This window comes from Pongo pygmaeus, chromosome 3 (genome assembly GCF_028885625.2).
Source record: "Pongo pygmaeus isolate AG05252 chromosome 3, NHGRI_mPonPyg2-v2.0_pri, whole genome shotgun sequence".
In the NCBI taxonomy this organism is placed as follows: domain Eukaryota; kingdom Metazoa; phylum Chordata; class Mammalia; order Primates; family Hominidae; genus Pongo; species Pongo pygmaeus.
Window position 1 is genome coordinate 74,914,391 of NC_072376.2, and position 72,089 is coordinate 74,986,479.

Below are 72,089 nucleotides of genomic sequence, written 5' to 3' on the forward strand. Positions count from 1 at the left end.
ATCTTCCCATTAAAACTGGACAGAAGCATTCTCACAAACTGCTTTGTGATGTGTGTGTTCAACTCACAGAGGTGAACCTTTCCTTTGCTAGAGCAGTTATGAAACACTCTTTTTGTAGAATCTACAAGTGTTCATTTGGAGCGCTTTGAGGCCTATGGTGGAAAAAGAAATATCTTCACATAAAACCTAGACAGAAGCATTCTTTGAAACTTCTTTATGATGTGTGCATTCAACTCACAGAGTTGAACCTTCTTTTTCATGGAGCAGTTTGGAAAGAGTCTTTTTGCAGCATCTGCAAGTGGATATTTGGAGCTCTTTCAGGCCTTTGTTAGAAGCGGGAATATCTTCCCATAAAAACTAAACCAAAGCATTCTCACAAACTGCTTTGTGATGTGTGTGTTCAACTCACAGAGGTGAACCTTTCCTTTGCTAGAGCAGTTATGAAACACTCTTTTTGTAGAATCTGCAAGTGTTCATTTGGAGCGCTTTGAGGCCTATGGTGGAAAAAGAAATATCTTCATATATAAACAAGGCAGAAGCATTCTCAGAAACCCCTTTATGATGTGTGCATTCAACTCAGAGAGATAAGCCTTCCTTTTGATAGAGCAGTTTTGAACCTGTGTTTTTGCAGAATCTGCAAGTGGATATTTGGAGCCCTTTCAGGCCTTCGTTGGAAACGGGAATATCTTCCCATAAAAACTAAACAGAAGAGTTCTGTGAAACTGCTTTGTGTATTATGAATCCAACTCACAGAGTTGAACACTTCCTTTGAAAGAGCAGTTTTGAAACACTCTTTTTGTAGAATCTGCAAGTGTTCGTTTGGAGCGCTTTGAGGCCTATGGTGGAAAAGGAAATATCTTCACATATAAACCAGGCAGAAGCATTCTCAGAAACCTCTTTATGATGTGTGCATTCAACTCGGAGAGATAAGCCTTCCTTTTGATAGAGCAGTTTTGAAAGTGTGTTTTGGCAGAATCTGCAAGTGGATACTTAGAGCCCTTTCAGGCCTTCGTTGCAAACGGGAATATCTTCCCATAAAAACGAAACAGAAACGTTCTGTGAAACTGCTTTGTGAAGTATGAATCCAACTCACAGAGTTGAACACTTCTTTTGAAAGAGCAGCTTTGAAACACTCTTTTTGTAGAATCTACATGTGTTCATTTGGAGCGCTTTGAGGCCTATGGTGGAAAAGGAAATATCGTCACATAATACCTAGACAGAAGCATTCTTTGAAACTTCTTTATGATGTGGGCATTCAACTCACAGAGTTGAACTTTCCTTTTCATGGAGCAGTTTGGAAAGAGTCTTTTTGCAGCATCTGCAAGTGGATATTTTGAGCTCTTTCAGGCCTTTGTTAGAAGCGGGAATATCTTCCCATAAAAACTGGACAGAAGCATTCTCACAAACTGCTTTGTGATGTGTGTGTTCAACTCACAGAGGTGAACCTTTCCTTTGCTAGAGCAGTTATGAAACACTCTTTTTGTAGAATCTGCAAGTGTTCATTTGGAGCGATTTGAGGCCTATGGTTGAAAAAGAAATATCTTCACATAAAACCTAGACAGAAGCATTCTTTGAAACTTCTTTATGATGTGTGCATTCAACTCACAGAGTTGAACCTTCTTTTTCATGGAGCAGTTTGGAAAGAGTCTTTTTGCAGCATCTGCAAGTGGATATTTGGAGCTCTTTCAGGCCTTTGCTAGAAGCGGGAATATCTTCCCATAAAAACTGGACAGAAGCATTCTCACAAACTGCTTTGAGATGTGTGTGTTCAACTCACAGAGGTGAACCTTTCCTTTGCTAGAGCAGTTATGAAACACTCTTTTTGTAGAATCTGCAAGTGTTCATTTGGAACGATTTGAGGCCTATGGTGGAAAAAGAAATATCTTCATATATAAACAAGGCAGAAGCATTCTCAGAAAGCTCTTTATGATGTGTGCATTCAACTCAGAGAAATAAGCCTTCCTTTTGATAGAGCAGTTTTGAAACTGTATTTTTGCAGAATCTGCAAGTGGATATTTGGAGCCCTTTCAGGCCTTCGTTGGAAACGGGAATATCTTCCCATAAAAACTAAACAGAAGAGTTCTGTGAAACTGCTTTGTGTAGTATGAATCCAACTCACAGAGTTGAACACTTCCTTTGAAAGAGCAGTTTTGAAACACTCTTTTTGTAGAATCTGCAAGTGTTCGTTTGGAGCGCTTTGAGGCCTATGGTGGAAAAGGAAATATCTTCACTTATAAACCAGGCAGAAGCATTCTCAGAAACCTCTTTATGATGTGTGCATTCAACTCGGAGAGATAAGACTTCCTTTTGATAGAGCAGTTTTGAAAGTGTGTTTTGGCAGAATCTGCAAGTGGTTACTTAGAGCCCTTTCAGGCCTTCGTTGCAAACGGGAATATCTTCCCATAAAAACGAAACAGAAACGTTCTGTGAAACTGCTTTGTGAAGTATGAATCCAACTCACAGAGTTGAACACTTCTTTTGAAAGAGCAGCTTTGAAACACTCTTTTTGTAGAATCCACATGTGTTCATTTGGAGCGCTTTGAGGCCTATGGTGGAAAAGGAAATATCGTCACATAATACCTAGACAGAAGCATTCTTTGAAACTTCTTTATGATGTGTGCATTCAACTCACAGAGTTGAACTTTCCTTTTCATGGAGCAGTTTGGAAAGAGTCTTTTTGCAGCATGTGCAAGTGGATATTTGGAGCTCTTTCAGGCCTTTGTTAGAAGCGGGAATATCTTCCCATAAAAACTGGACAGAAGCATTCTCACAAACTGCTTTGTGATGTGTGTGTTCAACTCACAGAGATGAACCTTTCCTTTGCTAGAGCAGTTATGAAACACTCTTTTTGTAGAATCTGCAAGTGTTCATTTGGAGAGATTTGAGGCCTATGGTGGAAAAAGAAATATCTTCATATATAAACAAGGCAGAAGCATTCTCAGAAAGCTCTTTATGATGTGTGCATTCAACTCAGAGAGATAAGCCTTCCTTTTGATAGAGCAGTTTTGCAACTGTGTTTTTGCAGAATCTGCAAGTGGATATTTGGAGCCCTTTCAGGCCTTCGTTGGAAACGGGAATATCTTCCCATAAAAACTAAACAGAAGCGTTCTGTGAAACTCCTTTTTGAAGTATGAATCCAACTCACAGAGTTGAACACTTCTTTTGAAAGAGCAGCTTTGAAACACTCTTTTTGTAGAATCTGCAAGTGTTCGTTTGGAGCGCTTTGAGGCCTATGGTGGAAAAGGAAATAACTTCACATATAAACCAGGCAGAAGCATTCTCAGAAACCTCTTTATGATGTGTGCATTCAACTCGGAGAGATAAGCCTTCCTTTTGATAGAGCAGTTTTGAAAGTGTGTTTTGGCAGAATCTGCAAGTGGATACTTAGAGCCCTTTCAGGCCTTCGTTGCAAACGGGAATATCTTCCCATAAAAACGAAACAGAAACGTTCTGTGAAACTGCTTTGTGAAGTATGAATCCAACTCACAGAGTTGAACACTTCTTTTGAAAGAGCAGCTTTGAAACACTCTTTTTGTAGAATCTACATGTGTTCATTTGGAGCGCTTTGAGGCCTATGGTGGAAAAGGAAATATCGTCACATAATACCTAGTCAGAAGCATTCTTTGAAACTTCTTTATGATGTGTGCATTCAACTCACAGAGTTGAACTTTCCTTTTCATGGAGCAGTTTGGAAAGAGTCTTTTTGCAGCATCTGCAATAGGATATTTGGAGCTCTTTCAGGCCTTTGTTAGAAGCGGGAATATCTTCCCATAAAAACTGGACAGAAGCATTCTCACAAACTGCTTTGTGATGTGTGTGTTCAACTCACAGAGGTGAACCTTTCCTTTGCTAGAGCAGTTATGAAACACTCTTTTTGTAGAATCTGCAAGTGTTCATTTGGAGCGATTTGAGGCCTATGGTGGAAAAAGAAATATCTTCATATATAAACAAGGCAGAAGCATTCTCAGAAAGCTCTTTATGATGTGTGCATTCAACTCAGAGAGATAAGCCTTCCTTTTGATAGAGCAGTTTTGCAACTGTGTTTTTGCAGAATCTGCAAGTGGATATTTGGAACCCTTTCAGGCCTTCGTTGGAAACGGGAATATCTTCCCATAAAAACTAAACAGAAGCGTTCTGTGAAACTCCTTTTTGAAGTATGAATCCAACTCACAGAGTTGAACACTTCTTTTGAAAGAGCAGCTTTGAAACACTCTTTTTGTAGAATCTGCAAGTGTTCGTTTGGAGCGCTTTGAGGCCTATGGTGGAAAAGGAAATATCTTCACATATAAACCAGGCAGAAGCATTCTCAGAAACCTCTTTATGATGTGTGCATTCAACTCGGAGAGATAAGCCTTCCTTTTGATAGAGCAGTTTTGAAAGTGTGTTTTGGCAGAATCTGCAAGTGGATACTTAGAGCCCTTTCAGGCCTTCGTTGCAAACGGGAATATCTTCCCATAAAAACGAAACAGAAACGTTCTGTGAAACTGCTTTGTGAAGTATGAATCCAACTCACAGAGTTGAACACTTCTTTTGAAAGAGCAGCTTTGAAACACTCTTTTTGTAGAATCTACATGTGTTCATTTGGAGCGCTTTGAGGCCTATGGTGGAAAAGGAAATATCGTCACATAATACCTAGACAGAAGCATTCTTTGAAACTTCTTTATGATGTGTGCATTCAACTCACGGAGTTGAACTTTCCTTTTCATGGAGCAGTTTGGAAAGAGTCTTTTTGCAGCATCTGCAATAGGATATTTGGAGCTCTTTCAGGCCTTTGTTAGAAGCGGGAATATCTTCCCATAAAAACTGGACAGAAGCATTCTCACAAACTGCTTTGTGATGTGTGTGTTCAACTCACAGAGGTGAACCTTTCCTTTGCTAGAGCAGTTATGAAACACTCTTTTTGTAGAATCTGCAAGTGTTCATTTGGAGCGATTTGAGGCCTATGGTGGAAAAAGAAATATCTTCATATATAAACAAGGCAGAAGCATTCTCAGAAAGCTCTTTATGATGTGTGCATTCAACTCAGAGAGATAAGCCTTCCTTTTGATAGAGCAGTTTTGCAACTGTGTTTTTGCAGAATCTGCAAGTGGATATTTGGAGCCCTTTCAGGCCTTCGTTGGAAACGGGAATATCTTCCCATAAAAACTAAACAGAAGCGTTCTGTGAAACTCCTTTGTGAAGTATGAATCCAACTCACAGAGTTGAACACTTCTTTTGAAAGAGCAGCTTTGAAACACTCTTTTTGTAGAATCTGCAAGTGTTCATTTGGAGCGCTTTGAGGCCTATGGTGGAAAAGGAAATATCTTCACATAGAACCTAGACAGAAGCATTCTTTGAAACTTCTTTATGATGTGTGCATTCAACTCACAGAGTTGAACATTCCTTTTCATGGAGCAGTTTGGAAAGAGTCTTTTTGCAGCATCTGCAAGTGGATATTTAGAGCTCTTTCAGGCCTTTGTTAGAAGCGGGAATATCTTCCCATTAAAACTGGACAGAAGCATTCTCACAAACTGCTTTGTGATGTGTGTGTTCAACTCACAGAGGTGAACCTTTCCTTTGCTAGAGCAGTTATGAAACACTCTTTTTGTAGAATCTGCAAGTGTTCATTTGGAGCGCTTTGAGGCCTATGGTGGAAAAAGAAATAACTTCACATAAAACCTAGACAGAAGCATTCTTTGAAACTTCTTTATGATGTGTGCATTCAACTCACAGAGTTGAACATTCCTTTTCATGGAGCAGTTTGGAAAGAGTCTTTTTGCAGCATCTGCAAGTGGATATTTGGAGCTCTTTCAGGCCTTTGTTAGAAGCGGGAATATCTTCCCATAAAAACTAAACCGAAGCATTCTCACAAACTGCTTTGTGATGTGTGTGTTCAACTCACAGAGGTGAACCTTTCCTTTGCTAGAGCAGTTATGAAACACTCTTTTTGTAGAATCTGCAAGTGTTCATTTGGAGCGCTCTGAGGCCTATGGTGGAAAAAGAAATATCTTCATATATAAACAAGGCAGAAGCATTCTCAGAAACCCCTTTATGATGTGTGCATTCAACTGAGAGAGATAAGCCTTCCTTTTGATAGAGCAGTTTCGAACCTGTGTTTTTGCAGAATCTGCAAGTGGATATTTGGAGCCCTTTCAGGCCTTCGTTGGAAACGGGAATATCTTCCCATAAAAACTAAACAGAAGAGTTCTGTGAAACTGCTTTGTGTAGTATGAATCCAACTCACAGAGTTGAACACTTCCTTTGAAAGAGCAGTTTTGAAACACTCTTTTTGTAGAATCTGCAAGTGTTCGTTTGGAGCGCTTTGAGGCCTATGGTGGAAAAGGAAATATCTTCACATATAAACCAGGCAGAAGCATTCTCAGAAACCTCTTTATGATGTGTGCATTCAACTCGGAGAGATAAGCCTTCCTTTAGATAGAGCAGTTTTGAAAGTGTGTTTTGGCAGAATCTGCAAGTGGATACTTAGAGCCCTTTCAGGCCTTCGTTGCAAACGGGAATATCTTCCCATAAAAACGAAACAGAAACGTTCTGTGAAACTGCTTTGTGAAGTATGAATCCAACTCACAGAGTTGAACACTTCTTTTGAAAGAGCAGCTTTGAAACACTCTTTTTGTAGAATCTACATGTGTTCATTTGGAGCGCTTTGAGGCCTATGGTGGAAAAGGAAATATCGTCACATAATACCTAGACAGAAGCATTCTTTGAAACTTCTTTATGATGTGTGCATTCAACTCACAGAGTTGAACTTTCCTTTTCATGGAGCAGTTTGGAAAGAGTCTTTTTGCAGCATGTGCAAGTGGATATTTGGAGCTCTTTCAGGCCTTTGTTAGAAGCGGGAATATCTTCCCATAAAAACTGGACAGAAGCATTCTCACAAACTGCTTTGTGATGTGTGTGTTCAACTCACAGAGATGAACCTTTCCTTTGCTAGAGCAGTTATGAAACACTCTTTTTGTAGAATCTGCAAGTGTTCATTTGGAGCGATTTGAGGCCTATGGTGGAAAAAGAAATATCTTCATATATAAACAAGGCAGAAGCATTCTCAGAAAGCTCTTTATGATGTGTGCATTCAACTCAGAGAGATAAGCCTTCCTTTTGATAGAGCAGTTTTGCAACTGTGTTTTTGCAGAATCTGCAAGTGGATATTTGGAGCCCTTTCAGGCCTTCGTTGGAAACGGGAATATCTTCCCATAAAAACTAAACAGAAGCGTTCTGTGAAACTCCTTTTTGAAGTATGAATCCAACTCACAGAGTTGAACACTTCTTTTGAAAGAGCAGCTTTGAAACACTCTTTTTGTAGAATCTGCAAGTGTTCGTTTGGAGCGCTTTGAGGCCTATGGTGGAAAAGGAAATATCTTCACATATAAACCAGGCAGAAGCATTCTCAGAAACCTCTTTATGATGTGTGCATTCAACTCGGAGAGATAAGCCTTCCTTTTGATAGAGCAGTTTTGAAAGTGTGTTTTGGCAGAATCTGCAAGTGGATACTTAGAGCCCTTTCAGGCCTTCGTTGCAAACGGGAATATCTTCCCATAAAAACGAAACAGAAACGTTCTGTGAAACTGCTTTGTGAAGTATGAATCCAACTCACAGAGTTGAACACTTCTTTTGAAAGAGCAGCTTTGAAACACTCTTTTTGTAGAATCTACATGTGTTCATTTGGAGCGCTTTGAGGCCTATGGTGGAAAAGGAAATATCGTCACATAATACCTAGACAGAAGCATTCTTTGAAACTTCTTTATGATGTGTGCATTCAACTCACAGAGTTGAACTTTCCTTTTCATGGAGCAGTTTGGAAAGTGTCTTTTTGCAGCATCTGCAATAGGATATTTGGAGCTCTTTCAGGGCTTTGTTAGAAGCGGGAATATCTTCCCATAAAAACTGGACAGAAGCATTCTCACAAACTGCTTTGTGATGTGTGTGTTCAACTCACAGAGGTGAACCTTTCCTTTGCTAGAGCAGTTATGAAACACTCTTTTTGTAGAATCTGCAAGTGTTCATTTGGAGCGATTTGAGGCCTATGGTGGAAAAAGAAATATCTTCATATATAAACAAGGCAGAAGCATTCTCAGAAAGCTCTTTATGATGTGTGCATTCAACTCAGAGAGATAAGCCTTCCTTTTGATAGAGCAGTTTTGCAACTGTGTTTTTGCAGAATCTGCAAGTGGATATTTGGAGCCCTTTCAGGCCTTCGTTGGAAACGGGAATATCTTCCCATAAAAACTAAACAGAAGCGTTCTGTGAAACTCCTTTTTGAAGTATGAATCCAACTCACAGAGTTGAACACTTCTTTTGAAAGAGCAGCTTTGAAACACTCTTTTTGTAGAATCTGCAAGTGTTCGTTTGGAGCGCTTTGAGGCCTATGGTGGAAAAGGAAATATCTTCACATATAAACCAGGCAGAAGCATTCTCAGAAACCTCTTTATGATGTGTGCATTCAACTCGGAGAGATAAGCCTTCCTTTTGATAGAGCAGTTTTGAAAGTGTGTTTTGGCAGAATCTGCAAGTGGATACTTAGAGCCCTTTCAGGCCTTCGTTGCAAACGGGAATATCTTCCCATAAAAACGAAACAGAAACGTTCTGTGAAACTGCTTTGTGAAGTATGAATCCAACTCACAGAGTTGAACACTTCTTTTGAAAGAGCAGCTTTGAAACACTCTTTTTGTAGAATCTACATGTGTTCATTTGGAGCGCTTTGAGGCCTATGGTGGAAAAGGAAATATCGTCACATAATACCTAGACAGAAGCATTCTTTGAAACTTCTTTATGATGTGTGCATTCAACTCACAGAGTTGAACTTTCCTTTTCATGGAGCAGTTTGGAAAGAGTCTTTTTGCAGCATCTGCAATAGGATATTTGGAGCTCTTTCAGGCCTTTGTTAGAAGCGGGAATATCTTCCCATAAAAACTGGACAGAAGCATTCTCACAAACTGCTTTGTGATGTGTGTGTTCAACTCACAGAGGTGAACCTTTCCTTTGCTAGAGCAGTTATGAAACACTCTTTTTGTAGAATCTGCAAGTGTTCATTTGGAGCGATTTGAGGCCTATGGTGGAAAAAGAAATATCTTCATATATAAACAAGGCAGAAGCATTCTCAGAAAGCTCTTTATGATGTGTGCATTCAACTCAGAGAGATAAGCCTTCCTTTTGATAGAGCAGTTTTGCAACTGTGTTTTTGCAGAATCTGCAAGTGGATATTTGGAGCCCTTTCAGGCCTTCGTTGGAAACGGGAATATCTTCCCATAAAAACTAAACAGAAGCGTTCTGTGAAACTCCTTTGTGAAGTATGAATCCAACTCACAGAGTTGAACACTTCTTTTGAAAGAGCAGCTTTGAAACACTCTTTTTGTAGAATCTGCAAGTGTTCATTTGGAGCGCTTTGAGGCCTATGGTGGAAAAGGAAATATCTTCACATAGAACCTAGACAGAAGCATTCTTTGAAACTTCTTTATGATGTGTGCATTCAACTCACAGAGTTGAACATTCCTTTTCATGGAGCAGTTTGGAAAGAGTCTTTTTGCAGCATCTGCAAGTGGATATTTGGAGCTCTTTCAGGCCTTTGTTAGAAGCGGGAATATCTTCCCATTAAAACTGGACAGAAGCATTCTCACAAACTGCTTTGTGATGTGTGTGTTCAACTCACAGAGGTGAACCTTTCCTTTGCTAGAGCAGTTATGAAACACTCTTTTTGTAGAATCTGCAAGTGTTCATTTGGAGCGCTTTGAGGCCTATGGTGGAAAAAGAAATAACTTCACATAAAACCTAGACAGAAGCATTCTTTGAAACTTCTTTATGATGTGTGCATTCAACTCACAGAGTTGAACATTCCTTTTCATGGAGCAGTTTGGAAAGAGTCTTTTTGCAGCATCTGCAAGTGGATATTTGGAGCTCTTTCAGGCCTTTGTTAGAAGCGGGAATATCTTCCCATAAAAACTAAACCTAAGCATTCTCACAAACTGCTTTGTGATGTGTGTGTTCAACTCACAGAGGTGAACCTTTCCTTTGCTAGAGCAGTTATGAAACACTCTTTTTGTAGAATCTGCAAGTGTTCATTTGGAGCGCTTTGAGGCCTATGGTGGAAAAAGAAATATCTTCATATATAAACAAGGCAGAAGCATTCTCAGAAACCCCTTTATGATGTGTGCATTCAACTGAGAGAGATAAGCCTTCCTTTTGATAGAGCAGTTTTGAACCTGTGTTTTTGCAGAATCTGCAAGTGGATATTTGGAGCCCTTTCAGGCCTTCGTTGGAAACGGGAATATCTTCCCATAAAAACTAAACAGAAGAGTTCTGTGAAACTGCTTTGTGTAGTATGAATCCAACTCACAGAGTTGAACACTTCCTTTGAAAGAGCAGTTTTGAAACACTCTTTTTGTAGAATCTGCAAGTGTTCGTTTGGAGCGCTTTGAGGCCTATGGTGGAAAAGGAAATATCTTCACATATACACCAGGCAGAAGCATTCCCAGAAACCTCTGTATGATGTGTGCATTCAACTCGGAGAGATAAGACTTCCTTTTGATAGAGCAGTTTTGAAACTGTGTTTTTGCAGAATCTACAAGTGCATATCTGGAGCCCTTTCAGGCCTTCGTTGGAAACGGGAATATCTTCCCAAAAAAACTAAACAGAAGGTTCTGTGAAACTGCTTTGTGTAGTATGAATCCAACTCACAGAGTTGAACACTTCCTTTGAAAGAGCTGTTTTGAAACACTCTTTTTGTAGAATCTGCAAGTGTTCATTTGGAGCGCTTTGAGGCCTATGGTGGAAAAGGAAATATCTTCACTTATAAACCAGGCAGAAGCATTCTCAGAAACCTCTTTATGATGTGTGCATTCAACTCGGAGAGATAAGCCTTCCTTTTGATAGAGCAGTTTTGCAACTGTGTTTTTGCAGAATCTGCAATTGTATATTTGGAGCCCTTTCAGGCCTTTGTTGGAAAAGGGAATATCTTCCCATAAAAACTAAACAGAAGCCTTCTTTGAAACTGCTTTGTGAAGTATGAATCCAACTCACAGAGTTGAACACTTCTTTTGAAAGAGCAGTTTTGAAACACTCGTTTTGTAGAATCTGCAAGTGTTCATTTGGAGCGCTTTGAGGCCTATGGTGGAAAAGGAAATATCTTCACATAAAACCTAGACAGAAGCATTCTTTGAAACTTCTTTATGATGTGTGCATTCAACTCACAGAGTTGAACCTTCCTTATCATGGAGCAGTTTGGAAAGAGTCGTTTTGCAGCATCTGAAAGTGGATATTTGGAGCTCTTTCAGGCGTTTGTTAAAAGCGGGAATATCTTCCCATAAAAACTAAACAGAAGCATTCTCACAAACTGCTTTGTGATGTGTGTGTTCAACTCACAGAGGTGAACCTTTCCTTTGCTAGAGCAGTTATGAAACACTCTTTTTGTAGAATCTGCAAGTTTGGAGCTCTTTGAGGCCTATAGTGGAAAAAGAAATATCTTTTTGAGGCCTATGGTGGAAAAAGAAACATCTTCATATATAAACAAGGCAGAAGCATTCTCAGAAAGCTCTTTATGATGTGTGCATTCAACTCAGAGAGATAAGCCTTCCTTTTGATAGAGCAGTTTTGAAACTGTGTTTTTGCAGAATCTGCAAGTGGATATTTGGAGCCCTTTCAGGCCTTCGTTGGAAACGGGAATATCTTCCATTAAAAACTAAACCGAAGAGTTCTGTGAAACTGCTTTGTGTAGTATGAATCCAACTCACAGAGTTGAACACTTCCTTTCAAAGAGCAGTTTTGAAACACTCTTTTTGTAGAATCTGCAAGTGTTCGTTTGGAGCGCTTTGAGGCCTATGGTGGAAAAGGAAATATCTTCACATATAATCCAGGCAGAAGCATTCTCAGAAACCTCTTTATGATGTGTGCATTCAACTCGGAGAGATAAGCCTTCCTTTTGATAGAGCAGTTTTGCAACTGTGTTTTTGCAGAATCTGCAAGTGGATATTTGGAGCCCTTTCAGGCCTTCGTTGCAAACGGGAATATCTTCCCATAAAAACTAAACAGAAGCGTTCTGTGAAACTCCTTTGTGAAGTATGAATCCAACTCACAGAGTTGAACACTTCTTTTGAAAGAGCAGCTTTGAAACACTCTTTTTGCAGAATCTGCAAGTGTTCATTTGGAGCGCTTTGAGGCCTATGGTGGAAAAGGAAATATCTTCACATAAAACCTAGACAGAAGCATTCTTTGAAACTTCTTTATGATGTGTGCATTCAACTCACAGAGTTGAACATTCCTTTTCATGGAGCAGTTTGGAAAGAGTCTTTTTGCAGCATCTGCAAGTGGATATTTGGAGCTCTTTCAGGCCTTTGTTAGAAGCGGGAATATCTTCCCATTAAAACTGGACAGAAGCATTCTCACAAACTGCTTTGTGATGTGTGTGTTCAACTCACAGAGGTGAACCTTTCCTTTGCTAGAGCAGTTATGAAACACTCTTTTTGTAGAATCTGCAAGTGTTCATTTGGAGCGCTTTGAGGCCTATGGTGGAAAAAGAAATATCTTCACATAAAACCTAGACAGAAGCATTCTTTGAAACTTCTTTATGATGTGTGCATTCAACTCACAGAGTTGAACCTTCTTTTTCATGGAGCAGTTTGGAAAGAGTCTTTTTGCAGCATCTGCAAGTGGATATTTGGAGCTCTTTCAGGCCTTTGTTAGAAGCGGGAATATCTTCCCATAAAAACTAAACCGAAGCATTCTCACAAACTGCTTTGTGATGTGTGTGTTCAACTCACAGAGGTGAACCTTTCCTTTGCTAGAGCAGTTATGAAACACTCTTTTTGTAGAATCTGCAAGTGTTCATTTGGAGCGCTTTGAGGCCTATGGTGGAAAAAGAAATATCTTCATATATAAACAAGGCAGAGGCATTCTCAGAAACCCCTTTATGATGTGTGCATTCAACTCAGAGTGATAAGCCTTCCTTTTGATAGAGCAGTTTTGAACCTGTGTTTTTGCAGAATCTGCAAGTGGATATTTGGAGCCCTTTCAGGCCTTCGTTGGAAACGGGATATCCTCCCATAAAAACTAAACAGAAGAGTTCTGTGAAACTGCTTTGTGTAGTATGAATCCAACTCACAGAGTTGAACACTTCCTTTGAAAGAGCAGTTTTGAAACACTCTTTTTGTAGAATCTGCAAGTGTTCGTTTGGAGCGCTTTGAGGCCTATGGTGGAAAAGGAAATATCTTCACATATAAACCAGGCAGAAGCATTCTCAGAAACCTCTTTATGATGTGTGCATTCAACTCGGAGAGATAAGCCTTCCTTTTGATAGAGCAGTTTTGAAAGTGTGTTTTGGCAGAATCTGCAAGTGGTTACTTAGAGCCCTTTCAGGCCTTCGTTGCAAACGGGAATATCTTCCCATAAAAACGAAACAGAAACGTTCTGTGAAACTGCTTTGTGAAGTATGAATCTAACTCACAGAGTTGAACACTTCTTTTGAAAGAGCAGCTTTGAAACACTCTTTTTGTAGAATCTACATGTGTTCATTTGGAGCGCTTTGAGGCCTATGGTGGAAAAGGAAATATCGTCACATAATACCTAGACAGAAGCATTCTTTGAAACTTCTTTATGATGTGTGCATTCAACTCACAGAGTTGAACTTTCCTTTTCATGGAGCAGTTTGGAAAGAGTCTTTTTGCAGCATCTGCAAGTGGATATTTGGAGCTCTTTCAGGCCTTTGTTAGAAGCGGGAATATCTTCCCATTAAAACTGGACAGAAGCATTCTCACAAACTGCTTTGTGATGTGTGTGTTCAACTCACAGAGGTGAACCTTTCCTTTGCTAGAGCAGTTATGAAACACTCTTTTTGTAGAATCTGCAAGTGTTCATTTGGAGCGATTTGAGGCCTATGGTGGAAAAAGAAGTATCTTCATATATAAACAAGGCAGAAGCATTCTCAGAAAGCTCTTTATGATGTGTGCATTCAACTCAGAGAGATAAGCCTTCCGTTTGATAGAGCAGTTTTGCAACTGTGTTTTTGCAGAATCTGCAAGTGGATATTTGGAGCCCTTTCAGGCCTTCGTTGGAAACGGGAATATCTTCCCATAAAAACTAAACAGAAGCGTTCTGTGAAACTCCTTTGTGAAGTATGAATCCAACTCACAGAGTTGAACACTTCTTTTGAAAGAGCAGCTTTGAAACACTCTTTTTGTAGAATCTGCAAGTGTTCTTTTGGAACGCTTTGAGGCCTGTGGTGGAAAAGGAAATATCTTCACATATAAACCAGGCAGAAGCATTCTCAGAAACCTCTTTATGATGTGTGCATTCAACTCGGAGAGATAAGCCTTCCTTTTGATAGAGCAGTTTTGAAACTGTGTTTTGGCAGAATCTGCAAGTGGATACTTAGAGCCCTTTCAGGCCTTCGTTGCAAACGGGAATATCTTCCGATAAAAACGAAACAGAAACGTTCTGTGAAACTGCTTTGTGAAGTATGAATCCAACTCTCAGAGTTGAACACTTCTTTTGAAAGAGCAGCTTTGAAACACTCTTTTTGTAGAATCTACATGTGTTCATTTGGAGCGCTTTGAGGCCTATGGTGGAAAAGGAAATATCGTCACATAATACCTAGACAGAAGCATTCTTTGAAACTTCTTTATGATGTGTGCATTCAACTCACAGAGTTGAACTTTCCTTTTCATGGAGCAGTTTGGAAAGAGTCTTTTTGCAGCATCTGCAATAAGATATTTGGAGCTCTTTCAGGCCTTTGTTAGAAGCGGGAATATCTTCCCATAAAAACTGGACAGAAGCATTCTCACAAACTGCTTTGTGATGTGTGTGTTCAACTCACAGAGGTGAACCTTTCCTTTGCTAGAGCAGTTATGAAACCCTCTTTTTGTAGAATCTGCAAGTGTTCATTTGGAGAGATTTGAGGCCTATGGTGGAAAAAGAAATATCTTCATATATAAACAAGGCAGAAGCATTCTCAGAAAGCTCTTTATGATGTGTGCATTCAACTCAGAGAGATAAGCCTTCCTTTTGATAGAGCAGTATTGCAACTGTGTTTTTGCAGAATCTGCAAGTGGATATTTGGAGCCCTTTCAGGCCTTCGTTGGAAACGGGAATATCTTCCCATAAAAACTAAACAGAAGCGTTCTGTGAAACTCCTTTGTGAAGTATGAATCCAACTCACAGAGTTGAACACTTCTTTTGAAAGAGCAGCTTTGAAACACTCTTTTTGTAGAATCTGCAAGTGTACATTTGGAGCGCTTTGAGGCCTATGGTGGAAAAGGAAATATCTTCACATAAAACCTAGACAGAAGCATTCTTTGAAACTTCTTTATGATGTGTGCATTCAACTCACAGAGTTGAACATTCCTTTTCATGGAGCAGTTTGGAAAGAGTCTTTTTGCAGCATCTGCAAGTGGATATTTGGAGCTCTTTCAGGCCTTTGTTAGAAGCGGGAATATCTTCCCATTAAAACTGGACAGAAGCATTCTCACAAACTGCTTTGTGATGTGTGTGTTCAACTCACAGAGGTGAACCTTTCCTTTGCTAGAGCAGTTATGAAACACTCTTTTTGTAGAATCTGCAAGTGTTCATTTGGAGCGCTTTGAGGCCTATGGTGGAAAAAGAAATATCTTCACATAAAACCTAGACAGAAGCATTCTTTGAAACTTCTTTATGATGTGTGCATTCAACTCACAGAGTTGAACATTCCTTTTCATGGAGCAGTTTGGAAAGAGTCTTTTTGCAGCATCTGCAATAGGATATTTGGAGCTCTTTCAGGCCTTTGTTAGAAGCGGGAATATCTTCCCATAAAAACTGGACAGAAGCATTCTCACAAACTGCTTTGTGATGTGTGTGTTCAACTCACAGAGGTGAACCTTTCCTTTGCTAGAGCAGTTATGAAACACTCTTTTTGTAGAATCTGCAAGTGTTCATTTGGAGCGATTTGAGGCCTATGGTGGAAAAAGAAATATCTTCATATATAAACAAGGCAGAAGCATTCTCAGAAAGCTCTTTATGATGTGTGCATTCAACTCAGAGAGATAAGCCTTCCTTTTGATAGAGCAGTTTTGCAACTGTGTTTTTGCAGAATCTGCAAGTGGATATTTGGAGCCCTTTCAGGCCTTCGTTGGAAACGGGAATAGCTTCCCATAAAAACTAAACAGAAGCGTTGTGTGAAACTCCTTTGTGAAGTATGAATCCAACTCACAGAGTTGAACACTTCTTTTGAAAGAGCAGCTTTGAAACACTCTTTTTGTAGAATCTGCAAGTGTTCATTTGGCGCGCTTTGAGGCCTATGGTGGAAAAGGAAATATCTTCACATAAAACCTAGACAGAAGCATTCTTTGAAACTTCTTTATGATGTGTGCATTCAACTCACAGAGTTGAACATTCCTTTTCATGGAGCAGTTTGGAAAGAGTCTTTTTGCAGCATCTGCAAGTGGATATTTGGAGCTATTTCAGGCCTTTGTTAGAAGCGGGAATATCTTCCCATAAAAACTAAACCGAAGCATTCTCACAAACTGCTTTGTGATGTGTGTGTTCAACTCACAGAGGTGAACCTTTCCTTTGCTAGAGCAGTTATGAAACACTCTTTTAGTAGAATCTGCAAGTGTTCATTTGGAGCGATTTGAGGCCTATGGTGGAAAAAGAAGTATCTTCATATATAAACAAGGCAGAAGCATTCTCAGAAAGCTCTTTATGATGTGTGCATTCAACTCAGAGAGATAAGCCTTCCGTTTGATAGAGCAGTTTTGCAACTGTGTTTTGCAGAATCTGCAAGTGGATATTTGGAGCCCTTTCAGGCCTTCGTTGGAAACGGGAATATCTTCCCATAAAAACTAAACAAAAGCGTTCTGTGAAACTCCTTTGTGAAGTATGAATCCAACTCACAGAGTTGAACACTTCTTTTGAAAGAGCAGCTTTGAAACACTCTTTTTGTAGAATCTGCAAGTGTTCTTTTGGAGCGCTTTGAGGCCTATGGTGGAAAAGGAAATATCTTCACATATAAACCAGGCAGAAGCATTCTCAGAAACCTCTTTATGATGTGTGCATTCAACTCGGAGAGATAAGCCTTCCTTTTGATAGAGCAGTTTTGAAACTGTGTTTTGGCAGAATCTGCAAGTGGATACTTAGAGCCCTTTCAGGCCTTCGTTGCAAACGGGAATATCTTCCGATAAAAACGAAACAGAAACGTTCTGTGAAACTGCTTTGTGAAGTATGAATCCAACTCACAGAGTTGAACACTTCTTTTGAAAGAGCAGCTTTGAAACACTCTTTTTGTAGAATCTACATGTGTTCATTTGGAGCGCTTTGAGGCCTATGGTGGAAAAGGAAATATCGTCACATAATACCTAGACAGAAGCATTCTTTGAAACTTCTTTATGATGTGTGCATTCAACTCACAGAGTTGAACTTTCCTTTTCATGGAGCAGTTTGGAAAGAGTCTTTTTGCAGCATCTGCAATAGGATATTTGGAGCTCTTTCAGGCCTTTGTTAGAAGCGGGAATATCTTCCCATAAAAACTGGACAGAAGCATTCTCACAAACTGCTTTGTGATGTGTGTGTTCAACTCACAGAGGTGAACCTTTCCTTTGCTAGAGCAGTTATGAAACACTCTTTTTGTAGAATCTGCAAGTGTTCATTTGGAGCGATTTGAGGCCTATGGTGGAAAAAGAAATATCTTCATATATAAACAAGGCAGAAGCATTCTCAGAAAGCTCTTTATGATGTGTGCATTCAACTCAGAGAGATAAGCCTTCCTTTTGATAGAGCAGTTTTGCAACTGTGTTTTTGCAGAATCTGCAAGTGGATATTTGGAGCCCTTTCAGGCCTTCGTTGGAAACGGGAATATCTTCCCATAAAAACTAAACAGAAGCGTTCTGTGAAACTCCTTTGTGAAGTATGAATCCAACTCACAGAGTTGAACACTTCTTTTGAAAGAGCAGCTTTGAAACACTCTTTTTGTAGAATCTGCAAGTGTTCATTTGGAGCGCTTTGAGGCCTATGGTGGAAAAGGAAATATCTTCACATAAAACCTAGACAGAAGCATTCTTTGAAACTTCTTTATGATGTGTGCATTCAACTCACAGAGTTGAACATTCCTTTTCATGGAGCAGTTTGGAAAGAGTCTTTTTGCAGCATCTGCAAGTGGATATTTGGAGCTCTTTCAGGCCTTTGTTAGAAGCGGGAATATCTTCCCATAAAAACTGGACAGAAGCATTCTCACAAACTGCTTTGTGATGTGTGTGTTCAACTCACAGAGGTGAACCTTTCCTTTGCTAGAGCAGTTATGAAACACTCTTTTTGTAGAATCTGCAAGTGTTCATTTGGAGCGATTTGAGGCCTATGGTGGAAAAAGAAATATCTTCATATATAAACAAGGCAGAAGCATTCTCAGAAAGCTCTTTATGATGTGTGCATTCAACTCAGAGAGATAAGCCTTCCTTTTGAGAGAGCAGTTTTGCAACTGTGTTTTTGCAGAATCTGCAAGTGGATATTTGGAGCCCTTTCAGGCCTTCGTTGGAAACGGGAATATCTTCCCATAAAAACTAAACAGAAGCGTTCTGTGAAACTCCTTTGTGAAGTATGAATCCAACTCACAGAGTTGAACACTTCTTTTGAAAGAGCAGCTTTGAAACACTCTTTTTGTAGAATCTGCAAGTGTTCATTTGGAGCGCTTTGAGGCCTATGGTGGAAAAGGAAATATCTTCACATAAAACCTAGACAGAAGCATTCTTTGAAACTTCTTTATGATGTGTGCATTCAACTCACCGAGTTGAACATTCCTTTTCATGGAGCAGTTTGGAAAGAGTCTTTTTGCAGCATCTGCAAGTGGATATTTGGAGCTCTTTCAGGCCTTTGTTAGAAGCGGGAATATCTTCCCATTAAAACTGGACAGAAGCATTCTCACAAACTGCTTTGTGATGTGTGTGTTCAACTCACAGAGGTGAACCTTTCCTTTGCTAGAGCAGTTATGAAACACTCTTTTTGTAGAATCTGCAAGTGTTCATTTGGAGCGCTTTGAGGCCTATGGTGGAAAAAGAAATATCTTCACATAAAACCTAGACAGAAGCATTCTTTGAAACTTCTTTATGATGTGTGCATTCAACTCACAGAGTTGAACATTCCTTTTCATGGAGCAGTTTGGAAAGAGTCTTTTTGCAGCATCTGCAAGTGGATATTTGGAGCTATTTCAGGCCTTTGTTAGAAGCGGGAATATCTTCCCATAAAAACTAAACCGAAGCATTCTCACAAACTGCTTTGTGATGTGTGTGTTCAACTCACAGAGGTGAACCTTTCCTTTGCTAGAGCAGTTATGAAACACTCTTTTTGTAGAATCTGCAAGTGTTCATTTGGAGCGCTTTGAGGCCTATGGTGGAAAAAGAAATATCTTCATATATAAACAAGGCAGAAGCATTCTCAGAAACCCCTTTATGATGTGTGCATTCAACTCAGAGAGATAAGCCTTCCTTTTGATAGAGCAGTTTTGAACCTGTGTTTTTGCAGAATCTGCAAGTGGATATTTGGAGCCCTTTCAGGCCTTCGTTGGAAACGGGAATATCTTCCCATAAAAACTAAACAGAAGAGTTCTGTGAAACTGCTTTGTGTAGTATGAATCCAACTCACAGAGTTGAACACTTCCTTTGAAAGAGCAGTTTTGAAACACTCTTTTTGTAGAATCTGCAAGTGTTCGTTTGGAGCGCTTTGAGGCCTATGGTGGAAAAGGAAATATCTTCAAATATAATCCAGGCAGAAGCATTCTCAGAAACCTCTTTATGATGTGTGCATTCAACTCGGAGAGATAAGCCTTCCTTTTGATAGAGCAGTTTTGCAACTGTGTTTTTGCAGAATCTGCAAGTGGATATTTGGAGCCCTTTCAGGCCTTCGTTGCAAACGGGAATATCTTCCCATAAAAACTAAACAGAAGCGTTCTGTGAAACTCCTTTGTGAAGTATGAATCCAACTCACAGAGTTGAACACTTCTTTTGAAAGAGCAGCTTTGAAACACTCTTTTTGTAGAATCTGCAAGTGTTCATTTGGAGCGCTTTGAGGCCTATGGTGGAAAAGGAAATATCTTCACATAAAACCTAGACAGAAGCATTCTTTGAAACTTCTTTATGATGTGTGCATTCAACTCACAGAGTTGAACATTCCTTTTCATGGAGCAGTTTGGAAAGAGTCTTTTTGCAGCATCTGCAAGTGGATATTTGGAGCTCTTTCAGGCCTTTGTTAGAAGCTGGAATATCTTCCCATTAAAACTGGACAGAAGCATTCTCACAAACTGCTTTGTGATGTGTGTGTTCAACTCACAGAGGTGAAACTTTCCTTTGCTAGAGCAGTTATGAAACACTCTTTTTGTAGAATCTGCAAGTGTTCATTTGGAGCGCTTTGAGGCCTATGGTGGAAAAAGAAATATCTTCACATAAAACCTAGACAGAAGCATTCTTTGAAACTTCTTTATGATGTGTGCATTCAACTCACAGAGTTGAACATTCCTTTTCATGGAGCAGTTTGGAAAGAGTCTTTTTGCAGCATCTGCAAGTGGATATTTGGAGCTATTTCAGGCCTTTGTTAGAAGCGGGAATATCTTCCCATAAAAACTAAACCGAAGCATTCTCACAAACTGCTTTGTGATGTGTGTGTTCAACTCACAGAGGTGAACCTTTCCTTTGCCAGAGCAGTTATGAAACACTCTTTTTGTAGAATCTGCAAGTGTTCATTTGGAGCGATTTGAGGCCTATGGTGGAAAAAGAAGTATCTTCATATATAAACAAGGCAGAAGCATTCTCAGAAAGCTCTTTATGATGTGTGCATTCAACTCAGAGAGATAAGCCTTCCGTTTGATAGAGCAGTTTTGCAACTGTGTTTTTGCAGAATCTCCAAGTGGATATTTGGAGCCCTTTCAGGCCTTCGTTGGAAACGGGAATATCTTCCCATAAAAACTAAACAAAAGCGTTCTGTGAAACTCCTTTGTGAAGTATGAATCCAACTCACAGAGTTGAACACTTCTTTTGAAAGAGCAGCTTTGAAACACTCTTTTTGTAGAATCTGCAAGTGTTCTTTTGGAGCGCTTTGAGGCCTATGGTGGAAAAGGAAATATCTTCACATATAAACCAGGCAGAAGCATTCTCAGAAACCTCTTTATGATGTGTGCATTCAACTCGGAGAGATAAGCCTTCCTTTTGATAGAGCAGTTTTGAAACTGTGTTTTGGCAGAATCTGCAAGTGGATACTTAGAGCCCTTTCAGGCCTTCGTTGCAAACGGGAATATCTTCCGATAAAAACGAAACAGAAACGTTCTGTGAAACTGCTTTGTGAAGTATGAATCCAACTCACAGAGTTGAACACTTCTTTTGAAAGAGCAGCTTTGAAACACTCTTTTTGTAGAATCTACATGTGTTCATTTGGAGCGCTTTGAGGCCTATGGTGGAAAAGGAAATATCGTCACATAATACCTAGACAGAAGCATTCTTTGAAACTTCTTTATGATGTGTGCATTCAACTCACAGAGTTGAACATTCCTTTTCATGGAGCAGTTTGGAAAGAGTCTTTTTGCAGCATCTGCAAGTGGATATTTGGAGCTCTTTCAGGCCTTTGTTAGAAGCGGGAATATCTTCCCATTAAAACTGGACAGAAGCATTCTCACAAACTGTTTTGTGATGTGTGTGTTCAATTCACAGAGGTGAACCTTTCCTTTGCTAGAGCAGTTATGAAACAGTCTTTTTGTAGAATCTGCAAGTGTTCATTTGGAGCGATTTGAGGCCTATGGTGGAAAAAGAAATATCTTCATATATAAACAAGGCAGAAGCATTCTCAGAAACCCCTTTATGATGTGTGCATTCAACTCAGAGAGATAAGCCTTCCTTTTGATAGAGCAGTTTTGAACCTGTGTTTTTGCAGAATCTGCAAGTGGATATTTGGAGCCCTTTCAGGCCTTCGTTGGAAACGGGAATATCTTCCCATAAAAACTAAACAGAAGAGTTCTGTGAAACTGCTTTGTGTAGTATGAATCCAACTCACAGAGTTGAACACTTCCTTTGAAAGAGCAGTTTTGAAACACTCTTTTTGTAGAATCTGCAAGTGTTCGTTTGGAGCGCTTTAAGGCCTATGGTGGAAAAGGAAATATCTTCACATATAAACCAGGCAGAAGCATTCTCAGAAACCTCTTTATGATGTGTGCATTCAACTCGGAGAGATAAGCCTTCCTTTTGATAGAGCAGTTTTGAAAGTGTGCTTTGGCAGAATCTGCAAGTGGATACTTAGAGCCCTTTCAGGCCTTCGTTGCAAACGGGAATATCTTCCCATAAAAACGAAACAGAAACGTTCTGTGAAACTGCTTTGTGAAGTATGAATCCAACTCACAGAGTTGAACACTTCTTTTGAAAGAGCAGCTTTGAAACACTCTTTTTGTAGAATCTACATGTGTTCATTTGGAGCGCTTTGAGGCCTATGGTGGAAAAGGAAATATCGTCACATAATACCTAGACAGAAGCATTCTTTGAAACTTCTTTATGATGTGTGCATTCAACCCACAGAGTTGAACTTTCCTTTTCATGGAGCAGTTTGGGAAGAGTCTTTTTGCAGCATCTGCAAGTGGATATTTGGAGCTCTTTCAGGCCTTTGTTAGAAGCGGGAATATCTTCCCATAAAAACTAAAGAGAAGCGTTCTGTGAAACTGCTTTGTGTAGTATCAATCCAACTCACAGAGTTGGACACTTCCTTTGAAAGAGCTGTTTTGAAACACTCTTTTTGTAGAATCTGCAAGTGTTCATTTGGAGCGCTTTGAGGCCTATGGAGAAAAGGAAATATCTTCACTTATAAACCAGGCAGAAGCATTCCCAGAAACCTCTGTATGATGTGTGCATTCAACTCGGAGAGATAAGACTTCCTTTTGATAGAGCAGTTTTGAAACTGTGTTTTTGCAGAATCTACAAGTGCATATCTGGAGCCCTTTCAGGCCTTCGTTGGAAACGGGAAAATCTTCCCAAAAAAACTAAACAGAAGGTTCTGTGAAACTGCTTTGTGTAGTATGAATCCAACTCACAGAGTTGAACACTTCCTTTGAAAGAGCTGTTTTGAAACACTCTTTTTGTAGAATCTGCAAGTGTTCATTTGGAGCGCTTTGAGGCCTATGGTGGAAAAGGAAATATCTTCACTTATAAACCAGGCAGAAGCATTCTCAGAAACCTCTTTATGATGTGTGCATTCAACTCGGAGAGATAAGCCTTCCTTTTGATAGAGCAGTTTTGCAACTGTGTTTTTGCAGAATCTGCAATTGTATATTTGGAGCCCTTTCAGGCCTTTGTTGGAAAAGGGAATATCTTCCCATAAAAACTAAACAGAAGCGTTCTTTGAAACTGCTTTGTGAAGTATGAATCCAACTCACAGAGTTGAACACTTCTTTTGAAAGAGCAGTTTTGAAACACTCGTTTTGTAGAATCTGCAAGTGTTCATTTGGAGCGCTTTGAGGCCTATGGTGGAAAAGGAAATATCTTCACATAAAACCTAGACAGAAGCATTATTTGAAACTTCTTTATGATGTGCGCATTCAACTCACAGAGTTGAACCTTCCTTATCATGGAGCAGTTTGGAAAGAGTCGTTTTGCAGCATCTGAAAGTGGATATTTGGAGCTCTTTCAGGCGTTTGTTAAAAGCGGGAATATCTTCCCATAAAAACTAAACAGAAGCATTCTCACAAACTGCTTTGTGATGTGTGTGTTCAACTCACAGAGGGGAACCTTTCCTTTGCTAGAGCAGTTATGAAACACTCTTTTTGTAGAATCTGCAAGTTTGGAGCACTTTGAGGCCTATAGTGGAAAAAGAAATATCTTTTTGAGGCCTATGGTGGAAAAAGAAATATCTTCACATAAAACCTTGACAGAAGCATTCTTTGAAACTTCTTTATGATGTGTGCATTCAACTCACAGAGTTGAACCTTCTTTTTCATGGAGCAGTTTGGAAAGAGTCTTTTTGCAGCATCTGCAAGTGGATATTTGGAGCTCTTTCAGGCCTTTGTTAGAAGCGGGAATATCTTCCCATAAAAAGTGGACAGAAGCATTCTCACAAACTGCTTTGAGATGTGTGTGTTCAACTCACAGAGATGAACCTTTCCTTTGCTAGAGCAGTTATGAAACACTCTTTTTGTAGAATCTGCAAGTGTTCATTTGGAGCGATTTGAGGCCTATGGTGGAAAAAGAAATATCTTCATATATAAACAAGGCAGAAGCATTCTCAGAAACCCCTTTATGATGTGTGCATTCAACTCAGAGAGTTAAGCCTTTCTTTTGATAGAGCAGTTTTGAAACTGTGTTTTTGCAGAATCTGCAAGTGGATATTTGGAGCCCTTTCAGGCCTTCGTTGGAAACGGGAATATCTTCCCATAAAAACTAAACAGAAGAGTTCTGTGAAACTGCTTTGTGTAGTATGAATCCAACTCACAGAGTTGAACACTTCCTTTGAAAGAGCAGTTTTGAAACACTCTTTTTGTAGAATCTGCAAGTGTTCGTTTGGAGCGCTTTGAGGCCTATGGTGGAAAAGGAAATATCTTCACATATAAACCAGGCAGAAGCATTCTCAGAAACCTCTTTATGATGTGTGCATTCAACTCGGAGAGATAAGCCTTCCTTTTGATAGAGCAGTTTTGAAACTGTGTTTTGGCAGAATCTGCAAGTGGATACTTAGAGCCCTTTAAGGCCTTCGTTGCAAACGGGAATATCTTCCGATAAAAACGAAACAGAAACGTTCTGTGAAACTGCTTTGTGAAGTATGAATCCAACTCACAGAGTTGAACACTTCTTTTGAAAGAGCAGCTTTGAAACACTCTTTTTGTAGAATCTACATGTGTTCATTTGGAGCGCTTTGAGGCCTATGGTGGAAAACGAAATATCGTCACATAATACCTAGACAGAAGCATTCTTTGAAACTTCTTTATGATGTGTGCATTCAACTCACAGAGTTGAACTTTCCTTTTCATGGAGCAGTTTGGAAAGAGTCTTTTTGCAGCATCTGCAAGTGGATATTTGGAGCTCTTTCAGGCCTTTGTTAGAAGCGGGAATATCTTCCCATTAAAACTGGACAGAAGCATTCTCACAAACTGCTTTGTGATGTGTGTGTTCAACTCACAGAGGTGAACCTTTCCTTTGCTAGAGCAGTTATGAAACACTCTTTTTGTAGAATCTGCAAGTGTTCATTTGGAGCGCTTTGAGGCCTATGGTGGAAAAAGAAATATCTTCACATAAAACCTAGACAGAAGCATTCTTTGAAACTTCTTTATGATGGGCGCATTCAACTCACAGAGTTGAACCTTCTTTTTCATGGAGCAGTTTGGAAAGAGTCTTTTTGCAGAATCTGCAAGTGGATATATGGAGCTCTTTCAGCCCTTTGTTAGAATCGGGAATATCTTCCCATAAAAACTAACCCGAAGCATTCTCACAAACTGCTTTGTGATGTGTGTGTTCAACTCATAGAGGTGAACCTTTCCTTTGCTAGAGCAGTTATGAAACACTCTTTTTGTAGAATCTGCAAGTGTTCATTTGGAGCGCTTTGAGGCCTATGGTGGAAAAAGAAATATCTTCATATATAAACAAGGCAGAAGCATTCTCAGAAACCCCTTTATGATGTGTGCATTCAACTCAGAGAGATAAGCCTTCCTTTTGATAGAGCAGTTTTGAACCTGTGTTTTTGCAGAATCTGCAAGTGGATATTTGGAGCCCTTTCAGGCCTTCGTTGGAAACGGGAATATCTTCCCATAAAAACTAAACAGAAGAGTTCTGTGAAACTGCTTTGTGTAGTATGAATCCAACTCACAGAGTTGAACACTTCCTTTGAAAGAGCAGTTTTGAAACACTCTTTTTGTAGAATCTGCAAGTGTTCGTTTGGAGCGCTTTGAGGCCTATGGTGGAAAAGGAAATATCTTCAAATATAATCCAGGCAGAAGCATTCTCAGAAACCTCTTTATGATGTGTGCATTCAACTCGGAGAGATAAGCCTTCCTTTTGATAGAGCAGTTTTGCAACTGTGTTTTTGCAGAATCTGCAAGTGGATATTTGGAGCCCTTTCAGGCCTTCGTTGGAAACGGGAATATCTTCCCATAAAAACTAAACAGAAGCGTTCTGTGAAACTCCTTTGTGAAGTATGAATCCAACTCACAGAGTTGAACACTTCTTTTGAAAGAGCAGCTTTGAAACACTCTTTTTGTAGAATCTGCAAGTGTTCATTTGGAGCGCTTTGAGGCCTATGGTGGAAAAGGAAATATCTTCACATAAAACCTAGACAGAAGCATTCTTTGAAACTTCTTTATGATGTGTGCATTCAACTCACAGAGTTGAACATTCCTTTTCATGGAGCAGTTTGGAAAGAGTCTTTTTGCAGCATCTGCAAGTGGATATTTGGAGCTCTTTCAGGCCTTTGTTAGAAGCGGGAATATCTTCCCATTAAAACTGGACAGAAGCATTCTCACAAACTGTTTTGTGATGTGTGTGTTCAACTCACAGAGGTGAACCTTTCCTTTGCTAGAGCAGTTATGAAACAGTCTTTTTGTAGAATCTGCAAGTGTTCATTTGGAGCGATTTGAGGCCTATGGTGGAAAAAGAAATACCTTCATATATAAACAAGGCAGAAGCATTCTCAGAAACCCCTTTATGATGTGTGCATTCAACTCAGAGAGATAAGCCTTCCTTTTGATAGAGCAGTTTTGAACCTGTGTTTTTGCAGAATCTGCAAGTGGATATTTGGAGCCCTTTCAGGCCTTCATTGGAAACGGGAATATCTTCCCATAAAAACTAAACAGAAGAGTTCTGTGAAACTGCTTTGTGTAGTATGAATCCAACTCACAGAGTTGAACACTTCCTTTGAAAGAGCAGTTTTGAAACACTCTTTTTGTAGAATCTGCAAGTGTTCGTTTGGAGCGCTTTAAGGCCTATGGTGGAAAAGGAAATATCTTCACATATAAACCAGGCAGAAGCATTCTCAGAAACCTCTTTATGATGTGTGCATTCAACTCGGAGAGATAAGCCTTCCTTTTGATAGAGCAGTTTTGAAAGTGTGCTTTGGCAGAATCTGCAAGTGGATACTTAGAGCCCTTTCAGGCCTTCGTTGCAAACGGGAATATCTTCCCATAAAAACGAAACAGAAACGTTCTGTGAAACTGCTTTGTGAAGTATGAATCCAACTCACAGAGTTGAACACTTCTTTTGAAAGAGCAGCTTTGAAACACTCTTTCTGTAGAATCTACATGTGTTCATTTGGAGCGCTTTGAGGCCTATGGTGGAAAAGGAAATATCGTCACATAATACCTAGACAGAAGCATTCTTTGAAACTTCTTTATGATGTGTGCATTCAACCCACAGAGTTGAACTTTCCTTTTCATGGAGCAGTTTGGAAAGAGTCTTTTTGCAGCATCTGCAAGTGGATATTTGGAGCTCTTTCAGGCCTTTGTTAGAAGCGGGAATATCTTCCCATAAAAACTAAAGAGAAGCGTTCTGTGAAACTGCTTTGTGTAGTATCAATCCAACTCACAGAGTTGGACACTTCCTTTAAAAGAGCTGTTTTGAAACACTCTTTTTGTAGAATCTGCAAGTGTTCATTTGGAGCGCTTTGAGGCCTATGGAGAAAAGGAAATATCTTCACTTATAAACCAGGCAGAAGCATTCCCAGAAACCTCTGTATGATGTGTGCATTCAACTCGGAGAGATAAGCCTTCCTTTTGATAGAGCAGTTTTGCAACTGTGTTTTTGCAGAATCCGCAATTGTATATTTGGAGCCCTTTCAGGCCTTTGTTGGAAAAGGGAATATCTTCCCATAAAAACTAAACAGAAGCGTTCTTTGAAACTGCTTTGTGAAGTATGAATCCAACTCACAGAGTTGAACACTTCTTTTGAAAGAGCAGTTTTGAAACACTCGTTTTGTAGAATCTGCAAGTGTTCATTTGGAGCGCTTTGAGGCCTATGGTGGAAAAGGAAATATCTTCACATAAAACCTAGACAGAAGCATTCTTTGAAACTTCTTTATGATGTGTGCATTCAACTCACAGAGTTGAACCTTCCTTATCATGGAGCAGTTTGGAAAGAGTCGTTTTGCAGCATCTGAAAGTGGATATTTGGAGCTCTTTCAGGCGTTTGTTAAAAGCGGGAATATCTTCCCATAAAAACTAAGCAGAAGCATTCTCACAAACTGCTTTGTGATGTGTGTGTTCAACTCACAGAGGTGAACCTTTCCTTTGCTAGAGCAGTTATGAAACACTCTTTTTGTAGAATCTGCAAGTTTGGAGCTCTTTGAGGCCCATAGTGGAAAAAGAAATATCTTTTTGAGGCCTATGGTGGAAAAAGAAATATCTTCACATAAAACCTAGACAGAAGCATTCTTTGAAACTTCTTTATGATGTGTGCATTCAACTCACAGAGTTGAACATTCCTTTTCATGGAGCAGTTTGGAAAGAGTCTTTTTGCAGCATCTGCAAGTGGATATTTGGAGCTCTTTCAGGCCTTTGTTAGAAGCTGGAATATCTTCCCATTAAAACTGGACAGAAGCATTCTCACAAACTGCTTTGTGATGTGTGTGTTCAACTCACAGAGGTGAAACTTTCCTTTGCTAGAGCAGTTATGAAACACTCTTTTTGTAGAATCTGCAAGTGTTCATTTGGAGCGCTTTGAGGCCTATGGTGGAAAAAGAAATATCTTCACATAAAACCTAGACAGAAGCATTCTTTGAAACTTCTTTATGATGTGTGCATTCAACTCACAGAGTTGAACATTCCTTTTCATGGAGCAGTTTGGAAAGAGTCTTTTTGCAGCATCTGCAAGTGGATATTTGGTGCTATTTCAGGCCTTTGTTAGAAGCGGGAATATCTTCCCATAAAAACTAAACCGAAGCATTCTCACAAACTGCTTTGTGATGTGTGTGTTCAACTCACAGAGGTGAACCTTTCCTTTGCTAGAGCAGTTATGAAACACTCTTTTTGTAGAATCTGCAAGTGTTCATTTGGAGCGATTTGAGGCCTATGGTGGAAAAAGAAGTATCTTCATATATAAACAAGGCAGAAGCATTCTCAGAAAGCTCTTTATGATGTGTGCATTCAACTCAGAGAGATAAGCCTTCCGTTTGATAGAGCAGTTTTGCAACTGTGTTTTTGCAGAATCTGCAAGTGGATATTTGGAGCCCTTTCAGGCCTTCGTTGGAAACGGGAATATCTTCCCATAAAAACTAAACAGAAGAGTTCTGTGAAACTGCTTTGTGTAGTATGAATCCAACTCACAGAGTTGAACACTTCTTTTGAAAGAGCAGCTTTGAAACACTCTTTTTGTAGAATCTGCAAGTGTTCGTTTGGAGCGCTTTGAGGCCTATGGTGGAAAAGGAAATATCTTCACATATAAACCAGGCAGAAGCATTCTCAGAAACCTCTTTATGATGTGTGCATTCAACTCGGAGAGATAAGCCTTCCTTTAGATAGAGCAGTTTTGAAAGTGTGTTTTGGCAGAATCTGCAAGTGGATACTTAGAGCCCTTTCAGGCCTTCGTTGCAAACGGGAATATCTTCCCATAAAAACGAAACAGAAACGTTCTGTGAAACTGCTTTGTGAAGTATGAATCCAACTCACAGAGTTGAACACTTCTTTTGAAAGAGCAGCTTTGAAACACTCTTTTTGTAGAATCTACATGTGTTCATTTGGAGCGCTTTGAGGCCTATGGTGGAAAAGGAAATATCGTCACATAATACCTAGACAGAAGCATTCTTTGAAACTTCTTTATGATGTGTGCATTCAACTCACAGAGTTGAACTTTCCTTTTCATGGAGCAGTTTGGAAAGAGTCTTTTTGCAGCATCTGCAATAGGATATTTGGAGCTCTTTCAGGCCTTTGTTAGAAGCGGGAATATCTTCCCATAAAAACTGGACAGAAGCATTCTCACAAACTGCTTTGTGATGTGTGTGTTCAACTCACAGAGGTGAACCTTTCCTTTGCTAGAGCAGTTATGAAACACTCTTTTTGTAGAATCTGCAAGTGTTCATTTGGAGCGATTTGAGGCCTATGGTGGAAAAAGAAATATCTTCATATATAAACAAGGCAGAAGCATTCTCAGAAAGCTCTTTATGATGTGTGCATTCAACTCAGAGAGATAAGCCTTCCTTTTGATAGAGCAGTTTTGAAACTGTGTTTTTGCAGAATCTGCAAGTGGATATTTGGAGCCCTTTCAGGCCTTCGTTGGAAACGGGAATATCTTCCATTAAAAACTAAACAGAAGAGTTCTGTGAAACTGCTTTGTGTAGTATGAATCCAACTCACAGAGTTGAACACTTCCTTTGAAAGAGCAGTTTTGAAACACTCTTTTTGTAGAATCTGCAAGTGTTCGTTTGGAGCGCTTTGAGGCCTATGGTGGAAAAGGAAATATCTTCAAATATAATCCAGGCAGAAGCATTCTCAGAAACCTCTTTATGATGTGTGCATTCTACTCGGAGAGATAAGCCTTCCTTTTGATAGAGCAGTTTTGCAACTGTGTTTTTGCAGAATCTGCAAGTGGATATTTGGAGCCCTTTCAGGCCTTCGTTGGAAACGGGAATATCTTCCCATAAAAACTAAACAGAAGCGTTCTGTGAAACTCCTTTGTGAAGTATGAATCCAACTCACAGAGTTGAACACTTCTTTTGAAAGAGCAGCTTTGAAACACACTTTTTGTAGAATCTACATGTGTTCATTTGGAGCGCTTTGAGGCCTATGGTGGAAAACGAAATATCGTCACATAATACCTAGACAGAAGCATTCTTTGAAACTTCTTTATGATGTGTGCATTCAACTCACAGAGTTGAACTTTCCTTTTCATGGAGCAGTTTGGAAAGAGTCTTTTTGCAGCATCTGCAAGTGGATATTTTGAGCTCTTTCAGGCCTTTGTTAGAAGCGGGAATATCTTCCCATTAAAACTGGACAGAAGCATTCTCACAAACTGCTTTGTGATGTGTGTGTTCAACTCACAGAGTTGAACCTTTCCTTTGCTAGAGCAGTTATGAAACACTCTTTTTGTAGAATCTGCAAGTGTTCATTTGGAGCGCTTTGAGGCCTATGGTGGAAAAAGAAATATCTTCACATAAAACCTAGACAGAAGCATTCTTTGAAACTTCTTTATGATGGGCGCATTCAACTCACAGAGTTGAACCTTCTTTTTCATGGAGCAGTTTGGAAAGAGTCTTTTTGCAGAATCTGCAAGTGGATATATGGAGCTCTTTCAGCCCTTTGTTAGAATCGGGAATATCTTCCCATAAAAACTAACCCGAAGCATTCTCACAAACTGCTTTGTGATGTGTGTGTTCAACTCATAGAGGTGAACCTTTCCTTTGCTAGAGCAGTTATGAAACACTCTTTTTGTAGAATCTGCAAGTGTTCATTTGGAGCGATTTGAGGCCTATGGTGGAAAAAGAAATATCTTCATATATGAACAAGGCAGAAGCATTCTCAGAAACCCCTTTATGATGTGTGCATTCAACTCAGAGAGATAAGCCTTCCTTTTGATAGAGCAGTTTTGAACCTGTGTTTTTGCAGAATCTGCAAGTGGATATTTGGAGCCCTTTCAGGCCTTCGTTGGAAACGGGAATATCTTCCCATAAAAACTAAACAGAAGAGTTCTGTGAAACTGCTTTGTGTAGTATGAATCCAACTCACAGAGTTGAACACTTCCTTTGAAAGAGCAGTTTTGAAACACTCTTTTTGTAGAATCTGCAAGTGTTCGTTTGGAGCGCTTTGAGGCCTATGGTGGAAAAGGAAATATCTTCACTTATAAACCAGGCAGAAGCATTCTCAGAAACCTCTTTATGATGTGTGCATTCAACTCGGAGAGATAAGCCTTCCTTTTGATAGAGCAGTATTGAAAGTGTGTTTTGGCAGAATCTGCAAGTGGATATTTAGAGCCCTTTCAGGCCTTCGTTGCAAACGGGAATATCTTCCCATAAAAACGAAACAGAAACGTTCTGTGAAACTGCTTTGTGAAGTATGAATCCAACTCACAGAGTTGAACACTTCTTTTGAAAGAGCAGCTTTGAAACACTCTTTTTGTAGAATCTACATGTGTTCATTTGGAGCGCTTTGAGGCCTATGGTGGAAAAGGAAATATCGTCACATAATACCTAGACAGAAGCATTCTTTGAAACTTCTTTATGATGTGTGCATTAAACTCACAGAGTTGAACTTTCCTTTTCATGGAGCAGCTTGGAAAGAGTCTTTTTGCAGCATCTGCAAGTGGATATTTGGAGCTCTTTCAGGCCTTTGTTAGAAGCGGGAATATCTTCCCATAAAAACTGGACAGAAGCATTCTCACAAACTGCTTTGTGATGTGTGTGTTCAACTCACAGAGGTGAACCTTTCCTTTGCTAGAGCAGTTATGAAACACTCTTTTTGTAGAATCTGCAAGTGTTCATTTGGAGCGATTTGAGGCCTATGGTGGAAAAAGAAATATCTTTATATATAAACAATGCAGAAGCATTCTCAGAAAGCTCTTTATGATGTGTGCATTCACCTCAGAGAGATAAGCCTTCCTTTTGATAGAGCAGTTTTGCAACTGTGTTTTTGCAGAATCTGCAAGTGGATATTTGGAGCCCTTTCAGGCCTTCGTTGGAAACGGGAATATCTTCCCATAAAAACTAAACAGAAGCGTTCTGTGAAACTCGTTTGTGAAGTATGAATCCAACTCACAGAGTTGAACACTTCCTTTGAAAGAGCAGTTTTGAACCACTCTTTTTGTAGAATCTGCAAGTGTTCGTTTGGAGCGCTTTGAGGCCTATGGTGGGAAAGGAAATATCTTCACATATAAACCAGGCAGAAGCATTCTCAGAAAACTCTTTATGATGTGTGCATTCAACTCGGAGAGATAAGCCTTCCTTTTGATAGAGCAGTTTTGAAAGTGTGTTTTGGCAGAATCTGCAAGTGGTTACTTAGAGCCCTTTCAGGCCTTCGTTGCAAACGGGAATATCTTCCCATAAAAACGAAACAGAAACGTTCTGTGAAACTGCTTTGGGAAGTATGAATCCAACTCACAGAGTTGAACACTTCTTTTGAAAGAGCAGCTTTGAAACACTCTTTTTGTAGAATCTACATGTGTTCATTTGGAGCGCTTTGAGGCCTATGGTGGAAAAGGAAATATCGTCACATAATACCTAGACAGAAGCATTCTTTGAAACTTCTTTATGATGTGTGCATTCAACTCACAGAGTTGAACTTTCCTTTTCATGGAGCAGTTTGGAAAGAGTCTTTTTGCAGCATCTGCAATAGGATATTTGGAGCTCTTTCAGTCCTTTGTTAGAAGCGGGAATATCTTCCCATAAAAACTGGACAGAAGCATTCTCACAAACTGCTTTGTGATGTGTGTGTTCAACTCACAGAGGTGAACCTTTCCTTTGCTAGAGCAGTTATGAAACACTCTTTTTGTAGAATCTGCAAGTGTTCATTTGGAGCGATTTGAGGCCTATGGTGGAAAAAGAAATATCTTCATATATAAACAAGGCAGAAGCATTCTCAGAAAGCTCTTTATGATGTGTGCATTCAACTCAGAGAGATAAGCCTTCCTTTTGATAGAGCAGTTTTGAAACTGTGTTTTTGCAGAATCTGCAAGTGGATATTTGGAGCCCTTTCAGGCCTTCGTTGGAAACGAGAATATCTTCCATTAAAAACTTAACAGAAGAGTTCTGTGAAACTGCTTTGTGTAAGATGAATCCAACTCACAGAGTTGAACACTTCCTTTCAAAGAGCAGTTTTCAAACACTCTTTTTGTAGAATCTGCAAGTGTTCGTTTGGAGCGCTTTGAGGCCTATGGTGGAAAAGGAAATATCTTCAAATATAATCCAGGCAGAAGCATTCTCAGAAACCTCTTTATGATGTGTGCATTCAACTCGGAGAGATAAGCCTTCCTTTTGATAGAGCAGTTTTGCAACTGTATTTTTGCAGAATCTGCAAGTGGATATTTGGAGCCCTTTCAGGCCTTCGTTGGAAACGGGAATATCTTCCCATAAAAACTAAACAGAAGCGTTCTGTGAAACTCCTTTGTGAAGTATGAATCCAACTCACAGAGTTGAACACTTCTTTTGAAAGAGCAGCTTTGAAACACTCTTTTTGTAGAATCTGCAAGTGTTCATTTGGAGCGCTTTGAGGCCTATGGTGGAAAAGGAAATATCTTCACATAAAACCTAGACAGAAGCATTCTTTGAAACTTCTTTATGAGGTGTGCATTCAACTCACAGAGTTGAACATTCCTTTTCATGGAGCAGTTTGGAAAGAGTCTTTTTGCAGCATCTGCAAGTGGATATTTGGAGCTCTTTCAGGCCTTTGTTAGAAGCGGGAATATCTTCCCATTAAAACTGGACAGAAGCATTCTCACAAACTGCTTTGTGATGTGTGTGTTCAACTCACAGAGGTGAACCTTTCCTTTGCTAGAGCAGTTGTGAAACACTCTTTTTGTAGAATCTGCAAGTGTTCATTTGGAGCGCTTTGAGGCCTATGGTGGAAAAAGAAATATCTTCACATAAAACCTAGACAGAAGCATTCTTTGAAACTTCTTTATGATGTGTGCATTCAACTCACAGAGTTGAACATTCCTTTTCATGGAGCAGTTTGGAAAGAGTCTTTTTGCAGCATCTGCAATAGGATATTTGGAGCTCTTTCAGGCCTTTGTTAGAAGCGGGAATATCTTCCCATAAAAACTGGACAGAAGCATTCTCACAAACTGCTTTGTGATGTGTGTGTTCAACTCACAGAGGTGAACCTTTCCTTTGCTAGAGCAGTTATGAAACACTCTTTTTGTAGAATCTGCAAGTGTTCATTTGGAGCGATTTGAGGCCTATGGTGGAAAAAGAAATATCTTCATATATAAACAAGGCAGAAGCATTCTCAGAAAGCTCTTTATGATGTGTGCATTCAACTCAGAGAGATAAGCCTTCCTTTTGATAGAGCAGTTTTGCAACTGTGTTTTTGCAGAATCTGCAAGTGGATATTTGGAGCCATTTCAGGCCTTCGTTGGAAACGGGAATATCTTCCCATGAAAACTAAACAGAAGCGTTGTGTGAAACTCCTTTGTGAAGTATGAATCCAACTCACAGAGTTGAACACTTCTTTTGAAAGAGCAGCTTTGAAACACTCTTTTTGTAGAATCTGCAAGTGTTCATTTGGAGCGCTTTGAGGCCTATGGTGGAAAAGGAAATATCTTCACATAAAACCTAGACAGAAGCATTCTTTGAAACTTCTTTATGATGTGTGCATTCAACTCACAGAGTTGAACATTCCTTTTCATGGAGCAGTTTGGAAAGAGTCTTTTTGCAGCATCTGCAAGTGGATATTTGGAGCTCTTTCAGGCCTTTGTTAGAAGCTGGAATATCTTCCCATTAAAACTGGACAGAAGCATTCTCACAAACAGCTTTGTGATGTGTGTGTTCAACTCACAGAGGTGAAACTTTCCTTTGCTAGAGCAGTTATGAAACACTCTTTTTTTAGAATCTGCAAGTGTTCATTTGGAGCGCTTTGAGGCCTATGGTGGAAAAAGAAATATCTTCACATAAAACCTAGACAGAAGCATTCTTTGAAACTTCTTTATGATGTGTGCATTCAACTCACAGAGTTGAACATTCCTTTTCATGGAGCAGTTTGGAAAGAGTCTTTTTGCAGCATCTGCAGGTGGATATTTGGAGCTATTTCAGGCCTTTGTTAGAAGCGGGAATATCTTCCCATAAAAAGTAAACCGAAGCATTCTCACAAACTGCTTTGTGATGTGTGTGTTCAACTCACAGAGGTGAACCTTTCCTTTGCTAGAGCAGTTATGAAACACTCTTTTTGTAGAATCTGCAAGTGTTCATTTGGAGCGATTTGAGGCCTATGGTGGAAAAAGAAGTATCTTCATATATAAACAAGGCAGAAGCATTCTCAGAAAGCTCTTTATGATGTGTGCATTCAACTCAGAGAGATAAGCCTTCCGTTTGATAGAGCAGTTTTGCAACTGTGTTTTTGCAGAATCTGCAAGTGGATATTTGGAGCCCTTTCAGGCCTTCGTTGGAAACGGGAATATCTTCCCATAAAAACTAAACAGAAGCGTTCTGTGAAACTCCTTTGTGAAGTATGAATCCAACTCACAGAGTTGAACACTTCTTTTGAAAGAGCAGCTTTGAAACACTCTTTTTGTAGAATCTGCAAGTGTTCGTTTGGAGCGCTTTGAGGCCTATGGTGGAAAAGGAAATATCTTCACATATAAACCAGGCAGAAGCATTCTCAGAAACCTCTTTATGATGTGTGCATTCAACTCGGAGAGATAAGCCTTCCTTTTGATAGAGCAGTTTTGAAAGTGTGTTTTGGCAGAATCTGCAAGTGGATACTTAGAGCCCTTTCAGGCCTTCGTTGCAAACGGGAATATCTTCCCATAAAAACGAAACAGAAACGTTCTGTGAAACTGCTTTGTGAAGTATGAATCCAATTCACAGAGTTGAACACTTCTTTTGAAAGAGCAGCTTTGAAACACTCTTTTTGTAGAATCTACATGTGTTCATTTGGAGCGCTTTGAGGCCTATGGTGGAAAAGGAAATATCTTCACATAAAACCTAGACAGAAGCATTCTTTGAAACTTCTTTATGATGTGTGCATTCAACTCACAGAGTTGAACTTTCCTTTTCATGGAGCAGTTTGGAAAGAGTCTTTTTGCAGCATCTGCAAGTGGATATTTGGAGCTCTTTCAGGCCTTTGTTAGAAGCGGGAATATCTTCCCATTAAAACTGGACAGAAGCATTCTCACAAACTGCTTTGTGATGTGTGTGTTCAACTCACAGAGGTGAACCTTTCCTTTGCTAGAGCAGTTATGAAACACTCTTTTTGTAGAATCTGCAAGTGTTCATTTGGAGCGCTTTGAGGCCTATGGTGGAAAAAGAAATATCTTCACATAAAACCTAGACAGAAGCATTCTTTGAAACTTCTTTATGATGTGTGCATTCAACTCACAGAGTTGAACATTCCTTTTCATGGAGCAGTTTGGAAAGAGTCTTTTTGCAGCATCTGCAATAGGATATTTGGAGCTCTTTCAGGCCTTTGTTAGAAGCGGGAATATCTTCCCATAAAAACTGGACAGAAGCATTCTCACAAACTGCTTTGTGATGTGTGTGTTCAACTCACAGAGGTGAACCTTTCCTTTGCTAGAGCAGTTATGAAACACTCTTTTTGTAGAATCTGCAAGTGTTCATTTGGAGCGCTTTGAGGCCTATGGTGGAAAAAGAAATATCTTCATATATAAACAAGGCAGAAGCATTCTCAGAAAGCTCTTTATGATGTGTGCATTCAACTCAGAGAGATAAGCCTTCCTTTTGATAGAGCAGTTTTGCAACTGTGTTTTTGCAGAATCTGCAAGTGGATATTTGGAGCCCTTTCAGGCCTTCGTTGGAAACGGGAATATCTTCCCATAAAAACTAAACAGAAGCGTTGTGTGAAACTCCTTTGTGAAGTATGAATCCAACTCACAGAGTTGAACACTTCTTTTGAAAGAGCAGCTTTGAAACACTCTTTTTGTAGAATCTGCAAGTGTTCATTTGGAGCGCTTTGAGGCCTATGGTGGAAAAGGAAATATCTTCACATAAAACCTAGACAGAAGCATTCTTTGAAACTTCTTTATGATGTGTGCATTCAACTCACAGAGTTGAACATTCCTTTTCATGGAGCAGTTTGGAAAGAGTCTTTTTGCAGCATCTGCAAGTGGATATTTGGAGCTCTTTCAGGCCTTTGTTAGAAGCTGGAATATCTTCCCATTAAAACTGGACAGAAGCATTCTCCCAAACTGCTTTGTGATGTGTGTGTTCAACTCACAGAGGTGAAACTTTCCTTTGCTAGAGCAGTTATGAAACACTCTTTTTGTAGAATCTGCAAGTGTTCATTTGGAGCGCTTTGAGGCCTATGGTGGAAAAAGAAATATCTTCACATAAAACCTAGACAGAAGCATTCTTTGAAACTTCTTTATGATGTGTGCATTCAACTCACAGAGTTGAACATTCCTTTTCATGGAGCAGTTTGGAAAGAGTCTTTTTGCAGCATCTGCAAGTGGATATTTGGAGCTATTTCAGGCCTTTGTTAGAAGCGGGAATATCTTCCCATAAAAACTAAACCGAAGCATTCTCACAAACTGCTTTGTGATGTGTGTGTTCAACTCACAGAGGTGAACCTTTCCTTTGCTAGAGCAGTTATGAAACACTCTTTTTGTAGAATCTGCAAGTGTTCATTTGGAGCGATTTGAGGCCTATGGTGGAAAAAGAAGTATCTTCATATATAAACAAGGCAGAAGCATTCTCAGAAAGCTCTTTATGATGTGTGCATTCAACTCAGAGAGATAAGCCTTCCGTTTGATAGAGCAGTTTTGCAACTGTGTTTTTGCAGAATCTGCAAGTGGATATTTGGAGCCCTTTCAGGCCTTCGTTGGAAACGGGAATATCTTCCCATAAAAACTAAACAGAAGCGTTCTGTGAAACTCCTTTGTGAAGTATGAATCCAACTCACAGAGTTGAACACTTCTTTTGAAAGAGCAGCTTTGAAACACTCTTTTTGTAGAATCTGCAAGTGTTCGTTTGGAGCGCTTTGAGGCCTATGGTGGAAAAGGAAATATCTTCACATATAAACCAGGCAGAAGCATTCTCAGAAACCTCTTTATGATGTGTGCATTCAACTCGGAGAGATAAGCCTTCCTTTTGATAGAGCAGTTTTGAAAGTGTGTTTTGGCAGAATCTGCAAGTGGATACTTAGAGCCCTTTCAGGCCTTCGTTGCAAACGGGAATATCTTCCCATAAAAACGAAACAGAAACGTTCTGTGAAACTGCTTTGTGAAGTATGAATCCAATTCACAGAGTTGAACACTTCTTTTGAAAGAGCAGCTTTGAAACACTCTTTTTGTAGAATCTACATGTGTTCATTTGGAGCGCTTCGAGGCCTATGGTGGAAAAGGAAATATCGTCACATAATACCTAGACAGAAGCATTCTTTGAAACTTCTTTATGATGTGTGCATTCAACTCACAGAGTTGAAATTTCCTTTTCATGGAGCAGTTTGGAAAGAGTCTTTTTGCAGCATCTGCAATAGGATATTTGGAGCTCTTTCAGTCCTTTGTTAGAAGCGGGAATATCTTCCCATAAAAACTGGACAGAAGCATTCTCACAAACTGCTTTGTGATGTGTGTGTTCAACTCACAGAGGTGAACCTTTCCTTTGCTAGAGCAGTTATGAAACACTCTTTTTGTAGAATCTGCAAGTGTTCATTTGGAGCGATTTGAGGCCTATGGTGGAAAAAGAAATATCTTCATATATAAACAAGGCAGAAGCATTCTCAGAAAGCTCTTTATGATGTGTGCATTCAACTCAGAGAGATAAGCCTTCCTTTTGATAGAGCAGTTTTGAAACTGTGTTTTTGCAGAATCTGCAAGTGGATATTTGGAGCCCTTTCAGGCCTTCGTTGGAAACGAGAATATCTTCCATTAAAAACTTAACAGAAGAGTTCTGTGAAACTGCTTTGTGTAAGATGAATCCAACTCACAGAGTTGAACACTTCCTTTCAAAGACCAGTTTTCAAACACTCTTTTTGTAGAATCTGCAAGTGTTCGTTTGGAGCGCTTTGAGGCCTATGGTGGAAAAGGAAATATCTTCAAATATAATCCAGGCAGAAGCATTCTCAGAAACCTCTTTATGATGTGTGCATTCAACTCGGAGAGATAAGCCTTCCTTTTGATAGAGCAGTTTTGCAACTGTATTTTTGCAGAATCTGCAAGTGGATATTTGGAGCCCTTTCAGGCCTTCGTTGGAAACGGGAATATCTTCCCATAAAAACTAAACAGAAGCGTTCTGTGAAACTCCTTTGTGAAGTATGAATCCAACTCACAGAGTTGAACACTTCTTTTGAAAGAGCAGCTTTGAAACACTCTTTTTGTAGAATCTGCAAGTGTTCATTTGGAGCGCTTTGAGGCCTATGGTGGAAAAGGAAATATCTTCACATAAAACCTAGACAGAAGCATTCTTTGAAACTTCTTTATGATGTGTGCATTCAACTCACAGAGTTGAACATTCCTTTTCATGGAGCAGTTTGGAAAGAGTCTTTTTGCAGCATCTGCAAGTGGATATTTGGAGCTCTTTCAGGCCTTTGTTAGAAGCTGGAATATCTTCCCATTAAAACTGGACAGAAGCATTCTCACAAACTGCTTTGTGATGTGTGTGTTCAACTCACAGAGGTGAAACTTTCCTTTGCTAGAGCAGTTATGAAACACTCTTTTTGTAGAATCTGCAAGTGTTCATTTGGAGCGCTTTGAGGCCTATGGTGGAAAAAGAAATATCTTCACATAAAACCTAGACAGAAGCATTCTTTGAAACTTCTTTATGATGTGTGCATTCAACTCACAGAGTTGAACATTCCTTTTCATGGAGCAGTTTGGAAAGAGTCTTTTTGCAGCATCTGCAAGTGGATATTTGGTGCTATTTCAGGCCTTTGTTAGAAGCGGGAATATCTTCCCATAAAAACTAAACCGAAGCATTCTCACAAACTGCTTTGTGATGTGTGTGTTCAACTCACAGAGGTGAACCTTTCCTTTGCTAGAGCAGTTATGAAACACTCTTTTTGTAGAATCTGCAAGTGTTCATTTGGAGCGATTTGAGGCCTATGGTGGAAAAAGAAGTATCTTCATATATAAACAAGGCAGAAGCATTCTCAGAAAGCTCTTTATGATGTGTGCATTCAACTCAGAGAGATAAGCCTTCCGTTTGATAGAGCAGTTTTGCAACTGTGTTTTTGCAGAATCTGCAAGTGGATATTTGGAGCCCTTTCAGGCCTTCGTTGGAAACGGGAATATCTTCCCATAAAAACTAAACAGAAGAGTTCTGTGAAACTGCTTTGTGTAGTATGAATCCAACTCACAGAGTTGAACACTTCTTTTGAAAGAGCAGCTTTGAAACACTCTTTTTGTAGAATCTGCAAGTGTTCGTTTGGAGCGCTTTGAGGCCTATGGTGGAAAAGGAAATATCTTCACATATAAACCAGGCAGAAGCATTCTCAGAAACCTCTTTATGATGTGTGCATTCAACTCGGAGAGATAAGCCTTCCTTTAGATAGAGCAGTTTTGAAAGTGTGTTTTGGCAGAATCTGCAAGTGGATACTTAGAGCCCTTTCAGGCCTTCGTTGCAAACGGGAATATCTTCCCATAAAAACGAAACAGAAACGTTCTGTGAAACTGCTTTGTGAAGTATGAATCCAACTCACAGAGTTGAACACTTCTTTTGAAAGAGCAGCTTTGAAACACTCTTTTTGTAGAATCTACATGTGTTCATTTGGAGCGCTTTGAGGCCTATGGTGGAAAAGGAAATATCGTCACATAATACCTAGACAGAAGCATTCTTTGAAACTTCTTTATGATGTGTGCATTCAACTCACAGAGTTGAACTTTCCTTTTCATGGAGCAGTTTGGAAAGAGTCTTTTTGCAGCATCTGCAATAGGATATTTGGAGCTCTTTCAGGCCTTTGTTAGAAGCGGGAATATCTTCCCATAAAAACTGGACAGAAGCATTCTCACAAACTGCTTTGTGATGTGTGTGTTCAACTCACAGAGGTGAACCTTTCCTTTGCTAGAGCAGTTATGAAACACTCTTTTTGTAGAATCTGCAAGTGTTCATTTGGAGCGATTTGAGGCCTATGGTGGAAAAAGAAATATCTTCATATATAAACAAGGCAGAAGCATTCTCAGAAAGCTCTTTATGATGTGTGCATTCAACTCAGAGAGATAAGCCTTCCTTTTGATAGAGCAGTTTTGAAACTGTGTTTTTGCAGAATCTGCAAGTGGATATTTGGAGCCCTTTCAGGCCTTCGTTGGAAACGGGAATATCTTCCATTAAAAACTAAACAGAAGAGTTCTGTGAAACTGCTTTGTGTAGTATGAATCCAACTCACAGAGTTGAACACTTCCTTTGAAAGAGCAGTTTTGAAACACTCTTTTTGTAGAATCTGCAAGTGTTCGTTTGGAGCGCTTTGAGGCCTATGGTGGAAAAGGAAATATCTTCAAATATAATCCAGGCAGAAGCATTCTCAGAAACCTCTTTATGATGTGTGCATTCTACTCGGAGAGATAAGCCTTCCTTTTGATAGAGCAGTTTTGCAACTGTGTTTTTGCAGAATCTGCAAGTGGATATTTGGAGCCCTTTCAGGCCTTCGTTGGAAACGGGAATATCTTCCCATAAAAACTAAACAGAAGCGTTCTGTGAAACTCCTTTGTGAAGTATGAATCCAACTCACAGAGTTGAACACTTCTTTTGAAAGAGCAGCTTTGAAACACTCTTTTTGTAGAATCTGCAAGTGTTCATTTGGAGCGCTTTGAGGCCTATGGTGGAAAAGGAAATATATTCACATAAAACCTAGACAGAAGCATTCTTTGAAACTTCTTTATGATGTGTGCATTCAACTCACAGAGTTGAACTTTCCTTTTCATGGAGCAGTTTGGAAAGAGTCTTTTTGCAGCATCTGCAAGTGGATATTTGGAGCTCTTTCAGGCCTTTGTTAGAAGCGGGAATATCTTCCCATTAAAACTAAACCGAAGCATTCTCACAAACTGTTTTGTGATGTGTGTGTTCAACTCACAGAGGTGAACCTTTCCTTTGCTAGAGCAGTTATGAAACAGTCTTTTTGTAGAATCTGCAACTGTTCATTTGGAGCGCTTTGAGGCCTATGGTGGAAAAAGAAATATCTTCATATATAAACAAGGCAGAAGCATTCTCAGAAACCCCTTTATGATGTGTGCATTCAACTCAGAGAGATAAGCCTTCCTTTTGATAGAGCAGTTTGGAACCTGTGTTTTTGCAGAATCTGCAAGTGGATATTTGGAGCCCTTTCAGGCCTTCGTTGGAAACTGGAATATCTTCCCATAAAAACTAAACAGAAGAGTTCTGTGAAACTGCTTTGTGTAGTATGAATCCAACTCACAGAGTTGAACACTTCCTTTGAAAGAGCAGTTTTGAAACACTCTTTTTGTAGAATCTGCAAGTGTTCGTTTGGAGCGCTTTAAGGCCTATGGTGGAAAAGGAAATATCTTCACATATAAACCAGGCAGAAGCATTCTCAGAAACCTCTTTATGATGTGTGCATTCAACTCGGAGAGATAAGCCTTTCTTTTGATAGAGCAGTTTTGAAAGTGTGTTTTGGCAGAATCTGCAAGTGGATACTTAGAGCCCTTTCAGGCCTTCGTTGCAAACGGGAATATCTTCCCATAAAAACGAAACAGAAACGTTCTGTGAAACTGCTTTGTGAAGTATGAATCCAACTCACAGAGTTGAACACTTCTTTTGAAAGAGCAGCTTTGAAACACTCTTTTTGTAGAATCTACATGTGTTCATTTGGAGCGCTTTGAGGCCTATGGTGGAAAAGGAAATATCGTCACATAATACCTAGACAGAAGCATTCTTTGAAACTTCTTTATGATGTGTGCATTCAACTCACAGAGTTGAACTTTCCTTTTCATGGAGCAGTTTGGAAAGAGTCTTTTTGCAGCATCTGCAATAGGATATTTGGAGCCCTTTCAGGCCTTTGTTAGAAGCGGGAATATCTTCCCATAAAAACTGGACAGAAGCATTCTCACAAATTGCTTTGTGATGTGTGTGTTCAACTCACAGAGGTGAACCTTTCCTTTGCTAGAGCAGTTATGAAACACTCTTTTTGTAGAATCTGCAAGTGTTCATTTGGAGCGATTTGAGGCCTATGGTGGAAAAAGAAATATCTTCATATATAAACAAGGCAGAAGCATTCTCAGAAAGCTCTTTATGATGTGTGCATTCAACTCAGAGAGATAAGCCTTCCTTTTGATAGAGCAGTTTTGAAACTGTGTTTTTGCAGAATCTGCAAGTGGATATTTGGAGCCATTTCAGGCCTTCGTTGGAAACGGGAATATCTTCCATTAAAAACTAAACAGAAGAGTTCTGTGAAACTGCTTTGTGTAGTATGAATCCAACTCACAGAGTTGAACACTTCCTTTCAAAGAGCAGTTTTGAAACACTCTTTTTGTAGAATCTGCAAGTGTTCGTTTGGAGCGCTTTGAGGCCTATGGTGGAAAAGGAAATATCTTCAAATATAATCCAGGCAGAAGCATTCTCAGAAACCTCTTTATGATGTGTGCATTCAACTCGGAGAGATAAGCCTTCCTTTTGATAGAGCAGTTTTGCAACTGTGTTTTTGCAGAATCTGCAAGTGGATATTTGGAGCCCTTTCAGGCCTTCGTTGGAAACGGGAATATCTTCCCATAAAAACTAAACAGAAGCGTTCTGTGAAACTGCTTTGTGAAGTATGAATCCAACTCACAGAGTTGAACACTTCTTTTGAAAGAGCAGCTTTGAAACACTCTTTTTGTAGAATCTACATGTGTTCATTCGGAGCGCTTTGAGGCCTATGGTGGAAAAGGAAATATCGTCACATAATACCTAGACAGAAGCATTCTTTGAAACTTCTTTATGATGTGTGCATTCAACTCACAGAGTTGAACTTTCCTTTTCATGGAGCAGTTTGGAAAGAGTCTTTTTGCAGCATCTGCAAGTGGATATTTGGAGCTCTTTAGGCCTTTGTTAGAAGCGGGAATATCTTGCCATAAAAACTGGACAGAAGCATTCTCACAAACTGCTTTGTGATGTGTGTGTTCAACTCACAGAGGTGAACCTTTCCTTTGCTAGAGCAGTTATGAAACACTCTTTTTGTAGAATCTGAAAGTGTTCATTTGGAGCGATTTGAGGCCTATTGTGGAAAAAGAAATATCTTTATATATAAACAATGCAGAAGCATTCTCAGAAACCCCTTTATGATGTGTGCATTCAACTCAGAGAGATAAGCCTTCCTTTTGATAGAGCAGTTTTGAACCTGTGTTTTTGCAGAATCTGCAAGTGGATATTTGGAGCCCTTTCAGGCCTTCCTTGGAAACGGGAATATCTTCCCATAAAAACTAAACAGAAGCGTTCTGTGAAACTCCTTTGTGAAGTATGAATCCAACTCACAGAGTTGAACACTTCCTTTGAAAGAGCAGTTTTGAACCACTCTTTTTGTAGAATCTGCAAGTGTTCGTTTGGAGCGCTTTGAGGCCTATGGTGGAAAAGGAAATATCTTCACATATAAACCAGGCAGAAGCATTCTCAGAAACCTCTTTATGATGTGTGCATTCAACTCGGAGAGATAAGCCTTCGTTTTGATAGAGCAGTTTTGAAACTGTGTTTTGGCAGAATCTGCAAGTGGTTACTTAGAGCCCTTTCAGGCCTTCGTTGCAAACGGGAATATCTTCCCATAAAAACGAAACAGAAACGTTCTGTGAAACTGCTTTGGGAAGTATGAATCCAACTCACAGAGTTGAACACTTCTTTTGAAAGAGCAGCTTTGAAACACTCTTTTTGTAGAATCTACATGTGTTCATTTGGAGCGCTTTGAGGCCTATGGTGGAAAAGGAAATATCGTCACATAATACCTAGACAGAAGCATTCTTTGAAACTTCTTTATGATGTGTGCATTCAACTCACAGAGTTGAACTTTCCTTTTCATGGAGCAGTTTGGAAAGAGTCTTTTTGCAGCATCTGCAAGTGGATATTTGGAGCTCTTTCAGGCCTTTGTTAGAAGCGGGAATATCTTCCCATAAAAACTGGACAGAAGCATTCTCACAAACTGCTTTGTGATGTGTGTGTTCAACTCACAGAGGTGAACCTTTCCTTTGCTAGAGCAGTTATGAAACACTCTTTTTGTAGAATCTGCAAGTGTTCATTTGGAGCGATTTGAGGCCTATGGTGGAAAAAGAAATATCTTCATATATAAACAAGGCAGAAGCATTCTCAGAAAGCTCTTTATGATGTGTGCATTCAACTCAGAGAGATAAGCCTTCCTTTTGATAGAGCAGTTTTGCAACTGTGTTTTTGCAGAATCTGCAAGTGGATATTTGGAACCCTTTCAGGCCTTCGTTGGAAACGGGAATATCTTCCCATAAAAACTAAACAGAAGCGTTCTGTGAAACTCCTTTGTGAAGTATGAATCCAAGTCACAGAGTTGAACACTTCTTTTGAAAGAGCAGCTTTGAAACACTCTTTTTGTAGAATCTGCAAGTGTTCGTTTGGAGCGCTTTGAGGCCTATGGTGGAAAAGGAAATATCTTCACATATAAACCAGGCAGAAGCATTCTCAGAAACCTCTTTATGATGTGTGCATTCAACTCGGAGAGATAAGCCTTCCTTTTGATAGAGCAGTTTTGAAAGTGTGTTTTGGCAGAATCTGCAAGTGGATACTTAGAGCCCTTTCAGGCCTTCGTTGCAAACGGGAATATCTTCCCATAAAAACGAAACAGAAACGTTCTGTGAAACTGCTTTGTGAAGTATGAATCCAATTCACAGAGTTGAACACTTCTTTTGAAAGAGCAGCTTTGAAACACTCTTTTTGTAGAATCTACATGTGTTCATTTGGAGCGCTTTGAGGCCTATGGTGGAAAAGGAAATATCGTCACATAATACCTAGACAGAAGCATTCTTTGAAACTTCTTTATGATGTGTGCATTCAACTCACAGAGTTGAACTTTCCTTTTCATGGAGCAGTTTGGAAAGAGTCTTTTTGCAGCATCTGCAATAGGATATTTGGAGCTCTTTCAGGCCTTTGTTAGAAGCGGGAATATCTTCCCATAAAAACTGGACAGAAGCATTCTCACAAACTGCTTTGTGATGTGTGTGTTCAACTCACAGAGGTGAACCTTTCCTTTGCTAGAGCAGTTATGAAACACTCTTTTTGTAGAATCTGCAAGTGTTCATTTGGAGCGATTTGAGGCCTATGGTGGAAAAAGAAATATCTTCATATATAAACAAGGCAGAAGCATTCTCAGAAAGCTCTTTATGATGTGTGCATTCAACTCAGAGAGATAAGCCTTCCTTTTGATAGAGCAGTTTTGAAACTGTGTTTTTGCAGAATCTGCAAGTGGATATTTGGAGCCCTTTCAGGCCTTCGTTGGAAACGGGAATATCTTCCCATAAAAACTAAACAGAAGCGTTCTGTGAAACTCCTTTGTGAAGTATGAATCCAACTCACAGAGTTGAACACTTCTTTTGAAAGAGCAGCTTTGAAGCACTCTTTTTGTAGAATCTGCAAGTGTTCGTTTGGAGCGCTTTGAGGCCTATGGTGGAAAAGGAAATATCTTCACATATAAACCAGGCAGAAGCATTCTCAGAAACCTCTTTATGATGTGTGCATTCAACTCGGAGAGATAAGCCTTCCTTTTGATAGAGCAGTTTTGAAAGTGTGTTTTGGCAGAATCTGCAAGTGGATACTTAGAGCCCTTTCAGGCCTTCGTTGCAAACGGGAATATCTTCCCATAAAAACGAAACAGAAACGTTCTGTGAAACTGCTTTGTGAAGTATGAATCCAATTCACAGAGTTGAACACTTCTTTTGAAAGAGCAGCTTTGAAACACTCTTTTTATAGAATCTACATGTGTTCATTTGGAGCGCTTTGAGGCCTATGGTGGAAAAGGAAATATCGTCACATAATACCTAGACAGAAGCATTCTTTGAAACTTCTTTATGATGTGTGCATTCAACTCACAGAGTTGAACTTTCCTTTTCATGGAGCAGTTTGGAAAGAGTCTTTTTGCAGCATCTGCAATAGGATATTTGGAGCTCTTTCAGGCCTTTGTTAGAAGCGGGAATATCTTCCCATAAAAACTGGACAGAAGCATTCTCACAAACTGCTTTGTGATGTGTGTGTTCAACTCACAGAGGTGAACCTTTCCTTTGCTAGAGCAGTTATGAAACACTCTTTTTGTAGAATCTGCAAGTGTTCATTTGGAGCGATTTGAGGCCTATGGTGGAAAAAGAAATATCTTCATATATAAACAAGGCAGAAGCATTCTCAGAAAGCTCTTTATGATGTGTGCATTCAACTCAGAGAGATAAGCCTTCCTTTTGATAGAGCAGTTTTGAAACTGTGTTTTTGCAGAATCTGCAAGTGGATATTTGGAGCCCTTTCAGGCCTTCATTGGAAACGGGAATATCTTCCATTAAAAACTAAACAGAAGAGTTCTGTGAAACTGCTTTGTGTACTATGAATCCAACTCACAGAGTTGAACACTTCCTTTCAAAGAGCAGTTTTGAAACACTCTTTTTGTAGAATCTGCAAGTGTTCGTTTGGAGCGCTTTGAGGCCTATGGTGGAAAAGGAAATATCTTCAAATATAATCCAGGCAGAAGCATTCCCAGAAACCTCTTTATGATGTGTGCATTCAACTCGGAGAGATAAACCTTCCTTTTGATAGAGCAGTTTTGCAACTGTGTTTTTGCAGAATCTGCAAGTGAATATTTGGAGCCCTTTCAGGCCTTCGTTGGAAACGGGAATATCTTTCCATAAAAACTAAACAGAAGCGTTCTGTGAAACTCCTTTGTGAAGTATGAATCCAACTCACAGAGTTGAACACTTCTTTTGAAAGAGCAGCTTTGAAACACTCTTTTTGTAGAATCTGCAAGTGTTCATTTGGAGCGCTTTGAGGCCTATGGTGGAAAAGGAAATATCTTCACATAAAACCTAGACAGAAGCATTCTTTGAAACTTCTTTATGATGTGTGCATTCAACTCACAGAGTTGAACATTCCTTTTCATGGAGCAGTTTGGAAAGAGTCTTTTTGCAGCATCTGCAAGTGGATATTTGGAGCTCTTTCAGGCCTTTGTTAGAAGCGGGAATATCTTCCCATTAAAACTGGACAGAAGCATTCTCACAAACTGCTTTGTGATGTGTGTGTTCAACTCACAGAGGTGAACCTTTCCTTTGCTAGAGCAGTTATGAAACACTCTTTTTGTAGAATCTGCAAGTGTTCATTTGGAGCGCTTTGAGGCCTATGGTGGAAAAAGAAATATCTTCACATAAAACCTAGACAGAAGCATTCTTTGAAACTTCTTTATGATGTGTGCATTCAACTCACAGAGTTGAACCTTCTTTTTCATGGAGCAGTTTGGAAAGAGTCTTTTTGCAGCATCTGCAAGTGGATATTTGGAGCTCTTTCAGGCCTTTGTTAGAAGCGGGAATATCTTCCCATAAAAACTAAACCGAAGCATTCTCACAAACTGCTTTGTGATGTGTGTGTTCACCTCACAGAGGTGAACCTTTCCTTTGCTAGAGCAGTTATGAAACACTCTTTTTGTAGAATCTGCAAGTGTTCATTTGGAGCGCTTTGAGGCCTATGGTGGAAAAAGAAATATCTTCATATATAAACAAGGCAGAAGCATTCTCAGAAACCCCTTTATGACGTGTGCATTCAACTCAGAGAGATAAGCCTTCCTTTTGATAGAGCAGTTTTGAACCTGTGTTTTTGCAGAATCTGCAAGTGGATATTTGGAGCCCTTTCAGGCCTTCGTTAGAAACGGGAATATCTTCCCATAAAAACTAAACAGAAGAGTTCTGTGAAACTGCTTTGTGTAGTATGAATCCAACTCACAGAGTTGAACACTTCCTTTGAAAGAGCAGTTTTGAAACACTCTTTTTGTAGAATCTGCAAGTGTTCGTTTGGAGCGCTTTGAGGCCTATGGTGGAAAAGGAAATATCTTCACATATAAACCAGGCAGAAGCATTCTCAGAAACCTCTTTATGATGTGTGCATTCAACTCGGAGAGATAAGCCTTCCTTTTGATAGAGCAGTTTTGAAAGTGTGTTTTGGCAGAATCTGCAAGTGGATACTTAGAGCCCTTTCAGGCCTTCGTTGCAAACGGGAATATCTTCCCATAAAAACGAAACAGAAACGTTCTGTGAAACTGCTTTGTGAAGTATGAATCCAACTCACAGAGTTGAACACTTCTTTTGAAAGAGCAGCTTTGAAACACTCTTTTTGTAGAATCTACATGTGTTCATTTGGAGCGCTTTGAGGCCTATGGTGGAAAAGGAAATATCGTCACATAATACCTAGACAGAAGCATTCTTTGAAACTTCTTTATGATGTGTGCATTCAACTCACAGAGTTGAACTTTCCTTTTCATGGAGCAGTTTGGAAAGAGTCTTTTTGCAGCATCTGCAAGTGGATATTTGGAGCTCTTTCAGGCCTTTGTTAGAAGCGGGAATATCTTCCCATAAAAACTGGACAGAAGCATTCTCACAAACTGCTTTGTGATGTGTGTGTTCAACTCACAGAGGTGAACCTTTCCTTTGCTAGAGCAGTTATGAAACACTCTTTTTGTAGAATCTGCAAGTGTTCATTTGGAGCGATTTGAGGCCTATGTTTGAAAAAGAAATATCTTCACATAAAACCTAGACAGAAGCATTCTTTGAAACTTCTTTATGATGTGTGCATTCAACTCACAGAGTTGAACCTTCTTTTTCATGGAGCAGTTTGGAAAGAGTCTTTTTGCAGCATCTGCAAGTGGATATTTGGAGCTCTTTCAGACCTTTGCTAGAAGCGGGAATATCTTCCCATAAGAACTGGACAGAAGCATTCTCACAAACTGCTTTGAGATGTGTGTGTTCAACTCACAGAGGTGAACCTTTCCTTTGCTAGAGCAGTTATGAAACACTCTTTTTGTAGAATCTGCAAGTGTTCATTTGGAACGATTTGAGGCCTATGGTGGAAAAAGAAATATCTTCATATATAAACAAGGCAGAAGCATTCTCAGAAAGCTCTTTATGATGTGTGCATTCAACTCAGAGAGATAAGCCTTCCTTTTGATAGAGCAGTTTTGAAACTGTATTTTTGCAGAATCTGCAAGTGGATATTTGGAGCCCTTTCAGGCCTTCGTTGGAAACGGGAATATCTTCCCATAAAAACTAAACAGAAGAGTTCTGTGAAACTGCTTTGTGTAGTATGAATCCAACTCACAGAGTTGAACACTTCCTTTGAAAGAGCAGTTTTGAAACACTCTTTTTGTAGAATCTGCAAGTGTTCGTTTGGAGCGCTTTGAGGCCTATGGTGGAAAAGGAAATATCTTCACATATAAACCAGGCAGAAGCATTCTCAGAAACCTCTTTATGATGTGTGCATTCAACTCGGAGAGATAAGACTTCCTTTTGATAGAGCAGTTTTGAAAGTGTGTTTTGGCAGAATCTGCAAGTGGTTACTTAGAGCCCTTTCAGGCCTTCGTTGCAAACGGGAATATCTTCCCATAAAAACGAAACAGAAACGTTCTGTGAAACTGCTTTGGGAAGTATGAATCCAACTCACAGATTTGAACACTTCTTTTGAAAGAGCAGCTTTGAAACACTCTTTTTGTAGAATCTACATGTGTTCATTTGGAGCGCTTTGAGGCCTATGGTGGAAAAGGAAATATCGTCACATAATACCTAGACAGAAGCATTCTTTGAAACTTCTTTATGATGTGTGCATTCAACTCACAGAGTTGAACTTTCCTTTTCATGGAGCAGTTTGGAAAGAGTCTTTTTGCAGCATCTGCAAGTGGATATTTGGAGCTCTTTCAGGCCTTTGTTAGAAGCGGGAATATCTTCCCATAAAAACTGGACAGAAGCATTCTCACAAACTGCTTTGTGATGTGTGTGTTCAACTCACAGAGATGAACCTTTCCTTTGCTAGAGCAGTTATGAAACACTCTTTTTGTAGAATCTGCAAGTGTTCATTTGGAGCGATTTGAGGCCTATGTTGGAAAAAGAAATATCTTCATATATAAACAAGGCAGAAGCATTCTCAGAAAGCTCTTTATGATGTGTGCATTCAACTCAGAGAGATAAGCCTTCCTTTTGATAGAGCAGTTTTGCAACTGTGTTTTTGCAGAATCTGCAAGTGGATATTTGGAGCCCTTTCAGGCCTTCGTTGGAAACGGGAATGTCTTCCCATAAAAACTAAACAGAAGCGTTCTGTGAAACTCCTTTGTGAAGTATGAATCCAACTCACAGAGTTGAACACTTCTTTTGAAAGAGCAGCTTTGAAACAGTCTTTTTTTAGAATCTGCAAGTGTTCGTTTGGAGCGCTTTGAGGCCTATGGTGGAAAAGGAAATATCTTCACATATAAACCAGGCAGAAGCATTCTCAGAAACCTCTTTATGATGTGTGCATTCAACTCGGAGAGATAAGCCTTCCTTTTGATAGAGCAGTTTTGAAAGTGTGTTTTGGCAGAATCTGCAAGTGGATACTTAGAGCCCTTTCAGGCCTTCGTTGCAAACGGGAATATCTTCCCATAAAAACGAAACAGAAACGTTCTGTGAAACTGCTTTGTGAAGTATGAATCCAACTCACAGAGTTGAACACTTCTTTTGAAAGAGCAGCTTTGAAACACTCTTTTTGTAGAATCTGCAAGTGTTCATTTGGAGCGATTTGAGGCCTATGGTGGAAAAAGAAATATCTTCATATATAAACAAGGCAGAAGCATTCTCAGAAAGCTCTTTATGATGTGTGCATTCAACTCAGAGAGATAAGCCTTCCTTTTGATAGAGCAGTTTTGCAACTGTGTTTTTGCAGAATCTGCAAGTGGATATTTGGAGCCCTTTCAGGCCTTCGTTGGAAACGGGAATATCTTCCCATAAAAACTAAACAGAAGCGTTCTGTGAAACTCCTTTGTGAAGTATGAATCCAACTCACAGAGTTGAACACTTCTTTTGAAAGAGCAGCTTTGAAACACTCTTTTTGTAGAATCTGCAAGTGTTCATTTGGAGCGCTTTGAGGCCTATGGTGGAAAAGGAAATATCTTCACATAGAACCTAGACAGAAGCATTCTTTGAAACTTCTTTATGATGTGTGCATTCAACTCACAGAGTTGAACATTCCTTTTCCTGGAGCAGTTTGGAAAGAGTCTTTTTGCAGCATCTGCAAGTGGATATTTGGAGCTCTTTCAGGCCTTTGTTAGAAGCGGGAATATCTTCCCATTAAAACTGGACAGAAGCATTCTCACAAACTGCTTTGTGATGTGTGTGTTCAACTCACAGAGGTGAACCTTTCCTTTGCTAGAGCAGTTATGAAACACTCTTTTTGTAGAATCTGCAAGTGTTCATTTGGAGCGCTTTGAGGCCTATGGTGGAAAAAGAAATATCTTCACATAAAACCTAGACAGAAGCATTCTTTGAAACTTCTTTATGATGTGTGCATTCAACTCACAGAGTTGAACATTCCTTTTCATGGAGCAGTTTGGAAAGAGTCTTTTTGCAGCATCTGCAAGTGGATATTTGGAGCTCTTTCAGGCCTTTGTTAGAAGCGGGAGTATCTTCCCATAAAAACTAAACCGAAGCATTCTCACAAACTGCTTTGTGATGTGTGTGTTCAACTCACAGAGGTGAACCTTTCGTTTGCTAGAGCAGTTATGAAACACTCTTTTTGTAGAATCTGCAAGTGTTCATTTGGAGAGATTTGAGGCCTATGGTGGAAAAAGTAATATCTTCATATATAAACAAGGCAGAAGCATTCTCAGAAAGCTCTTTATGATGTGTGCATTCAACTCAGAGAGATAAGCCTTCCTTTTGATAGAGCAGTTTTGAAACTGTGTTTTTGCAGAATCTGCAAGTGGATATTTGGAGCCCTTTCAGGCCTTCGTTGGAAACGGGAATATCTTCCATTAAAAACTAAACAGAAGAGTTCTGTGAAACTGCTTTGTGTAGTATGAATCCAACTCACAGAGTTGAACACTTCCTTTGAAAGAGCAGTTTTGAAACACTCTTTTTGTAGAATCTGCAAGTGTTCGTTTGGAGCGCTTTGAGGCCTATGGTGGAAAAGGAAATATCTTCAAATATAATCCAGGCAGAAGCATTCTCAGAAACCTCTTTATGATGTGTGCATTCAACTCGGAGAGATAAGCCTTCCTTTTGATAGAGCAGTTTTGCAACTGTGTTTTTGCAGAATCTGCAAGTGGATATTTGGAGCCCTTTCAGGCCTTCGTTGGAAACGGGAATATCTTCCCATAAAAACTAAACAGAAGCGTTCTGTGAAACTCCTTTGTGAAGTATGAATCCAACTCACAGAGTTGAACACTTCTTTTGAAAGAGCAGCTTTGAAACACTCTTTTTGTAGAATCTGCAAGTGTTCATTTGGAGCGCTTTGAGGCCTATGGTGGAAAAGGAAATATATTCACATAAAACCTAGACAGAAGCATTCTTTGAAACTTCTTTATGATGTGTGCATTCAACTCACAGAGTTGAACATTCCTTTTCATGGAGCAGTTTGGAAAGAGTCTTTTTGCAGCATCTGCAAGTGGATATTTGGAGCTCTTTCAGGCCTTTGTTAGAAGCGGGAATATCTTCCCATTAAAACTGGACAGAAGCATTCTCACAAACTGTTTTGTGATGTGTGTGTTCATCACACAGAGGTGAACCTTTCCTTTGCTAGAGCAGTTATGAAACAGTCTTTTTGTAGAATCTGCAAGTGTTCATTTGGAGCGCTTTGAGGCCTATGGTGGAAAAAGAAATATCTTCATATATAAACAAGGCAGAAGCATTCTCAGAAACCCCTTTATGATGTGTGCATTCAACTCAGAGAGATAAGCCTTCCTTTTGATAGAGCAGTTTTGAACCTGTGTTTTTGCAGAATCTGCAAGTGGATATTTGGAGCCCTTTCAGGCCTTCGTTGGAAACGGGAATATCTTCCCATAAAAACTAAACAGAAGAGTTCTGTGAAACTGCTTTGTGTAGTATGAATCCAACTCACAGAGTTGAACACTTCCTTTGAAAGAGCAGTTTTGAAACACTCTTTTTGTAGAATCTGCAAGTGTTCGTTTGGAGCGCTTTAAGGCCTATGGTGGAAAAGGAAATATCTTCACATATAAACCAGGCAGAAGCATTCTCAGAAACCTCTTTATGATGTGTGCATTCAACCCGGAGAGATAAGCCTTCGTTTTGATAGAGCAGTTTTGAAACTGTGTTTTGGCAGAATCTGCAAGTGGTTACTTAGAGCCCTTTCAGGCCTTCGTTGCAAACGGGAATATCTTCCCATAAAAACGAAACAGAAACGTTCTGTGAAACTGCTTTGTGAAGTATGAATCCAACTCACAGAGTTGAACACTTCTTTTGAAAGAGCAGCTTTGAAACACTCTTTTTGTAGAATCTACATGTGTTCATTTGGAGCGCTTTGAGGCCTATGGTGGAAAAGGAAATATCGTCACATAATACCTAGACAGAAGCATTCTTTGAAACTTCTTTATGATGTGTGCATTCAACTCACAGAGTTGAACTTTCCTTTTCATGGAGCAGTTTGGAAAGAGTCTTTTTGCAGCATCTGCAATAGGATATTTGGAGCTCTTTCAGGCCTTTGTTAGAAGCGGGAATATCTTCCCATAAAAACTGGACAGAAGCATTCTCACAAACTGCTTTGTGATGTGTGTGTTCAACTCACAGAGGTGAACCTTTCCTTTGCTAGAGCAGTTATGAAACACTCTTTTTGTAGAATCTGCAAGTGTTCATTTGGAGCGCTTTGAGGCCTATGGTGGAAAAAGAAATATCTTCACATAAAACCTAGACAGAAGCATTCTTTGAAACTTATTTATGATGTGTGCATTCAACTCACAGAGTTGAACCTTCTTTTTCATGGAGCAGTTTGGAAAGAGTCTTTTTGCAGCATCTGCAAGTGGATATTTGGAGCTCTTTCAGGCCTTTGTTAGAAGCGGGAATATCTTCCCATAAAAACTAAACCGAAGCATTCTCACAAACTGCTTTGTGATGTGTGTGTTCAACTCACAGAGGTGAACCTTTCCTTTGCTAGAGCAGTTATGAAACACTCTTTTTGTAGAATCTGCAAGTGTTCATTTGGAGCGCTTTGAGGCCTATGGTGGAAAAAGAAATATCTTCATATATAAACAAGGCAGAAGCATTCTCAGAAACCCCTTTATGATGTGTGCATTCAACTCAGAGAGATAAGCCTTCCTTTTGATAGAGCAGTTTTGAACCTGTGTTTTTGCAGAATCTGCAAGTGGATATTTGGAGCCCTTTCAGGCCTTCGTTGGAAACGGGAATATCTTCCCATAAAAACTAAACAGAAGAGTTCTGTGAAACTGCTTTGTGTAGTATGAATCCAACTCACAGAGTTGAACACTTCCTTTGAAAGAGCAGTTTTGAAACACTCTTTTTGTAGAATCTGCAAGTGTTCGTTTGGAGCGCTTTGAGGCCTATGGTGGAAAAGGAAATATCTTCACATATAAACCAGGCAGAAGCATTCTCAGAAACCTCTTTATGATGTGTGCATTCAACTCGGAGAGATAAGCCTTCCTTTTGATAGAGCAGTTTTGAAAGTGTGTTTTGGCAGAATCTGCAAGTGGATACTTAGAGCCCTTTCAGGCCTTCGTTGCAAACGGGAATATCTTCCCATAAAAACGAAACAGAAACGTTCTGTGAAACTGCTTTGTGAAGTATGAATCCAACTCACAGAGTTGAACACTTCTTTTGAAAGAGCAGCTTTGAAACACTCTTTTTGTAGAATCTACATGTGTTCATTTGGAGCGCTTTGAGGCCTATGGTGGAAAAGGAAATATCGTCACATAATACCTAGACAGAAGCATTCTTTGAAACTTCTTTATGATGTGTGCATTCAACTCACAGAGTTGAACTTTCCTTTTCATGGAGCAGTTTGGAAAGAGTCTTTTTGCAGCATCTGCAAGTGGATATTTGGAGCTCTTTCAGGCCTTTGTTAGAAGCGGGAATATCTTCCCATAAAAACTAAAGAGAAGCGTTCTGTGAAACTGCTTTGTGTAGTATCAATCCAACTCACAGAGTTGGACACTTCCTTTGAAAGAGCTGTTTTGAAACACTCTTTTTGTAGAATCTGCAAGTGTTCATTTGGAGCGCTTTGAGGCCTATGGTGGAAAAGGAAATATCTTCACTTATAAACCAGGCAGAAGCATTCTCAGAAACCTCTTTATGGTGTGTGCATTCAACTCGGAGAGATAAGCCTTCCTTTTGATAGAGCAGTTTTGCAACTGTGTTTTTGCAGAATCTGCAATTGTATATTTGGAGCCCTTTCAGGCCTTTGTTGGAAAAGGGAATATCTTCCCATAAAAACTAAACAGAAGCGTTCTTTGAAACTGCTTTGTGAAGTATGAATCCAACTCACAGAGTTGAACACTTCTTTTGAAAGAGCAGTTTTGAAACACTCGTTTTGTAGAATCTGCAAGTGTTCATTTGGAGCGCTTTGAGGCCTATGGTGGAAAAGGAAATATCTTCACATAAAACCTAGACAGAAGCATTCTTTGAAACTTCTTTATGATGTGTGCATTCAACTCACAGAGTTGAACCTTCCTTATCATGGAGCAGTTTGGAAAGAGTCTTTTTGCAGCATCTGCAAGTGGATATTTGGAGCTCTTTCAGGCGTTTGTTAAAAGCGGGAATATCTTCCCATAAAAACTAAACAGAAGCATTCTCACAAACTGCTTTGTGATGTGTGTGTTCAACTCACAGAGGTGAACCTTTCCTTTGCTAGAGCAGTTATGAAACACTCTTTTTGTAGAATCTGCAAGTTTGGAGCTCTTTGAGGCCTATAGTGGAAAAAGAAATATCTTTTTGAGGCCTATGGTGGAAAAGGAAATATCTTCACATAAAACCTAGACAGAAGCATTCTTTGAAACTTCTTTATGATGTGTGCATTCAACTCACAGAGTTGAACTTTCCTTTTCATGGAGCAGTTTGGAAAGAGTCTTTTTGCAGCATCTGCAAGTGGATATTTTGAGCTCTTTCAGGCCTTTGTTAGAAGCGGGAATATCTTCCCATAAAAACTAAACAGAAGCATTCTCACAAACTGCTTTGTGATGTGTGTGTTCAACTCACAGAGGTGAACCTTTCCTTTGCTAGAGCAGTTATGAAACACTCTTTTTGTAGAATCTGCAAGTGTTCATTTGGAGCGCTTTGAGGCCTATGGTGGAAAAAGAAATATCTTCACATAAAACCTAGACAGAAGCATTCTTTGAAACTTCTTTATGATGGGCGCATTCAACTCACAGAGTTGAACCTTCTTTTTCATGGAGCAGTTTGGAAAGAGTCTTTTTGCAGAATCTGCAAGTGGATATATGGAGCTCTTTCAGCCCTTTGTTAGAATCGGGAATATCTTCCCATAAAAACTAACCCGAAGCATTCTCACAAACTGCTTTGTGATGTGTGTGTTCAACTCATAGAGGTGAACCTTTCCTTTGCTAGAGCATTTATGAAACACTCTTTTTGTAGAATCTGCAAGTGTTCATTTGGAGCGCTTTGAGGCCTATGGTGGAAAAAGAAATAACTTCATATATAAACAAGGCAGAAGCATTCTCAGAAACCCCTTTATGATGTGTGCATTCAACTCAGAGAGATAAGCCTTCCTTTTGATAGAGCAGTTTTGAACCTGTGTTTTTGCAGAATCTGCAAGTGGATATTTGGAGCCCTTTCAGGCCTTCGTTGGAAACGGGAATATCTTCCATTAAAAACTAAACAGAAGAGTTCTGTGAAACTGCTTTGTGTAGTATGAATCCAACTCACAGAGTTGAACACTTCCTTTCAAAGAGCAGTTTTGAAACACTCTTTTTGTAGAATCTGCAAGTGTTCGTTTGGAGCGCTTTGAGGCCTATGGTGGAAAAGGAAATATCTTCAAATATAATCCAGGCAGAAGCATTCTCAGAAACCTCTTTATGATGTGTGCATTCAACTCGGAGAGATAAGCCTTCCTTTTGATAGAGCAGTTTTGCAACTGTGTTTTTGCAGAATCTGCAAGTGGATATTTGGAGCCCTTTCAGGCCTTCGTTGGAAACGGGAATATCTTCCCATAAAAACTAAACAGAAGCCTTCTGTGAAACTGCTTTGTGAAGTATGAATCCAACTCACAGAGTTGAACACTTCTTTTGAAAGAGCAGCTTTGAAACACTCTTTTTGTAGAATCTACATGTGTTCATTTGGAGCGCTTTGAGGCCTATGGTGGAAAAGGAAATATCGTCACATAATACCTAGACAGAAGCATTCTTTGAAACTTCTTTATGATGTGTGCATTCAACTCACAGAGTTGAACTTTCCTTTTCATGGAGCAGTTTGGAAAGAGTCTTTTTGCAGCATCTGCAAGTGGATATTTGGAGCTCTTTCAGGCCTTTGTTAGAAGCGGGAATATCTTGCCATAAAAACTGGACAGAAGCATTCTCACAAACTGCTTTGTGATGTGTGTGTTCAACTCACAGAGGTGAACCTTTCCTTTGCTAGAGCAGTTATGAAACACTCTTTTTGTAGAATCTGCAAGTGTTCATTTGGAGCGATTTGAGGCCTATGGTGGAAAAAGAAATATCTTTATATATAAACAATGCAGAAGCATTCTCAGAAAGCTCTTTATGATGTGTGCATTCAACTCAGAGAGATAAGCCTTCCTTTTGATAGAGCAGTTTTGCAACTGTGTTTTTACAGAATCTGCAAGTGGATATTTGGAGCCCTTTCAGGCCTTCGTTGGAAACGGGAATATCTTCCCATAAAAACTAAACAGAAGCGTTCTGTGAAACTCCTTTGTGAAGTATGAATCCAACTCACAGAGTTGAACACTTCCTTTGAAAGAGCAGTTTTGAACCACTATTTTGTAGAATCTGCAAGTGTTCGTTTGGAGCGCTTTGAGGCCTATGGTGGAAAAGGAAATATCTTCACATATAAACCAGGCAGAAGCATTCTCAGAAACCTCTTTATGATGTGTGCATTCAACTCGGAGAGATAAGCCTTCGTTTTGATAGAGCAGTTTTGAAACTGTGTTTTGGCAGAATCTGCAAGTGGTTAATTAGAGCCCTTTCAGGCCTTCGTTGCAAACGGGAATATCTTCCCATAAAAACGAAACAGAAACGTTCTGTGAAACTGCTTTGTGAAGTATGAATCCAACTCACAGAGTTGAACACTTCTTTTGAAAGAGCAGCTTTGAAACACTCTTTTTGTAGAATCTACATGTGTTCATTTGGAGCGCTTTGAGGCCTATGGTGGAAAAGGAAATATCGTCACATAATACCTAGACAGAAGCATTCTTTGAAACTTCTTTATGATGTGTGCATTCAACTCACAGAGTTGAACTTTCCTTTTCATGGAGCAGTTTGGAAAGAGTCTTTTTGCAGCATCTGCAAGTGGATATTTGGAGCTCTTTCAGGCCTTTGTTAGAAGCGGGAATATCTTCCCATAAAAACTGGACAGAAGCATTCTCACAAACTGCTTTGTGATGTGTGTGTTCAACTCACAGAGGTGAACCTTTCCTTTGCTAGAGCAGTTATGAAACACTCTTTTTGTAGAATCTGCAAGTGTTCATTTGGAGCGCTTTGAGGCCTATGGTGGAAAAAGAAATATCTTCACATAAAACCTAGACAGAAGCATTCTTTGAAACTTATTTATGATGTGTGCATTCAACTCACAGAGTTGAACCTTCTTTTTCATGGAGCAGTTTGGAAAGAGTCTTTTTGCAGCATCTGCAAGTGGATATTTGGAGCTCTTTCAGGCCTTTGTTAGAAGCGGGAATATCTTCCCATAAAAACTAAACCGAAGCATTCTCACAAACTGCTTTGTGATGTGTGTGTTCAACTCACAGAGGTGAACCTTTCCTTTGCTAGAGCAGTTATGAAACACTCTTTTTGTAGAATCTGCAAGTGTTCATTTGGAGCGCTTTGAGGCCTATGGTGGAAAAAGAAATATCTTCATATATAAACAAGGCAGAAGCATTCTCAGAAACCCCTTTATGATGTGTGCATTCAACTCAGAGAGATAAGCCTTCCTTTTGATAGAGCAGTTTTGAACCTGTGTTTTTGCAGAATCTGCAAGTGGATATTTGGAGCCCTTTCAGGCCTTCGTTGGAAACGGGAATATCTTCCCATAAAAACTAAACAGAAGAGTTCTGTGAAACTGCTTTGTGTAGTATGAATCCAACTCACAGAGTTGAACACTTCCTTTGAAAGAGCAGTTTTGAAACACTCTTTTTGTAGAATCTGCAAGTGTTCGTTTGGAGCGCTTTGAGGCCTATGGTGGAAAAGGAAATATCTTCACATATAAACCAGGCAGAAGCATTCTCAGAAACCTCTTTATGATGTGTGCATTCAACTCGGAGAGATAAGCCTTCCTTTTGATAGAGCAGTTTTGAAAGTGTGTTTTGGCAGAATCTGCAAGTGGATACTTAGAGCCCTTTCAGGCCTTCGTTGCAAACGGGAATATCTTCCCATAAAAACGAAACAGAAACGTTCTGTGAAACTGCTTTGTGAAGTATGAATCCAACTCACAGAGTTGAACACTTCTTTTGAAAGAGCAGCTTTGAAACACTCTTTTTGTAGAATCTACATGTGTTCATTTGGAGCGCTTTGAGGCCTATGGTGGAAAAGGAAATATCGTCACATAATACCTAGACAGAAGCATTCTTTGAAACTTCTTTATGATGTGTGCATTCAACTCACAGAGTTGAACTTTCCTTTTCAAGGAGCAGTTTGGAAAGAGTCTTTTTGCAGCATCTGCAAGTGGATATTTGGAGCTCTTTCAGGCCTTTGTTAGAAGCGGGAATATCTTCCCATAAAAACTAAAGAGAAGCGTTCTGTGAAACTGCTTTGTGTAGTATCAATCCAACTCACAGAGTTGGACACTTCCTTTGAAAGAGCTGTTTTGAAACACTCTTTTTGTAGAATCTGCAAGTGTTCATTTGGAGCGCTTTGAGGCCTATGGTGGAAAAGGAAATATCTTCACTTATAAACCAGGCAGAAGCATTCTCAGAAACCTCTTTATGGTGTGTGCATTCAACTCGGAGAGATAAGCCTTCCTTTTGATAGAGCAGTTTTGCAACTGTGTTTTTGCAGAATCTGCAATTGTATATTTGGAGCCCTTTCAGGCCTTTGTTGGAAAAGGGAATATCTTCCCATAAAAACTAAACAGAAGCGTTCTTTGAAACTGCTTTGTGAAGTATGAATCCAACTCACAGAGTTGAACACTTCTTTTGAAAGAGCAGTTTTGAAACACTCGTTTTGTAGAATCTGCAAGTGTTCATTTGGAGCGCTTTGAGGCCTATGGTGGAAAAGGAAATATCTTCACATAAAACCTAGACAGAAGCATTCTTTGAAACTTCTTTATGATGTGTGCATTCAACTCACAGAGTTGAACCTTCCTTATCATGGAGCAGTTTGGAAAGAGTCTTTTTGCAGCATCTGCAAGTGGATATTTGGAGCTCTTTCAGGCGTTTGTTAAAAGCGGGAATATCTTCCCATAAAAACTAAACAGAAGCATTCTCACAAACTGCTTTGTGATGTGTGTGTTCAACTCACAGAGGTGAACCTTTCCTTTGCTAGAGCAGTTATGAAACACTCTTTTTGTAGAATCTGCAAGTTTGGAGCTCTTTGAGGCCTATAGTGGAAAAAGAAATATCTTTTTGAGGCCTATGGTGGAAAAGGAAATATCTTCACATAAAACCTAGACAGAAGCATTCTTTGAAACTTCTTTACGATGTGTGCATTCAACTCACAGAGTTGAACTTTCCTTTTCATGGAGCAGTTTGGAAAGCGTCTTTTTGCAGCATCTGCAAGTGGATATTTTGAGCTCTTTCAGGCCTTTGTTAGAAGCGGGAATATCTTCCCATAAAAACTAAACAGAAGCATTCTCACAAACTGCTTTGTGATGTGTGTGTTCAACTCACAGAGGTGAACCTTTCCTTTGCTAGAGCAGTTATGAAACACTCTTTTTGTAGAATCTGCAAGTGTTCATTTGGAGCGCTTTGAGGCCTATGGTGGAAAAAGAAATATCTTCACATAAAACCTAGACAGAAGCATTCTTTGAAACTTCTTTATGATGGGCGCATTCAACTCACAGAGTTGAACCTTCTCTTTCATGGAGCAGTTTGGAAAGAGTCTTTTTGCAGAATCTGCAAGTGGATATATGGAGCTCTTTCAGCCCTTTGTTAGAATCGGGAATATCTTCCCATAAAAACTAACCCGAAGCATTCTCACAAACTGCTTTGTGATGTGTGTGTTCAACTCATAGAGGTGAACCTTTCCTTTGCTAGAGCAGTTATGAAACACTCTTTTTGTAGAATCTGCAAGTGTTCATTTGGAGCGCTTTGAGGCCTATGGTGGAAAAAGAAATATCTTCATATATAAACAAGGCAGAAGCATTCTCAGAAACCCCTTTATGATGTGTGCATTCAACTCAGAGAGATAAGCCTTCCTTTTGATAGAGCAGTTTTGCAACTGTGTTTTTACAGAATCTGCAAGTGGATATTTGGAGCCCTTTCAGGCCTTCGTTGGAAACGGGAATATCTTCCCATAAAAACTAAACAGAAGCGTTCTGTGAAACTCCTTTGTGAAGTATGAATCCAACTCACAGAGTTGAACACTTCCTTTGAAAGAGCAGTTTTGAACCACTATTTTGTAGAATCTGCAAGTGTTCGTTTGGAGCGCTTTGAGGCCTATGGTGGAAAAGGAAATATCTTCACATATAAACCAGGCAGAAGCATTCTCAGAAACCTCTTTATGATGTGTGCATTCAACTCGGAGAGATAAGCCTTCGTTTTGATAGAGCAGTTTTGAAACTGTGTTTTGGCAGAATCTGCAAGTGGTTAATTAGAGCCCTTTCAGGCCTTCGTTGCAAACGGGAATATCTTCCCATAAAAACGAAACAGAAACGTTCTGTGAAACTGCTTTGTGAAGTATGAATCCAACTCACAGAGTTGAACACTTCTTTTGAAAGAGCAGCTTTGAAACACTCTTTTTGTAGAATCTACATGTGTTCATTTGGAGCGCTTTGAGGCCTATGGTGGAAAAGGAAATATCGTCACATAATACCTAGACAGAAGCATTCTTTGAAACTTCTTTATGATGTGTGCATTCAACTCACAGAGTTGAACTTTCCTTTTCATGGAGCAGTTTGGAAAGAGTCTTTTTGCAGCATCTGCAAGTGGATATTTGGAGCTCTTTCAGGCCTTTGTTAGAAGCGGGAATATCTTCCCATAAAAACTGGACAGAAGCATTCTCACAAACTGCTTTGTGATGTGTGTGTTCAACTCACAGAGGTGAACCTTTCCTTTGCTAGAGCAGTTATGAAACACTCTTTTTGTAGAATCTGCAAGTGTTCATTTGGAGCGCTTTGAGGCCTATGGTGGAAAAAGAAATATCTTCACATAAAACCTAGACAGAAGCATTCTTTGAAACTTCTTTATGATGTGTGCATTCAACTCACAGAGTTGAACCTTCTTTTTCATGGAGCAGTTTGGAAAGAGTCTTTTTGCAGCATCTGCAAGTGGATATTTGGAGCTCTTTCAGGCCTTTGTTAGAAGCGGGAATATCTTCCCATAAAAACTAAACCGAAGCATTCTCACAAACTGCTTTGTGATGTGTGTGTTCAACTCACAGAGGTGAACCTTTCCTTTGCTAGAGCAGTTATGAAACACTCTTTTTGTAGAATCTGCAAGTGTTCATTTGGAGCGCTTTGAGGCCTATGGTGGAAAAAGAAATATCTTCATATATAAACAAGGCAGAAGCATTCTCAGAAACCCCTTTATGATGTGTGCATTCAACTCAGAGAGATAAGCCTTCCTTTTGATAGAGCAGTTTTGAACCTGTGTTTTTGCAGAATCTGCAAGTGGATATTTGGAGCCCTTTCAGGCCTTCGTTGGAAACGGGAATATCTTCCCATAAAAACTAAACAGAAGAGTTCTGTGAAACTGCTTTGTGTAGTATGAATCCAACTCACAGAGTTGAACACTTCCTTTGAAAGAGCAGTTTTGAAACACTCTTTTTGTAGAATCTGCAAGTGTTCGTTTGGAGCGCTTTGAGGCCTATGGTGGAAAAGGAAATATCTTCACATATAAACCAGGCAGAAGCATTCTCAGAAACCTCTTTATGATGTGTGCATTCAACTCGGAGAGATAAGCCTTCCTTTTGATAGAGCAGTTTTGAAAGTGTGTTTTGGCAGAATCTGCAAGTGGATACTTAGAGCCCTTTCAGGCCTTCGTTGCAAACGGGAATATCTTCCCATAAAAACGAAACAGAAACGTTCTGTGAAACTGCTTTGTGAAGTATGAATCCAACTCACAGAGTTGAACACTTCTTTTGAAAGAGCAGCTTTGAAACACTCTTTTTGTAGAATCTACATGTGTTCATTTGGAGCGCTTTGAGGCCTATGGTGGAAAAGGAAATATCGTCACATAATACCTAGACAGAAGCATTCTTTGAAACTTCTTTATGATGTGTGCATTCAACTCACAGAGTTGAACTTTCCTTTTCAAGGAGCAGTTTGGAAAGAGTCTTTTTGCAGCATCTGCAAGTGGATATTTGGAGCTCTTTCAGGCCTTTGTTAGAAGCGGGAATATCTTCCCATAAAAACTAAAGAGAAGCGTTCTGTGAAACTGCTTTGTGTAGTATCAATCCAACTCACAGAGTTGGACACTTCCTTTGAAAGAGCTGTTTTGAAACACTCTTTTTGTAGAATCTGCAAGTGTTCATTTGGAGCGCTTTGAGGCCTATGGTGGAAAAGGAAATATCTTCACTTATAAACCAGGCAGAAGCATTCTCAGAAACCTCTTTATGGTGTGTGCATTCAACTCGGAGAGATAAGCCTTCCTTTTGATAGAGCAGTTTTGCAACTGTGTTTTTGCAGAATCTGCAATTGTATATTTGGAGCCCTTTCAGGCCTTTGTTGGAAAAGGGAATATCTTCCCATAAAAACTAAACAGAAGCGTTCTTTGAAACTGCTTTGTGAAGTATGAATCCAACTCACAGAGTTGAACACTTCTTTTGAAAGAGCAGTTTTGAAACACTCGTTTTGTAGAATCTGCAAGTGTTCATTTGGAGCGCTTTGAGGCCTATGGTGGAAAAGGAAATATCTTCACATAAAACCTAGACAGAAGAATTCTTTGAAACTTCTTTATGATGTGTGCATTCAACTCACAGAGTTGAACCTTCCTTATCATGGAGCAGTTTGGAAAGAGTCTTTTTGCAGCATCTGCAAGTGGATATTTGGAGCTCTTTCAGGCGTTTGTTAAAAGCGGGAATATCTTCCCATAAAAACTAAACAGAAGCATTCTCACAAACTGCTTTGTGATGTGTGTGTTCAACTCACAGAGGTGAACCTTTCCTTTGCTAGAGCAGTTATGAAACACTCTTTTTGTAGAATCTGCAAGTTTGGAGCTCTTTGAGGCCTATAGTGGAAAAAGAAATATCTTTTTGAGGCCTATGGTGGAAAAGGAAATATCTTCACATAAAACCTAGACAGAAGCATTCTTTGAAACTTCTTTACGATGTGTGCATTCAACTCACAGAGTTGAACTTTCCTTTTCATGGAGCAGTTTGGAAAGCGTCTTTTTGCAGCATCTGCAAGTGGATATTTTGAGCTCTTTCAGGCCTTTGTTAGAAGCGGGAATATCTTCCCATAAAAACTAAACAGAAGCATTCTCACAAACTGCTTTGTGATGTGTGTGTTCAACTCACAGAGGTGAACCTTTCCTTTGCTAGAGCAGTTATGAAACACTCTTTTTGTAGAATCTGCAAGTGTTCATTTGGAGCGCTTTGAGGCCTATGGTGGAAAAAGAAATATCTTCACATAAAACCTAGACAGAAGCATTCTTTGAAACTTCTTTATGATGGGCGCATTCAACTCACAGAGTTGAACCTTCTCTTTCATGGAGCAGTTTGGAAAGAGTCTTTTTGCAGAATCTGCAAGTGGATATATGGAGCTCTTTCAGCCCTTTGTTAGAATCGGGAATATCTTCCCATAAAAACTAACCCGAAGCATTCTCACAAACTGCTTTGTGATGTGTGTGTTCAACTCATAGAGGTGAACCTTTCCTTTGCTAGAGCAGTTATGAAACACTCTTTTTGTAGAATCTGCAAGTGTTCATTTGGAGCGCTTTGAGGCCTATGGTGGAAAAAGAAATATCTTCATATATAAACAAGGCAGAAGCATTCTCAGAAACCCCTTTATGATGTGTGCATTCAACTCAGAGAGATAAGCCTTCCTTTTGATAGAGCAGTTTTGAACCTGTGTTTTTGCAGAATCTGCAAGTGGATATTTGGAGCCCTTTCAGGCCTTCGTTGGAAACGGGAATATCTTCCCATAAAAACTAAACAGAAGAGTTCTGTGAAACTGCTTTGTGTAGTATGAATCCAACTCACAGAGTTGAACACTTCCTTTGAAAGAGCAGTTTTGAAACACTCTTTTTGTAGAATCTGCAAGTGTTCGTTTGGAGCGCTTTGAGGCCTATGGTGGAAAAGGAAATATCTTCACTTATAAACCAGGCAGAAGCATTCTCAGAAACCTCTTTATGATGTGTGCATTCAACTCGGAGAGATAAGCCTTCCTTTTGATAGAGCAGTATTGAAAGTGTGTTTTGGCAGAATCTGCAAGTGGATATTTAGAGCCCTTTCAGGCCTTCGTTGCAAACGGGAATATCTTCCCATAAAAACGAAACAGAAACGTTCTGTGAAACTGCTTTGTGAAGTATGAATCCAACTCACAGAGTTGAACACTTCTTTTGAAAGAGCACCTTTGAAACACTCTTTTTGTAGAATCTACATGTGTTCATTTTGAGCGCTTTGAGGCCTATGGTGGAAAAGGAAATATCGTCACATAATACCTAGACAGAAGCATTCTTTGAAACTTCTTTATGATGTGTGCATTAAACTCACAGAGTTGAACTTTCCTTTTCATGGAGCAGCTTGGAAAGAGTCTTTTTGCAGCATCTGCAAGTGGATATTTGGAGCTCTTTCAGGCCTTTGTTAGAAGCGGGAATATCTTCCCATAAAAACTGGACAGAAGCATTCTCACAGACTGCTTTGTGATGTGTGTGTTCAACTCACAGAGGTGAACCTTTCCTTTGCTAGAGCAGTTATGAAACACTCTTTTTGTAGAATCTGCAAGTGTTCATTTGGAGCGATTTGAGGCCTATGGTGGAAAAAGAAATATCTTTATATATAAACAATGCAGAAGCATTCTCAGAAAGCTCTTTATGATGTGTGCATTCAACTCAGAGAGATAAGCCTTCCTTTTGATAGAGCAGTTTTGCAACTGTGTTTTTGCAGAATCTGCAAGTGGATATTTGGAGCCCTTTCAGGCCTTCGTTGGAAACGGGAATATCTTCCCATAAAAACTAAACAGAAGCGTTCTGTGAAACTCCTTTGTGAAGTATGAATCCAACTCACAGAGTTGAACACTTCCTTTGAAAGAGCAGTTTTGAACCACTCTTTTTGTAGAATCTGCAAGTGTTCGTTTGGAGCGCTTTGAGGCCTATGGTGGAAAAGGAAATATCTTCACATATAAACCAGGCAGAAGCATTCTCAGAAACCTCTTTATGATGTGTGCATTCAACTCGGAGAGATAAGCCTTCGTTTTGATAGAGCAGTTTTGAAACTGTGTTTTGGCAGAATCTGCAAGTGGTTACTTAGAGCCCTTTCAGGCCTTCGTTGCAAACGGGAATATCTTCCCATAAAAACGAAACAGAAACGTTCTGTGAAACTGCTTTGTGAAGTATGAATCCAACTCACAGAGTTGAACACTTCTTTTGAAAGAGCAGCTTTGAAACACTCTTTTTGTAGAATCTACATGTGTTCATTTGGAGCGCTTTGAGGCCTATGGTGGAAAAGGAAATATCGTCACATAATACCTAGACAGAAGCATTCTTTGAAACTTCTTTATGATGTGTGCATTCAACTCACAGAGTTGAACTTTCCTTTTCATGGAGCAGTTTGGAAAGAGTCTTTTTGCAGCATCTGCAAGTGGATATTTGGAGCTCTTTCAGGCCTTTGTTAGAAGCGGGAATATCTTCCCATAAAAACTGGACAGAAGCATTCTCACAAACTGCTTTGTGATGTGTGTGTTCAACTCACAGAGGTGAACCTTTCCTTTGCTAGAGCAGTTATGAAACACTCTTTTTGTAGAATCTGCAAGTGTTCATTTGGAGCGATTTGAGGCCTATGGTGGAAAAAGAAATATCTTCATATATAAACAAGGCAGAAGCATTCTCAGAAAGCTGTTTATGATGTGTGCATTCAACTCAGAGAGATAAGCCTTCCTTTTGATAGAGCAGTTTTGCAACTGTGTTTTTGCAGAATCTGCAAGTGGATATTTGGAGCCCTTTCAGGCCTTCGTTGGAAACGGGAATATCTTCCCATAAAAACTAAACAGAAGCGTTCTGTGAAACTCCTTTGTGAAGTATGAATCCAACTCACAGAGTTGAACACTTCTTTTGAAAGAGCAGCTTTGAAACACTCTTTTTGTAGAATCTGCAAGTGTTCGTTTGGAGCGCTTTGAGGCCTATGGTGGAAAAGGAAATATCTTCACATATAAACCAGGCAGAAGCATTCTCAGAAACCTCTTTATGATGTGTGCATTCAACTCGGAGAGATAAGCCTTCCTTTTGATAGAGCAGTTTTGAAAGTGTGTTTTGGCAGAATCTGCAAGTGGATACTTAGAGCCCTTTCAGGCCTTCGTTGCAAACGGGAATATCTTCCCATAAAAACGAAACAGAAACGTTCTGTGAAACTGCTTTGTGAAGTATGAATCCAACTCACACAGTTGAACACTTCTTTTGAAAGAGCAGCTTTGAAACACTCTTTTTGTAGAATCTACATGTGTTCATTTGGAGCGCTTTGAGGCCTATGGTGGAAAAGGAAATATCGTCACATAATACCTAGACAGAAGCATTCTTTGAAACTTCTTTATGATGTGTGCATTCAACTCACAGAGTTGAACTTTCCTTTTCATGGAGCAGTTTGGAAAGAGTCTTTTTGCAGCATCTGCAAGTGGATATTTGGAGCTCTTTCAGGCCTTTGTTAGAAGCGGGAATATCTTCCCATAAAAACTGGACAGAAGCATTCTCACAAACTGCTTTGTGATGTGTGTGTTCAACTCACAGAGGTGAACCTTTCCTTTGCTAGAGCAGTTATGAAACACTCTTTTTGTAGAATCTGCAAGTGTTCATTTGGAGCGATTTGAGGCCTATGGTTGAAAAAGAAATATCTTCACATAAAACCTAGACAGAAGCATTCTTTGAAACTTCTTTATGATGTGTCCATTCAACTCACAGAGTTGAACCTTCTTTTTCATGGAGCAGTTTGGAAAGAGTCTTTTTGCAGCATCTGCAAGTGGATATTTGGAGCTCTTTCAGGCCTTTGCTAGAAGCGGGAATATCTTCCCATAAAAACTGGACAGAAGCATTCTCACAAACTGCTTTGAGATGTGTGTGTTCAACTCACAGAGGTGAACCTTTCCTTTGCTAGAGCAGTTATGAAACACTCTTTTTGTAGAATCTGCAAGTGTTCATTTGGAACGATTTGAGGCCTATGGTGGAAAAAGAAATATCTTCATATATAAACAAGGCAGAAGCATTCTCAGAAAGCTCTTTATGATGTGTGCATTCAACTCAGAGAGATAAGCCTTCCTTTTGATAGAGCAGTTTTGAAACTGTATTTTTGCAGAATCTGCAAGTGGATATTTGGAGCCCTTTCAGGCCTTCGTTGGAAACGGGAATATCTTCCCATAAAAACTAAACAGAAGAGTTCTGTGAAACTGCTTTGTGTAGTATGAATCCAACTCACAGAGTTGAACACTTCCTTTGAAAGAGCAGTTTTGAAACACTCTTTTTGTAGAATCTGCAAGTGTTCGTTTGGAGCGCTTTGAGGCCTATGGTGGAAAAGGAAATATCTTCACATATAAACCAGGCAGAAGCATTCTCAGAAACCTCTTTATGATGTGTGCATTCAACTCGGAGAGATAAGCCTTCCTTTTGATAGAGCAGTTTTGAAAGTGTGTTTTGGCAGAATCTGCAAGTGGATACTTAGAGCCCTTTCAGGCCTTCGTTGCAAACGGGAATATCTTCCCATAAAAACGAAACAGAAACGTTCTGTGAAACTGCTTTGTGAAGTATGAATCCAACTCACAGAGTTGAACACTTCTTTTGAAAGAGCAGCTTTGAAACACTCTTTTTGTAGAATCTACATGTGTTCATTTGGAGCGCTTTGAGGCCTATGGTGGAAAAGGAAATATCGTCACATAATACCTAGACAGAAGCATTCTTTGAAACTTCTTTATGATGTGTGCATTCAACTCACAGAGTTGAACTTTCCTTTTCATGGAGCAGTTTGGAAAGAGTCTTTTTGCAGCATCTGCAAGTGGATATTTGGAGCTCTTTCAGGCCTTTGTTAGAAGCGGGAATATCTTCCCATAAAAACTGGACAGAAGCATTCTCACAAACTGCTTTGTGATGTGTGTGTTCAACTCACAGAGATGAACCTTTCCTTTGCTAGAGCAGTTATGAAACACTCTTTTTGTAGAATCTGCAAGTGTTCATTTGGAGCGATTTGAGGCCTATGGTGGAAAAAGAAATATCTTTATATATAAACAATGCAGAAGCATTCTCAGAAAGCTCTTTATGATGTGTGCATTCAACTCAGAGAGATAAGCCTTCCTTTTGATAGAGCAGTTTTGCAACTGTGTTTTTGCAGAATCTGCAAGTGGATATTTGGAGCCCTTTCAGGCCTTCGTTGGAAACGGGAATATCTTCCCATAAAAACTAAACAGAATCGTTCTGTGAAACTCCTTTGTGAAGTATGAATCCAACTCACAGAGTTGAACACTTCTTTTGAAAGAGCAGCTTTGAAACAGTCTTTTTGTAGAATCTGCAAGTGTTCGTTTGGAGCGCTTTGAGGCCTATGGTGGAAAAGGAAATATCTTCACATATAAACCAGGCAGAAGCATTCTCAGAAACCTCTTTATGATGTGTGCATTCAACTCGGAGAGATAAGCCTTCCTTTTGATAGAGCAGTTTTGAAAGTGTGTTTTGGCAGAATCTGCAAGTGGATACTTAGAGCCCTTTCAGGCCTTCGTTGCAAACGGGAATATCTTCCCATAAAAACGAAACAGAAACGTTCTGTGAAACTGCTTTGTGAAGTATGAATCCAACTCACAGAGTTGAACACTTCTTTTGAAAGAGCAGCTTTGAAACACTCTTTTTGTAGAATCTACATGTGTTCATTTGGAGCGCTTTGAGGCCTATGGTGGAAAAGGAATTATCGTCACATAATACCTAGACAGAAGCATTCTTTGAAACTTCTTTATGATGTGTGCATTCAACTCACAGAGTTGAACTTTCCTTTTCATGGAGCAGTTTGGAAAGAGTCTTTTTGCAGCATCTGCAATAGGATATTTGGAGCTCTTTCAGGCCTTTGTTAGAAGCGGGAATATCTTCCCATAAAAACTGGACAGAAGCATTCTCACAAACTGCTTTGTGATGTGTGTGTTCAACTCACAGAGGTGAACCTTTCCTTTGCTAGAGCAGTTATGAAACACTCTTTTTGTAGAATC